This window comes from Panthera tigris, chromosome C1 (genome assembly GCF_018350195.1).
Source record: "Panthera tigris isolate Pti1 chromosome C1, P.tigris_Pti1_mat1.1, whole genome shotgun sequence".
NCBI lineage: Eukaryota > Metazoa > Chordata > Mammalia > Carnivora > Felidae > Panthera > Panthera tigris.
In genome coordinates, this window is record NC_056667.1 from 145,518,580 (window position 1) to 145,590,668 (window position 72,089).

The following is a 72,089-nucleotide window of genomic DNA, read 5'->3' on the forward strand; positions in this document are numbered from 1 at the left end:
ATGTTGCTAGTTTTACGATGTCATTCCCCCCCTCCCCCCCACCAAATTTTTTGGCTACAGGAATTGCATGTTACAAATGCAAGATCCTAGCCCCCATCACAGACTTTATGAGCATACTTCATTTGGCTGCTGTCTCTTTCCTAGAATTTCTTTTAATCTCAAATATGTGATTTATTATTCAATTTTCAGGAAGTCTGCTCTTTCTTGTCAGTTAAAAGAAATGTTACAGCTGGAAGTATAACTCCAATTTCATGATTGCTTATTAAGAAAAATAAGTATAATTTCTAACATGGGCCTAAAAAGACTCTGCTTATCAGGGCAAGTCTGGGCATTGGATGTTGATCACATTGCTTTAAGAAATTTTTATACTAATATTTTAATTTTAACTCTGTCTTGAAGCAAAAAAAAAACCCACAAAAGCTCTGAATGACAGCACAGCATATTCTTGTCAACGTGTGCCATGGGAGACTTCTCTCCACCCTTATCCCAAAGTCGAAGACTCTTGGTGAGTTTGTAAAATGGGAGTTTTCTGCTTGTGTTACAGAGCTATGTCACTGATCTCAACTTTGAAAGTTTGAGTCTCCCAAGGCACTAGTAAACATCAATGGACAAGTCGCAGGGCTCACAACTTGGTAGGGAACAAAGACACATTAGCTCTACAGTGGTCATGGGTAAACGGCATAGCAACAGGGTACTCACTATGTTTGTACATATCGATTGGAAGGGCATTGGTGGTCTTGCTGTTAAATTCCTGACTGTACTTCATCAATCCTGTTTTGGGTATTTGTCCATAGAGGAAGTTGAAAGTTGCCCCTTTTTATATCCTTCGGTTCAAGATCATCAATATTTGTATTACACACATGTCTTTCACCCATATGAGAAATTGTTAATGAAACCTTACTGAGGCACTTCTTAAGAAATCAAATTTAAAAGAACCCGTTTCAACGGTCAGTAAATGAAAATATGCTTCAGCAAATCTGCTCAATAACACTGGGAAACCCAGTGTTGCTCACGTTGCAGATGGGACAAAAAAGTCTACTTTCAAGAGAAAGAAGGTAGCTTATAAGCAAGAGAAAATCCCATATTGAGAGGCCATAGCTATCTGAATTGAATTAGAACTAAGTTAATATGTTATTGTAGGAGCTCACAATATCTAACATAAAATGATTTTGAATATGCAATCAGCAATAGCGCCGAGAGGACGAACTCTATTCAGAAAGCGTGCATGAGGCTTTAAGATATTGTAGCATTTACAAGGTGTTGTAAGTGCCTGTAAATGGAGTTATTACCCAATTGCATAATATGAGTAACTGGCAATAATGTTTCATTAGATAGATAGATAGATAGATAGATATTTTTTATTTTTCTCTCAGTTACAAAACTGCTGAAGTCACCAGCCTCACTTCAAGGCCTTGGCAATCATACAGCTGATGTTAATAAAAATTATAAGTGCATCTGGAATATGGGATCACAAGGGTACAGAAAGGTTTCCACACTACCCAGCCACTGAGATCTTATAAAATATCTCCATACGCTTTCATAACAACAGAGAAATTAAAAATATGACTTACAGTGATTTGCAAATAATTTGGAAACGTTATTTGAGGTGGACAAAACTTTATCTGGAGGAAAAAAAGGTTTACTGCTACATGCTTTCATTCTAAAATTAGAATTAATGAAAGTAAGTACAGGCATACCTTGTTTTATTGTGTTCCACTTTACTGTGTTTCGTAAATATTGGAATCTTTACAAATTGTAGGTTTGTGGCAACCCTGCATCGAGCAAGTCTATCTATGTCGTTTTTTCAACAACACCTGCTGAGTTCCTGTCTCTGGGTCATATTTGGGTAATTCTTGCAATATTTCAAACTTTTCCCTAATCATTATATTTGTTATGTGATCTGGGATCAGTGATTACAACTCACTGGAAGCTCCAATGATGATTAGTAATTTTTAGCAGAAAGTATTTTTTTATTATTTAAAAAAAGAGAGAGAGGGAGACACAGAATCCTAAACAGGCTCCAAGCTCTGTGCGGTCAGCAGAGTCTGATGTGGGGCTCAAACTCTCAAACCGAGAGATCATGACCTGAACTGAAGTCGGACACTTAACCAACTGAGCCACCCATGCACCACATCAAAAAGCATTTTTGATTAAGTTATGCACATTGGTTTTTTTTAGACATAATGCCATTGCACACTTAGACCACAGTATAATGTAAACATAACTTTTATGTACTAAGAAACCAAAAAATTCATTTGACTTGCTTTACTGCAGGGGTCTGGAACCAAATCCACAATTATCACTGGAATATGCCTGAAGTCTAATGAAGAACTCACAAAAACAACATAAAGATCAATAAAACAGGAGCAAGAAAATATATTCAATGATTTTATTGTTTTAAAATAGTTTTTATCTTCAAGAGCTGCATCCTTGACAATAAACTTATAAAACAGACAAGACTCTAAAGTCTAATTTAAAAAGGGAAAAAATACAAATCTAAACCCAGGAATAATAAAGGGAGTTAAACTCAAATATCAGGGAGACATAGAAATAATAATGAAGATATAACAACAAATCACAAGTTGGTGAACTTTAACTAGATTCTGATTCAAATAAATAAACTGTAAAAAGACAATGGGGAGAGTTTGGATATATGCTGGATAAGAGATGATATTTTTAAACTATTGTTCATTGTATTGGTGTGATAATGGCAAATGAGAAGGTAAAAAAAAAGATAAGCATGTATTTATAGATGAAATAATATCTGAGATTTGCCGTGAAATATTCTGGAAAGAAAGTGAAGTGAAACTTAACTTGGTAAAATGTTGATAATTGTTAAAGCTGAATAATGAGCACATGGGGTACATTGAACTACATTTGCTTTAAAAATTACAGCAGAATTTATTCTTTGCTAATGAACTTGGAAATTTTGATGGAGTGTACTACTTTTTGAGAAATAAAAATTGCTGAATTTGACACACAAAGAAGTGTTAAAAAAAAACTCTGAATATTATAGAGGAAAATGGGCAAAGAATTTGAATGTATAATTTTGAAACAAATGCAATGGACAGTATATACAGATAGATAATATCATGTTATAGTTGATGTATAGAAAATATCAACCATAATTTTTTTGAAGTATCATTAACATAGAATGTTATATTTGTCTCAAGTGTACAACATATTGATTTGACAATTCTGTATACTACTCAATGCTCACCAAGATAACTGTAGTCAATTATAAGTTGACAACTATAAGTGTATATCAACTATAATTTTTAAAGTCTGCCATTTTAAAGAGAAATGCAATAGATAATTTTACCTCTTATAGTGTTTCTTTTCATTTTGCCTTCAGCCTCTGAATACTCTGATGCTCCCAACTAGGATTTTGGATTTGAGGAAATGTTACAAAAGTAAATTGTAAGTTTAAGGTTTTTTTCTTGGAGACTACTGTAGAGTTGAGAATCCAGTGACTTTGAGGTGACTGCTTATGGAATCTAGCAGCAAAGTGACTTATTCCTCAAGTAAAGTTTAGTGAGACAGAATCTGTGCTGGAAGGCTAAAATGGATCATGACTAAGGTAGAATATTGATCATATGTTGTTTCCCTTGGTTTCTGCACAACTCAGATTCTTTATCTTTCCTAGTGATTCTGTGCATTACCTGGTTCAAATCCTATATATTAATTTACTGCTTAAGTTAGGCAGAATCGACTGAAGTTGTTTATAATCAAGAGCCTTCTGTAGTTCACCTATGTAATTGACAATGAGTGAAGAATAAATTGAAAGTATCCATTTTTGGGACGCCTGGGTGGCTCAGTCCGTTGGGCGTCCGACTTCAGCTCAGGTCATGATCTCACGGTTTGTGAGTTCGAGCCCCTGGGCAGGCTCTGTGCTGACAGCTCAGACCCTGGAGTCCGCTTTGGATTCTGTGTCCCTCTCTCGCTCTGCCCCTCTCCTGCTCGTTCTCTGCCTCTCTCTGTCTCTCAAAAATACACATTAAAAAAAATTAAGAAAGTATCCATTTTAGATGAGATACAGTTTTATTTTTTTACTAATTTTTTTTAAGTTTTTATTTGAATTCCAGTTAGCATGCGGTATTATATTACTTGCAGGTGTGCAATACAGTGATTCAACACTTCTATACATTAGCTTGTGCAGATGAGATACAGTTTTAAAAAGCAGTTTCTGGGGCACTTGGCTGGCTCAGTCAGTGGAGCATGCAACTCCTGAACTTGGGGTAACAAGCTTGAGCCCCACACTGGGTGTAAAGCTTACTTAAAAAAAAAAGCACTTTCCAATGAAGTTAAAGTGTAAGTTTTTTTGAAGTCTATGAACAAATGCCTTTGAATATGCATGTCTGATGATATTTTCTTTTTGAAAATATATCTTAAAGGAAAAAACAATCATGAAAAATTACAAAAATATTAATTTTCACCTTTTTTAAAATTTTGAAAATTAGAAATGACCTAAATGCCAATCATTCAATTATAGATTACGGAGCCATTTATTACTGGCACAGAGCAAGTTCTTAAAACAATTTAAAGTGCAGAAAAGTCATAAACCTTTTGGAAAATGTAATTCTAACTATATTGTGGTAGCCAACTTCCAACATGCCACCAAGATCCATATTTCCCAGTATTCTAAATCTTGTATGGTCCCCGTCCACAATGAATCATGGCTGACCTATGAAACCAATGGAATAGTGCAGAAGGGACAAGATTTGACTTCTGAAGTTAGTTCCTAAAAGACATTGCACCTTCTGTTGTAGTCTCTTGGATCACTCTCTGTGGGGAAAAGCTGATGCCATTAGGAGTGGCTCATGTAGAAAAGAGGTTTCCAATCAACAACCAGCACCAATTTACCAACCAGCCATGTGTATGACCCAACTCGTAATAAACTTTCCAGCCATAGTCAATACTTCAGATAACTACAGTCCTAATTGATATGAGATTGCAATATCCTGTGAGTATTCTTTTTTTTTCTTTTTTTAAAGATGTTCAACGTCATCAGTCTTTTTTTTTTAATGTTTATTTATTTTTGAGACAGAGAGAGACAGAGCATGAACGGGGGAGGGTCAGAGAGAGGGAGACACAGACTCTGAAATAGGCTCCAGGCTCTGAGCTGTCAGCACAGAGCCCGACGCGGGGCTCGAACTCACAGACCGCGAGATCATGACCTGAGCCGAAGTCGGCCGCCTAACCGACTGAGCCACCCAGGCGCCCCTATCCTGTGAGTATTCTAAGACAGAAATGCTCGATTAAGCCATTCCCAAATTACTAACTCATAGAAATTATGAGGGGTTATTGATTATTATAGTTTTAAGCCATCAAGCCTTACATGTTGCATAGCATTAGATTAATAGAGAGTTGCAAATAAATGTGCATTAATATGTGCATGAACTTAAAAAATGCCTGGAAAGATATAAATTAGAAGGCTGGTCATGTCCTCTTTTTTTATGTTAATTTTGTGGATTTCCTTTATATATTTTTTTTGCAATTGTTAAGCAATAATAATTATATCACGTCTCATAATGTAATAGCTTAAAACCAGTGATAAACAATTCCAAATGAAGTCATAAAAGGCAAGACTCAGCATAAGAAACACAAAAGTAAGAACTCTAGCAGACATTTATTGGAAGCAATGCAAAGCAAAACAATTGTGGAGCATCTTTAGAACTGAGAGAAAAAAAACTGCCATTCTAGACTTCTACAGACAGCATAAATGTATTTCAAATAAAAGTGAAATAAACACTTTTACAGGCATACAAATTTTCAAGTATCACCATGGACCTCTATTGCAGAAAGCGCTTAGAAAAGAAGAAAATTATGGCAGTTGTAGAAACAGATCTACAAAGGAATAAAGAGCACAGAAAACAATCATTACGTGGATAAATATATAGTTCTCTAATTATTGAAATTTTTTTTAAAAAAAGTAACTGATATTAAACAAACAAACAAACACAAACCTATGTCTTCTGGAATTTCTAACATGGGTCAAAATAAAATGTCCGACAACATTGCCACAAGGGAATAGAAGGGTACCGTGGTAAGTTTCTAGTAACTGTAAGGGAAATGGCATCATATCACTGAAAGGTAACCTTAAATAAATTGAAGGTGTATAATACACACCCCCAAACAACCACTAAAATAACAAAATAAAACTATAGGTAGTAAAACAAAAAGCAGACAATACGGAATTATAAAAAATACTACCTACCACCGAAGGCAGAAAAAGAGGAAAATGAGAGAAGAGTCTATGTGCTTACCAATACTATCCTAGGTAGTTGATTTATTTAATCTCCCATGAGTTAGATTTACAGCCAAAGGAGAACAGGAAAACAATATCAAGGGGGCAGATTTAATCTAATCATATCAATTTTGTATAGACCCCAGTTAAAAGGTAGAGGTTATCATATTGAAATCAAAAGCAAGGCCTCACTCTAGGATGCCTAGAAGAAATGAGCTTCAAAATAATGGCACAGATGAATTAAAAGTAAAAGGATGAAACAAGATATAACGTGATAATATGAATCACAAGAAAACTGGAGGGATGTGTTAACATCAGATAAAGTCGATTTCAGAGCAAAGGATATTGCTAAGGATAAAAAGGGTTGTTTAATAGTAATAAAGTGATTAATTCACCAAAAAGATATAATAAGGTTACGTGTTCAGTATATTTTGTCCATGGTTGCAAATACAGCTAGTATCCCTGACTAAACTACACAAACCCTAGCTGCTCGTGGAGGAAACGCTTGAAAGAATGCAAGGAAAAACGAAACATTAGTTACCTCTGGTAGACAGAACGCTGGCCTAGCCAAATATGTGTACTCCCTAATCCCTGGAAGCTGTGAATGTATACCTTACATGGCAAACACAACATCTCAGATGAGATTGAGGGTAAAGACCTTGATTTGGGAAGATTACTCTGGATTATAAGGGTGGGTCCAATCTTATCATACAATTCCTTAAATGTGAGAATCTTTCCCTGCTGAGTGAGGGAGAGATGTGATGACAGATGAGTCAGAGAGATGTGACATCATTAGCTTTGAAGATACAGGAAGAGGATCACAAGCCGGGAATGTTTCTAACTTCTAGACGATGGAAAAGCCCAGGAAATAGATACTCCCCAGAGCTTCCGGAAAGGAACACGACTCTTCTAAATATTTTGATTTTAACCCAGGAAATCCGTGTTGGACTTCTGACCTAGAGAAATGTAAAGTAAAATAATAAATGTGTGTTTTTCACACCTCTACGTTTGTGGTAATTTGCTGTGCCAGAAATCTGAAACTAATACAGTCCTAATTACTAAGAATAATCTGAAAAGGAGCTTTGGCGTATACTAAAGAAACACTAATATGTTTTCCTGCTCAACTGGAATACATTGCAGGCTACAGTGCTTTTAGATTTGTGGTTATTGTGTTTCCAGATGGTAATGTCTCAAGATAATTGTCGCTCTCTAAATATCTGAAATAGCTTGTAGAAAATCTGGATGCTTCTTTATTCACCCCAACTACTTGATTTTATTATTTTGTCCTACTATCACACTACAGCTTTGGATGTGTGGTGCTGGGCTAACCTGGCTACTTTCTGGGAGTCACGGCTCCAACAGATTGCGGTTGCATCCGTACAGAGATCAACTGTATAGAAAGGCGTTTCTCTGAACAAAGAAAGCGCAACTTTTAGAGAAGGTCCCTATTTTCAACCATCTCTTTTGGGGACCAGTTGGATTACAAAATTAAGGAGTCAGCAATTCATCTTTGTTCCCTGAAACTGCTTGTTTCTACTAACTTCGTTTTTCCATGGTGTCTTACTCCATCCAGGCTGCCATAACCGAGCACCATTGTAAGGTCGTTTATAAGGCTGGGGAGCTTATAAACAGTAGAAATTGAATGCTCACAGATCTTGGAAGTTCAACATCAACGTATCAGCAGATTTAGTGTCTGGTGAGGATCTGTTTCCTAGTTAATAGATGGTCCCCTTTTTACTGTGTCCTCACACGGTGGAAAGGATAACGGCCCTAATCCCACTCATGAGGGCTCTATACTCATGACCTAATCACCTTCCAAAGGTTCTACCTCCAAATCATCACATTGGGTGTTAGCATTTAGTATATGCATTTGGGGAGGGCACACATATGCAGTTTATAGCACATAGTATTATATAACTCAGTAACATATTTCCAAAAATATCATAATGATTACATAAATAGGGAAGCTTTTCGTTTTCATGGATGCTAAGTGATTTTATTGTTTACTGTGACTGTTATATTCCTTTTAGTCTCTTATAGCCATAGACTGAATTAATTTTAGCTTGAATTTGCTTGCCTGTCTGGGTTGTTTGTTTTGTTTTGTTTTGTTTTCCACAATGAATGATATTTTGCAGACCTGTTCATCTCTGACTTGTTTTATGTCTTCTCAACATAATGCACAGTGACAAAAAGGAAAAAAAAAAGTTTTTTCCTTTTCAAACGTATTTGGATGTAAAAGGATTCTGGTATATATTTAGTGTTGTAACATCATAAGCAAGCCCAATGATGACTGGTACTTTAGAGACTGTGAGGTTTTGAATTCTTATGTAGCCAGAATTAATCTCTAACTACTTTCTTGGGCTTAGTTTAAGAAGACAGGCATATCAAAGAGATTGAGGAATAATTGGCAGAATTTGAACATCGGCATATAAATATCATATTTAAAATATAATGCATTTTGAGACAGTATAGTGAGTTCAAGTTACATTAAAAATTATTTTAATTTAATTAATTTATAATTATGTTTCTTTAGTAAAATGTTTTAAAAATATGTGCATACCACTATGAAAAGTGGCTCCGTCGGTTAAGTGTCCAATTCTTGATTTCAGCTCAGGTCATGATCTCACTGTTCATGGCCATGACTGGCCATGCGTCAGGCTCTGCTCTGACAATATGGAGCCTACTTGGGATTCTCTCTCTCCCTCTTTCTCTGCCCCTTCCCTGCTTGTGCTCTCTCTCTCTTTCTCTCAAAAGAAATAAACTTGTAATTAATTAAATATAAAGAATCTACAATTCAGCTCAGTGTGGTGCCATGTGATTCAAGTAAAGGAAAGGTACAGTTCACTGGAAGAAGACGATGTACTTACCAGGTATTATTACTAGATACTTGACTTCTCATTTAATTTTCATCATATTTCCATGAATCAGACTTACAGCCATTTTAAAGATAGGCACACTGATACTGAATTTAAATAAATTGTGTACAAATGCTCAACTAGCGACAAAGGTTGGATTCAGAAACAATATTTAGGCTTCTAAACACTATGGTCTGTTATAACCCACTCTCAATCCAGTATGTGCAAAGCAATAAACTAGGTATGGACAGTTGTTAAAATGAATAGAATTAGGTTTCTCCTAGGGTACCTAGAAGCCAGAAAGCAAAGGCAATATAAAGAAAAATGGCATAGGGGTGCCTGGGTGGCTCAGTCGGTTAAGCGGCCGACTTCGGCTCAGGTCATGATCTCGCGGTCCGTGAGTTCAAGCCCCGCGTCGGGCTCTGTGCTGACAGCTCAGAGCCTGGAGCCTGTTTCAGATTCTGTGTCTCCCTCTCTCTGACCCTCCCCCGTTCATGCTCTGTCTCTCTCTGTCTCAAAAATAAATAAATGTTAAAAAAAATTTAAAAAAAAGAAAAATGGCATAAAAGCTAATGATTTTCAGATTCACATCACTTAACACCTTTCTACTGTGTTACATTTTTACTTCTGTGTCATAAATTCTGTCTATTCGCCATTCTTCTCTTACCTTGCCACCATGGTACCACATTATTCTAGCTTCTTGCTTTTCTTGCCTCCAGTATCAACCTCTATGGACGTAGGCCCACGGTAGGTGAAGCATTGCTTATCCTATCTTCTTATTCCTACTATCTTACCCACTCCTCCTTGCTTGATAGTTCTCCTGATCTCTGAAAGGCCATTATAGTTGCAGTCTGTTGCTGCATGAAACTCACCTATCCCCAATACCATTTTTTTTAAACAAAAGCTCTTTTAATCTTTACCTTTACCTTGATCTTTCTATCTATGCCTCAGCTTAAGAGAAATCCAGGTTTGTTTGGTTTTTTTCAAACTCTCTCTAAGTGATATCTACTGACCTGTTCTTCCATACCACTAAAAAATTCCTTGGGGTGCCTGGGTGGTCCAGTCTGTTAAGTGTTTGGCTCTTGATTTCGGCTCAGGTCATGATTTTGAACCCTGCTTCTGGTTCCATGCTGACAGTGTGGGATTCCTTCTCCTTCTGTCCCTCCTGGACTTATGTGCATGCTCTCTCTCTCTCTCAAAATACACAAACTTAAAAAATAATTTCTCAATAATATTCTAGGCAGTAAACTCCATGAGTGAAAAATTGTAAGGAATTATACCACTCCAGGATGACCTCCTTTTAACTAGATATATCTGCTATGACCCTATTTCCAAGTAGGGTCACATTAAGGTCACATTCTGAGGTACTTACAAGTTTTCACGTCATACAATTGAACATATATTCTAATTCCCATTGAAATTTCCTATTTTACCTATGTATTATTTTTATCTGGTGACTTTTCTTATTGTATTGAGTTAAAAACATTTTTTTTCTTGATTACATATGTCCATATTATCAGTCAGACTTACTCAAAACATGAGTGGCATTCAGTATCACACTTTACTAACAACTAACAAAAGATTCAACACAGTCACAAAAATTGCCACATCAATATTTAGGAGACCCCAAAACCATTAAACACTTTTTCCTCAGATATGTCTTTCAAACAAGGATGTCATTTAGATTCAGAATGCTAAGCACTAACTTTGTGTCCTCGGTAAATTAGTTGGGGCTATTTAGTTAAGGATCTCTCAGCTTTTCTATGTTACTAGTTACATAGCCAGGAGTATGTGAGTAACTTCCATTTTTCAGGATATCAGTGGCTCATATATCCAAAAATTGCAGGTTTATTTATACACCAATTATTTTCTGATGCACTCATTTCTCAGATTAACAGTCAAACATCAAAAGATATCTTTGAAATATCCTCATTTATAATCTAGGTTGTAAATTCCAAAGGTCAAAAATTACAAGGAATTTGTTTGGGGTCAAAGTCAGCCTCCAGTTTCCTGACAAAAGAGAAACTCTTTACAGACCAACTCAACTCAACCTTTTCTACCCAATTCCACCATGATCAGAGTACATACTCTGAATTTGGCCAATCCTTTGAAAGTTGTTAAAAATCTGGCTTTATGGCCCATATATGGTCAGTATGGTAAATATGACCCGTGCTCTTGAAAGAAATGCATATTCCTCCGTTGTTAGGGCAGAATTACATTTCTATAATTAGCTTAAGTATTTTAGAGATGTTATTTGACTTTTCTATATCTCTACTAATTTTTTGTCTGTCCTATTTGGTAGTAAGAGAGATCTCCTATGGTTGTGAATTTATCAAATTCTCCTATTCTATCAAAGCTCTGTCTAGGGGCGCCTGGGTGGCTCAGTCGGTTAAGCGGCCGACTTCGGCTCAGGTCATGATCTCGCAGTCCGTGAGTTCGAGCCACGTGTCGGGCTCTGTGCTGATAGCTCAGAGCCTGGAGCCTGGTTCAGATTCTGTGTCTCCCTCTCTCTGACCCTCCCCCGTTCATGCTCTGTCTCTCTCTGTCTCAAAAATAAATAAACGTTAAAAAAAATTTAAAAAAAAGCTCTGTCTACTTTGCAGCTTATTAAAAGTATAGAAATTGACTTTACTAGATGACTGTCCTTTTATCCTTTTAAAAGCCCTTGCTTATTACTGGCATGTCTGACTTCTTTTATTATTATTTAAGTTCAAGTTAGTTAACATATAGTGTAGTATTGGTCTCAAGAAGAGAATTTAGTGATTCATCACTAAATCATATAACTAACACCCAAGTGCTCATCCCAAGTGCCCTCTTTAATGCCTGTCACTCATTTAGCCCTTCCCCCAACTATCTCCCCTCCAGCAACCCTTAGTTGGTTCTTCATATTTAAGAGACTCCTGAGGTTTGCCTCCCTCTTTGTTTCTATCTTATTTTATTTTCCTTTCCCTTTGCCCATGTTCATCTGTTTTGTATCTTAAATTCTTCATATAAGTGAAGTCATATGATATTTGTCTTTCTCTGACTCACTTATTTCTCTTAGCATAATATCCTCTAGTTCCATCTACTTGCTGCAAATGTATGTGTATCTATATCTATATCTATCTCACTTCTTTATCCATTCATCAGTTGATGGACATTTGAGCTTTTTCCATAATTTGGCTGTTGTTGATAGTGCTGCTACAAACATTGGGGTGCATGTGCCCCTTCGAATCAGCGTTTTTGTATCCTTTGGATAAATATTTAGTAGTGGAATTGCTGGGTTGTAGGGTGGTTCTATTTTTTAATTTTTTTGAGGACCCTTCATACTGTTTTTGAGAGTGGCCTCACCAGTTTGCACTCCCACCAACAGTGCAAAAGTGTTCCCCTTTCTCCACATCCTTGCCAACATCTGTTGTTTTCTGAGTTGTTAATGTCAGCCATTCTGACAGGTGTGAGGTGGTATCTCCTGTGGTTTTGATTTGTATTTCCCTGATGATGAGTGATGTTGAGCATCTTTTCATGTGTCTGTTGGTGATTTGGATGTCTTCTTTGGAGGAGTGTCTATTTATGTCTTCTGCCCATTTCTTCACTGGATTACTCATTTTTTGGGTGTTGAGTTTGATAAGTTCTTGATAGATTTTGGATACAAACCCTGTATCCTATGTCATTTGCTAATGTCTTCTCCCATTCCATTGGTTGCCTCTTAGTTTTGTTGATTATTTCCTTTACTGTGCAGAAGTTTTTATCTTGATGAGGTCCCATTAGTTCATTTTTGCTTTTGTTTCCCTTGCTTCTGGAGACACTGACACGTCTGTCTCAACATCAACCTTTACTGTCTGTGTCCTCATATTTAAGTTATGTCAGTTGTAAACAGTGTATCCTAGTTGTTTTTTAATCTATCCTGAAAATGTTTATTTTTAATATTTAGGCCAATTATATTTAGTATAATTATTGATCAATGTGAGTTTACAGTTACCATTTTGCCCTTTGTTTTTTGTTTGAATTATTAGTGTTTCATTTCTCCAAAAGTCCTTATTTAAGTGGGCCCTTCTATCTGGAATTCCCTTTCTCTTTTGCCTACATTCATTTAGTTATCTCTCACCAAAACCTTAGTTACTTTCTCACAGGGGACCATCTGGCCCTATCTCTAGATATGGTTTCTTTTGGTAGTCAGTCTTGTAGTATCATATTTCTTCTCTTCAGTGCACATAACTTAATTATTTTGTGTACTTATTGATGTGCGTTTCTTCTAGACCATAACTTGATGATGATAGGACTTATTTATCTTCTATTAATAAATACTTGCAGCATTAATAAATGAACATGTCAATTCTAAAACAAATTTTACCTTTCTTTACAAACAAATGTTAAAGAAATACAAACAACACTTTCAGAAATGGTCTATATATTTACACAGAACCACAGTATCTCAATGCGGCACCACCGTTACATTAAATCTAATTTGTCTTGCCACAGATCTTATCAGGCACCCTTTGCAGAAGCTAGGGGATGCTTTACAGCTTCCTATGGGCTTATTCCCATATAAGAAAACAAGATTTCCTGAGACAATTCTATTTCTTTCACACCCACATAGAGGGAGAATAGGACTGACCAAGTGCTGGTTTATTTCAAATATTTTCCAGATTATTTGGTGCAAATTCTTTTCTACAATATCCCATTGTCATTTTTAAGTGAACTCGGCAAGGCTCAGGGCTCTGACTCATGAATGTTCACTTTCTTACTGGATTAAGTAGGCAGTCACAGGCAAAAATGTCTGATGACTCAAAGTTTCTCTGAGCGTATTCAAGTTTTTTCCCTTTTGGAAATCACTCTGAGTACAAGTGGGAGAAATAATGATGTGCTATGGGTCCTTTCTGTCATTCCTGTGCAAACAGTACACTTTTTAGGACTTTTACCCTTTCAGAAATATTCCAGTTTATCAAGGTCCTCTTAGCCACTCCCTTATTAAAGGAAGAAATTATTTCCTCCTGTGCATTTAGTTTGAGAAAGTTTATAACAAATAATTTAAATTAAACAGAATAAATGTTCTGGAAATTAGAGAATAGTAGGTGAATAGACTCATTGCAAATAACCTGGAGTTTGAACCATCCTTGGGTTGAGTTACCTGGTACTGGGCTAAATTTAATCTGATGGGTTTTAATAAAAATTCAGGGAATGGTGCAGCCTTATCATCAACAAATATATTATTCTGCTTTACTAGAGCAAATAGAGTAAAAGAATATATATCAATTTGTCTTCTTAACATTAAGAGCTTAAAGTTTGTCAAATAAATAAATATATATATAAAAAGAAAATTTTAATATCTAATTCTTATAAGAAATCCTTTTTGCCTCTGCTTCCTTTGAAATAGACTACTATTTTTGAATCACAAAACCTCAATATTAAAGGATTTTTTTTCATCCTCGCATGCCCAAAATCTCAGACTGGTTGAAACTTCAACTTCACAAAGAATTAAATGTTGTATTTCTAGCCCAGAAAGGTGATTGCCTACCATTTTTATCATATAATTACTTAGATTTTCATATAGACTGTCACATACAAACTTTAAGTAACAAAATGCAGAATACAAAGCTGCCCCAAAGTATAATAACTCAGGTATTCATTAGATCAAAACATAAAGGAAGTTACTATGAAAAAATTTAGTCTATGTATTTAAGAAAATTAATCATAGGTAAAAACAACTTTATTCCATAAAAGAGGACAACTCTGCCATAAATTTGTTTTAGCAATAGCAATAATAAAAAAAAATACTTCTTGTTTTAAGAAAATCCAGTTATTTTCAAAATTTTTAGAATTCCCCATTTGTATATATTCACACTTGTTGGAGAACTACATCCAGAAATAACTCATCTCATTTAGTACCTCTCTCTTTGAGAAAGTATTCCATATATAAGATATATATAGCAAATGCTCTAGACTTTGGGTGTAAATGTCAAATTAACAATCCAGTAAATACTAGCCATTCCCTTTTATTTCCCACAAATATAAGAAAGCCATGTTTTAGTGGCCTTTCCTCCCCTAACAAGTCTAAGAGTTCCTGACATTCATCTTCTTTGTCTTTATATTCTCAACCAGTCATTATCTTCTAATCCCCTGCTCAATTTTTTACAGGTGGCATACTATCTCTGCAAACCACCTTTTCCTGTCTGTTACCTAAATTCTGCAGTCTCTTAACTGCAATTTGAGCATAGAGCATAAGTCATCAGAAAGCAGGTAAAACAGACTGGTATTTAAAAAAATATATTACATAGGTTCAGGAATCAGAAATGAACAGGAATGTAGAAGGAAAAAAGCTTCAGCTAGATACCAGGCATCACGGCTTCTGGACTCCATAGGATTTGTTCATACCAAGAATAATTACAGCCTCCTTTTCCTCTGTAGGACTACTGTGACCACATTTTTATATACCAGGCTTCTCAGAATTTTCAACTCTCTCTGGGGCCCAGCAAGAGGAAAATCAATAGTGCACCCCTCACTCACCCATTGTCTCAGCCAACTTTCGATTGTACTTCTTAACTCTATAATAACAATTTTGTTCCTGGGGTAACAAGTTTTGACATTAACACACTAAACAGATTATTCTTCATTGTGACAAATTTCTTCATTCCACAATAAATTAGGGTTTTGATTTTCACATAACATAATACTGGGGGCGGGGCGGGGAGCACTTGGGTAGCTCAGTTGGTTAAGCATCTGACTCTTGATTTTAGCTCAGGTCATGATCTCATGGTTTGTGAGATCAGGCTCTGCGTTGACAGCATGGAGCCGGCTTTGGATTCTTTCCCACTCTCTCTGCCCCTCCCCTGCTCACTTTCTCTCTTCCTCTCTCTCTTTCAAAAATAAGTGAATAAACATTAAAAAAGAACATAACACATAGGCTTACTGAAAAAAGAGAAAGAAATACACACACACATACAGAGAGAGAGAGAGAGAGAGGGAGAGAGAGATTTTCCATTCTAAAGAGAATTCAGTTCTCCAAAATATAAACTAGGAAACCCCATTTCTGGCCCTGACAGAATGAATAACTGACTAGATTTGCCCTCCCATATTAAACAACTAGAAAAATAAAGAAAACATATGAAAACATTTGTTTTCAGAGATTGGACAATAGGCAGTGAAGTAATATGATTCTGAGGTAAGGGGAACAAACAAGTTGAGTCCTAAAGCATAATTGGAATTTGAGGTTGCTGACATTTCCTTCACTGTTAATTCAGTCCACATTCCGGAAAGAATTTTCAAAACTGTTAAAGATTTTTTTTTTCATAACAGAGACACAATAGGAATGATAAGCAGAGAGGGATAACAGTTTCACGTGTATTAGTCAGTATATAGGAAAAGAGCAATTACCCTAGAAATGTTCGACAGATAGGAATTCAATACAGGGATTTAGAGCTAATGTAATTGTTGGAAGGACCATGGAAGTGTTCAGGGAAAGACAATGTTGGATTTTAGGACATTATAAAGTGGAGGAACCACAGGAATCCACTGTTGATGGTCAAGGTTATCTACAGCACGAAACTGAATGATTTTCGATAAGATGTTCAGAAGCTTTCACATGTATCCTTTGCTGCCACAAAAACAATGGCAGCTAGTACTTGGCCTTCTCTTTCCAAGCATCAACCAGTATCTTTCATTGATGGAGTCTAACCAGGACTCTGGTTGGGGGGTGAGGATTCTTGAAAATGCACTCCAAGCTTTGACTGCTATAAATACAGGACAGTAGAGACAATATGACATGGTAAGACATGCAAACTGTAGACATTTTATTCATACAACAAATAATTTTGAGTATCTATTTACAATATGTGAAGCATTGCACTAGGCTGCAAGAGGAGGCATGGAGAAATTAATAGATGTTCTCAAAAACTTGCAATGTAGAAGCAAAGATCAGACTTGTAGTGAATACCACCGTTGAGAGAAGCACAGTAAAACCTTGGATTGTGAGTAATTTGTTCTGCAGGGAGAGCAAACATTTCTAATAAGTTTTAACTTGATAAATGAGCGATGTCTTGCAATATGAGTAGTATGTGATGCTGAATGTCACATGATCGCAACTGAGCCAATGGTTCTTCTCTCTCTCTCGCCGTGGGATTGTGGGTGATCATCTCCTATGTTTGGATGCTCTGACTCAGGCAGAAATCAGTGATTTTTTGGAATGTTGGAAGATGCCCACAACTGGCACCAGTGTATTTTTTGCCACTTCAAAGCACCTATGGACAGTCCTTTGTTTTTCTATTCAAGAGTAAGCTTAGGAATGCTTTGCTTCATTCTAAGTCAGGCTGCCTGCAGATATAGACCCTTTCTTCTGCTGCTTTATTGCCAGAAATCCTCAAGAGGAGGTAAAAGCAAGTGTCTTTGGGTAGGTTCCTTGTTAAAGTTGCAAGAAAACAGAAATATTTCATGGAGCCAATAGATAGCAGTGATTCCAGTAGTGAGAGTGAAAGACATCCTACACAATAAGCCTCCTCTCTCTTGTCTCCCTCACACCAGCCCTGAAGGTTTTCAAAGGTAAGTACAGATTAATTTGTTTATTTTTCTTTATATTTTGTATTTTCTTTGTTATTTCATATTATATTACAGTATTGTAATCATTTTTATATGAATATTTTGGGGTTGTGAAATGAATCATCTGAGTGTCCTTTATTTCTTATGGGGAAATTCACTTTGATATACAAGTGCTTTGGATTATAAGCGTGTTTCTGGAACGAATTATGCTTGCAAACCAAGGTTTTACTGTATGTGGTTAGTACCAAATCTGTAATGTAAATAAAATAATTAGAAAATAGTGAAAGCATTTAGGAGATCCAAATTTTATATTGTTTAATTAATTGCCTTGTATTTTAAATTAATAATCCTTTCAGTCACTCAGCATTGCAAAAAAAATTTGCCATGTTTACTTAAATGTAATCCACTGCAAATGACATGTTTTCCTTAAATGGCTGAGCCATTGCTAGCCTGTGACTTTTTAGATGAATTATAACTTTGGAGTAGCTTCCCTATTCCAGAGTCCATACCTCAGCTATGCACATGGAGGATATCTACTTCATTAATTCACTCAGGGATTAATATGTCAAGGGTTTGACCCCTACGAAACAATACATAACAAGCAAATGTACAAATCAGAAGGCCAATGTTTAATTTACCATGAGAGACTCATTTAACCAGGTCACTGAGATTGGCTGTATAAATGGGGCATAGCTTTTTGATAGGAGGAGCTTGTGCCTGAGAGTCAGTTTGGAACTGTCCACTCCTTGCATCCTATTGCACAATTGTTAAAGCAGTGAATCTTTTTGTGAGTGACAAATCCACTGAATAAACAGAGAAAGACTCTAAGTCTTTGCCTTAGAGCAGTGCATTGCAATGATGACAAATCCTTATGCAGAAATGTACTTTCTACACAACACTACATTTGTGTTTGTGATTGACAGAAGCATGTAATTATTCCTGGACTTTCAGCCTACTGTACTTTGGTTTTACTTTTCATGGGCATCTGCCTGGTAATTTTTGGTGACACCTGGACTTATTTAAAACATCTCCTAGCGTGGGTTAACTCTGCACATGGCTTATTGTTTTAAATATTTTTAATGTTCATTCATTTTTGAGAGACAGAGAGAGGCAGAGCGCAAGCAGGGGTGGGGCAGAGAGAGAGGGAGACACAGAATCCAAAGTAGGTTCCAGGCTGTGAGCTGTCGGCACAGAGCCCCACGTGGGGTTCACTGGAACTCATGAACTGTGAGCTCATGACCTGAGCCGAAGTCGGTCGCTTAACTGACTGAGTCGCCCAGGCACCCCTGCATATGGCTTATTGTTTTAATTTTCTGTTGATTCTTACTAGCTACAATTACAGAGGGTGATAGTTACAACTGATCTCCAAATGCTAGGGGCGTGCTTCATTCACTGTTTGGAGATACATTGACTACAGTTAATATTGGTAATTATAACTATAAATACCCTCCAAATATTCGGGGTCGTTTTTAATAAAGGTTATGAAACATTTTAAAGCTACTTTGTATTATTTTAATGAATTAAATACACACTGCTTTTTAACAGTCGTGCAGATGTCAAAAATTGCTCTCATTACTCAGAGAAAAGTTAACACCATATTGTAAAATATTATTTTTATCTCAGCAAAGGTTTAAAAACAATTTCATTCTGATCCTCAGCCTCTTATTCTACTTAAACTCTTCTTTCATATGTAGTGATACAGATTTCTATTTTAAGTTACTAACAGTTTGTGATTTTTGTCCCTTTCTCTATTTGCAATGATAATTGGCTAATTAGAGAGTTGATCATTCACAAAAAAAACACAGCACTGTTGAGAAGCTGGCTTTGGATATGCAAATGTTCTTATGTATCAAAAGGGATTATTTTTAATGTTTTCCCCCCAAAACTCAAGCGTTATTGCTTTACTTGTCTTCACTTCTGAAAGGTCATCAATGACATTTTTTTAAAGCACACCAAAAAAAATAAACTGTGATTAATTTGTTTTACGAACTTTGTACTTTTATGTTTGTATACATTTTTTTAATGTGCCACTATCATTTATTTATGCATAAAATCTTGGCACAACCTACTATGGCGTTAACATTCAGTTCATCTTTACATGTGGTCATTAGCACATTAATTTTTTAAGAATTATAAAGCCTCTTTTAGAAATTTTTATGGGAAAGGTATATTTACTCAAAGAATGTAAATTTAGGGGCGCCTGGGTGGCGCAGTCGGTTAAGCGTCCGACTTCAGCCAGGTCACGATCTCGCGGTCGGTGAGTTCGAGCCCCGCGTCAGGCTCTGGCCTGATGGCTCAGAGCCTGGAGCCTGTTTCCGATTCTGTGTCTCCCTCTCTCTCTGCCCCTCCTCCGTTCATGCTCTGTCTCTCTCTGTCCCAAAAATAAATAAAAAACGTTGAAAAAAAAAAAAAAAAAAAAAAAAAAAAAGAATGTAAATTTAAAATATCTATTTTTCAAACTAAATAGGGCACTAAATAGAACCACATCTATCTCTTGGTTCCCAGTCCAGGGATTATATAGTTTTTAAATCTTTATTTATTTATTTGGAGAGAGAGAGAGAGAGAGAGAGAGAGAGAGGAGACACGTGGGGGAGGGGCAAAGAGAAAGAGAGAGAATCCCAAGCAGGTTCTGTGCTGTTAGCGCAGAGCCCCACGCAGGGGCTCGATCTCGCGAATCATGAGCTCATGACCTGAGCTGAAATCAAGAGTCAGACACTTAATTGACTGAGCCACCCGGGCACTCCTGTATGATTTTCTTTTTTTATAAAGTAAAAACTACAACAAATCCAAGGTTTTTGAAAGCTCATTTTGCAACTAATTTCTTCTGTTTCTTCGTTATTTCTTCTAAGTAACTCTTGTTCATGAGCATCTATTAATCTTAGGGCAATATTAGTTATTTCTAAATCTGTCATTTGCTATCTGCTTACTATGTGCAGTTTACAGATATTATTTCATTTGACCCTTATACAAACTCCATTAAATACAACCAGAAATTTTAGAGATGAGGAAAAAGAGGCATAGAAAATGTGAGTAACTTACTAAAGTCCTACAGATAACAAGCAGCCAGTCTAAGAATTGAGCATATGGCTACATGATCCAAAGTCTGTGTTCTTAACCTCTTCGCTATCATCAAGCTCTACCTCTGACCAGCTATTGCAACGGAAGACAAAAAGGTACTTACATAACAATACGTAGCTTAAGGAATGTACTTTCATTTTGAAACAGATAACACCTCTCAGAGTTCAGCTTTTCTTTGAGCAGGTCAAGATCAATGTTGCATTACTTCCAGTGCCTGAAATGATAATATCTCTTAGCTTTCCTTGTTGTCCTTATTGAGTCACTTCTAAAAGATTTTTCTATATCGAAAGTCAAGTCACCTGATTCAACCATCTTGGCCATGGCTTTTTGGATCATGATGGGCATCTGACCCATGGTTTATAGTCTAGAAGAAGTCTAGCCCAAAGCTTCGCTCCATAGAGATGATGACTTGGCCAATAATATATTGTCATTAGGAGAGTTTGAATATAAAACTATAAAGGGGCACCTGGGTGGCTTCATCGGTTAAGTGTCCGACTTCAGCTCAGGTCATGATCTCATGGTTTGTGAGTTCAAGCCCCGAATCAGCTCTCTGCTGTCAGCTCGGAGCCTGCTTTGCATCCTGTCTCCCTCTCTCTCTGCCCCTCCCCCACTCGTGCTTTCTCTCTCTCTCTCTCTCTATCTCAAAAATAAACATTAAATTTTTTTTTTGAATATAAAACTATAGAGAGATGTTGTTAGTTAGTGGCCTGAGTGGGGATATCTGGTTATAGGAGCAGAATCTAAAAGATAACTAGAGGGGTGCCTGGGTGGCTCAGTAGGTTAAGCGTCCAACTCATGATTTAAGCTCAGGTCATGATCTCATGGTTCGTGACTTCAAACCCCACATCAGGCTCTGTGCTGGCAGCACGGAGCCTGGTTGGGATTCTGTCTCTCTCCCTCTTTCTCTGTCCCCCCCCTGCTTGAGCTCTTCCTCTCTCTCTGTCTCTGTCTCTGCCTCTATCTCTCTATCTCTGTAAAAATAAATGAATGAACATTAAGTTATCTAAAGGGGCAAGAACTATAGAGAAGAGAGGGGGAAATCAAAGCAACCAACAAGAAAGCAAGGTCATGAACTCTTGCCCACTCACTCCTTTAATTCTCTTGATGAATGTTTAATTCTCCTACAGAATTTTCTCATCTTTTATGTCCAGCACATTGGCTTCAATTCCCGGCTGTTCTACTTATGTCGTGTCTTAAGCTAATCTCCTACCTCTTTCAGACAATGTACTCGTCTATAAAATGACAGGGCACATATTGTGTGATAGCTCCGGGCAAATGGTAGACCCTCTAGAAACATTACTTGAATTTACATGTGACACAGCAATTCTGCATTGAAGCTTTATTCAAGATCAGGCTCTCTTCCCACTTATTCTGCCCCATTTTCTCCTCTCCCACATCTTCCCTCATTTCTCCTTGGGATGAGAAGAGAGGGGAGCTCGGTTAGATCCCTAGTTCAATTACATCCTGAACTTCCCTGCTAGCTTCTACACTTACATTCTATTTAAGACTAGACTCTAAATAGGAGGAGACCGGTGGACCTAATATACCCAACATCGTTGTTTTTCATTGTTGTTGTTATTGTTTGTTTGTTTGTTTTGTTTTATTTTCGTTTAAATCAAATTCCCAATCATCCTTTAAATCCATTTCCAAGAAATTTCATCTGGTTTCTCCCACCAGGTTTATTGTCCCTTGTATCAGAATTCCTTTTAAGACTATCTTATCACTCCATCAAAGTGGCAGTCTCTGAGGGCAGAAACAATATATTACTCATTTTTCATCTCTAGAAGTATATAACACAGTACCTGGTACATAGAAGGCATTCAATAAATATGTGAACTGAAATGCAATGTGCTGAGCCATGGGGCAGGCTGCCTGAACAGAAGCACTTACCAAATCAAAAGGGCAGGGGAATGCTTGAGCTGGTTTTGCTGATTTCAGGCCTTCTGTCCTTCCGAGATGTAGGAGATTCACCCTTATTGTACATGGGTGGCTGCTTTACCACACCCCAGAAGTGCAGGTGCAGATATTAGCATTGAGCAGATTTGCACAAATGAGAACTCTTCGATTTGTCATGAAAAGCTAGGATTCCAAGAAAGAAGGTGATAAGTTGAAAAATTAGGGGAAAATATGTTGTAAGAAGAATCTGGCACACCCCTTCCCCACCTCCATATTAATGAAATGAAAAGGGTGGGGGAAGGAAATGTTATGCTACACATTGGCAGGAAAATTGTGCGTGTCCTGTGAGCAGATGAACATGGGACTGTGAACAGGAAGCTGATTATTCCAACACATTCTAGTTCTCACTGGAAATATCATCCTGGAGGAAAAGTCCAATATCTCTACTTTTGGATCACCTACTGCTCTAACTTTCTGTATTTTCTTGGACTGGAGATAAGGAGACATGTAACTATCTTAGAGGCAGGGCATTTAAAACTAAGGTAGATAGGGGTGCCTGGGTGGCTCAGTTGGTTAAGCATCTGACTCTTGATTTCTGCTTAGGTCATGATCTCACGATTCGTGAGACTGAGTCCTGCATCGGGTTCTGCGCTGACAGTGCTTGGTACTCTTTCTCTTCTTCTCTCTCTCCCTCTCTCTCACAATAAATAAAAACTTAAAAAAATAAGGTAGATATTTATTACATATATGCATTCAGCCAAAAGCTGACCTCGACTTACCATACTACCATTTGTGGGAATTACCTCTCTCTCTTTTTTTTTTTTCTCCCAATTATCCAGGGAGAGTAACTTATTTTTTTATATATTGTCCGACCAGTATAGTCACATGTGATTGTCCCAGTACTAGTAACTAAAGCAATCTAGACCAATCAGAATCTCTTTCTTTCTTTTATTTTTTTTGTAATGTTTATTTTTGAAGGAGAGAGAGACAGAGTGTGAGCAAGGGAGGAACAGAGAGAAACGGAAACAGAAAGGGAGACACAGAATCCAAAGTGGGCTCCAGGGTCTGAGCTGTCAGCACAGAGCTGGACGCAGGGCTCGAACTCACAAACCGTGAGATCATAACCTAAGCCAAAGTTGGACGCTTAATGACTGAGCCACCCAGGCACCGCTAGAATGTCTTCCTAAAATGGGTACTGAGATGGGAGAGAATTCAGCCTATAATGTAAGAATTGGAGAGCCTCTGTCAGCCAGATTTTCTACTCCTTGGACCAAAGACATAGAGAAAGCTAAGGTGGTACTGAGGTAATAATGAATAAAAATGAAATAGCTATAAAGAAAGAAGAAAGATGCTCACAGATGGTATTTCAATTATTGTTTCCAAATCATCCCTGAGGACCATTTGTTTTCTATTCCTTGCGTATGAGACACTCCCATATCCTTAAAAATGACTGCACCACCGCCCCCCCCCCCCAGGCTTGGAATTGTTTTCTGCTAAATACAATCAAATGAGTCTTAAATATTTCAATTTCAGATCACATCAATGTCAGTCTGTCTGAGAATGACCCAGACAGATCTTATCTCATCTTTATTTTTAAATATTTATGTATTTATGTTTGTTTGTTTGTTTATTTATTTTTGAGAGAAAGAGCGAGCAGGGAAGGGGCAGAGAGGCGAGGGAGAGAGAGAATCCCAAGCAGGTTTCACAATGCCAGGGCAGAGCTCAACTCGGGGCTCGAACCCAGGAACCGTGACATCATGACCTCAGCTGCAACCAAGAGTGGGACGTTAACCGGCAGAGCCCTCAGGCGCCCCATCTCCCCTCTCATCTCTAAACTGGAATCATTCCATGACTACCCAAGACTAAAAACATAATCATAGTTACCATTAAACGCGACTCTGAAGATTATTAAAGCTGGGCCATTAGAAAATAAAAGTCAAAGGTAAGAGCTGCAAAGGTTTTTCAAACAAGAAATAATCTTTAATAAATCACAGAAGCCAAAAAAATATCACGCAGTAAGTAAAAGCAGCCACTTTCATCAATCAATAAAGCCAGTTTTGTGGGGGTTTTTTGTTGTTGTTAAATTCCATAAAGTCGCTTGAAAGAAGTTGTGTTTAAAGCTGTGCTGTGCAGCGATATCCTGAGTCCCCACATGGAGGGTAGTATTTTGAAACTGGTAAGACACGGGTGTGCATCATTTGAAATGGAATTCATTAACAGGTTGTATTATTTTACTCAGCCCCCATGGAACATCACAATGAACTGATCAGCTGCCACGCTTCAGGTAGAGGGAGGTACGTAAACACGTTTTCAAATGAAAAACCTGTGGGGTTAGGAACATACACAATGTGCCCCTTGCCAGCTGATTTATCCAGTAGGACAAGGGAAAAAAAAAAGATCTTTTCTTCATTTCACTGCATTTTCAGTGTGATAGAGCACCAAATCCAGTGACTAACCCCACTAAATTACTTGGCAAGGGCTGGACCCTATTTTTCTTTGGAAAAAAAAAAAGTGGCAGTGCAATAAGATAATTTGTAGGTCTGGGTTTCTAATATACAATAATTCTGACCATTTAAAACAGTTTTTGCAGGAAATATTTTATAGTTAGAGAAATAGTTTTTGACATTTTGGGGGGAAAAGAACAATGGGCCGTTTACAGGTCTACACAGCAGATTAATGAATCTAATTGAGTCTGTAGGGAAATGTTTCAGTTTAACTACTGGAACTAATTTATACATTCACTACATCGTAATAAGTCAATTTAAGTTTCTGGAAATAAAACTGGATATCCTGGGTATAGATTTGAACTATAAATTTCTGCAAGAAAGGAGTCTGTGTGTTCATTATACATTGTAAAATTACCATATGGACCTGTCAACACTTCTTAGCACAGCTTTGTAATAATGTCATTTAGTTTAACATTGTAATGTGCCAACTGAATTAATGTGTATGACACAAAGCATGCCTCCCTCCCAACCTCTGCTTCTGGGGAGCTGTGCAACTTTTAAAGATTTTTCTCAAGGCAAGAGCCTCCTGCATTTGCATAGAGAACTTCAACACTAAGATTGAGTGTAATCACATTTACCAGGAACTGCTGAGACACAAGCCATGGGGCTCTGTTGCCTAAACTTTCCAGAAATATGCAGTCCAAAAATGGGAATAAATCTTCACCTGCGAAACCTTACTTTACAACCAATACTAATCAACATCTAGATAGCAATGGCTTTCTTCATTAATTGCTTTTTTAACTGTGTAAAACTCTTAAGAAGGAGAATTGAGGAAACATTCTGCACATAATAACACGTGATATTACTCTGTTACTCAAATGTTCTTCTCAATCTGGATACTTATAACACTCATATAAAAACATTTATATCCAGATATCATTAGACCATGACATAATATAACCCTGTGGAGAAATAGTCAAGCAAAATGGAAAATGGCGGGGGGGGGGGCGGGGAGAGGGACAACTGCTAGCATTTACCATACGTGAACCATATACATGTATAATCTGATTTAATTCTCAAAACCCATTCTGTAGATGAGGAAACTGAGACACAGAAATTAGGTAGTTTCTCTGAGGTCTTGTACCTAGAACAGTTTGGATTTGAATACAGACGGGTCTAGTGCCAGAGCAAGAGTTGCGTACCAATATACCATACTCTCTGTCCAGAATAATAATTACTAACTCTTATATAGAGCTAGTAGTGTTCCAGTAATTAAATTACTTGACTCATCCCCATAACCATCATGTAAGCTAACTGTTTTCATTATACCAATTTTATGGATGAGGAAACTGAGACACAGAGAGACAGTGGAACTAGTTCAAAGTCACATTGTTAGAAAGTGGCAGAGCGGGAGTTGGAACCAAGGCAAAGTGACTTTAGGATTTGATTTTCTTCAAAACTACCACATAGATGAAGTTGCCCTTTGAATAAAGCAGGGGTTAGGGTGCCAACCTCTGTCCAGTTGAAAATCTGCATGGACATTTTGACTCCCTGCAAACTTAACTACAAACAGTCGAATGTTGACTGGAAGCCTTACCGATTGCATAAACAGTCAACAAACACCTATGTTGTATGTTACATGTATTATATACTGTATTCTTACAATAAAGTAATCTAGAGAAAAGAAAATGTTATTACAAAAATCAGAAGGAAGAGAAAGTACATGTACATTACTGCACTGTATTTATTAACAACAACAACAACAACAACAACAACAAAAGTCCACATGTAAGTGGAGCGATGCAGCTCAAATTCCTGTTGTTCAAGGATTCGCCGTAGATAGTTTCCTTTGTGGCATATCTTAGTAAGAGAGTGAATTTCATCTTGTATTCAATCATAAGGGCTTCACAAGTGTGTACAACCATTCTTTGCGTTAGGACATTGCCTTAAAAAAAATTCCGTTTCCCTTGGAAGAGCAATGCACTATCACATAAACCTTCACAATCACGTAGGGACGCCTGGGTGGCTCAGTCGGTTAAACGTCCCACTTCGACTCAGGTCATGATCTTACGGTTTGTGAGCTGGAGCCCCGCGCCAGGCTCTGTGCTGTAGGTTCAGAGCCTGGAGCCTGCTTCCAATTCTGTGTCTCCTTCGTTCTCCGCCCCTCCCCCGCTCACGCTCTGTCTGTCTCTCAAAATATGACTAAACATTAAAAAAAAAATACCTTTACAATCACACTAGGATAGATGAGTTAATCTGATAAGCAAGCTGCCTTTGGCAGAGAGTCAAGTTTCAAGTGGAGGAACCTGTGTTAAGTCCCTGATAAAGATAAAGCTTTCAGAAAACATCCGGATGCTCCTGGAAAAAGCCATGCCCGGTAAGGAGTGAAATGATAGAAGGTCCTGAATAAATAGGCCACCACTTTGTACCACGAAGAGAAAGAACACCTAAAGCTTGGACCTTTAAGCCACACCCAACTGACCACCTTAAAAGCCACCCCTTTAAGCTGACACACCCAAACACCAGAAATGGGATAACAAAGAAACTTAACCTCTTCACAGAAAACTTCTTGCTTGCTTACAGACTAAACGTTTCATTCAGCGTGTTGTTACTTTTCTCTTGCCGCTCTGTTCCTCCCATTTACGCTCAACATTTGAACTTTGATTTTCTCTCTTTTGATCCCTGATGCTCTGAGTCTGGGCTCCCTGTCTGCTCGGATGGTTTACACCCTGGTTCTAGTCTCCATGATCTAAATGAGTTTGTCACTGATAACGAGTACCTTGGGAGGGAATAGATAGCCCAAGCCTTGTGATGAAAGTTCAGAGTCCCTGAAGTCATATGTGTATTTTTACCGCTTTGAAGTCTCGGTTGGCATGGCTGACTATGGTTGATGGTGCACGTTGCAGGAATTGTAAAAGTAGCAGGGCTTATCATACACCACCACCTTTACCATCAGTATCATTCTCAGCTATTTAGATTTGTCCTCTAAACAACTGCTCTGAGACACCCTTTGTCAAAGTTTATGGGATCCCCTGCCATTCATTCAGTATTGATGGCTATCTGCTATCTTACAGGAAGATAGAGTAGATACACTATAACTTTAGCAAGTTGCATCGAATTCTGGGCACACCTCCCAGAAGAGAACTTATATTTGCAAAAATACTGTAAATAGGTGGCTATCTGTCCAGAAAGTATGCTTCATTGCTGTTTTCCCTTTTAGTGGAACATTATAAGAAGTCTAACTGTCAGTGTCTCAGATGAAGGTAGGAAAGATTGGATGACATCGTTTAATCCACTTCAGATGAAGTGGAGAGAGGTACATCTCAGATACCATCATTTATGCCCCCAAAAGATGTTAAAGGGCACATAACACCCTGTACTTATGAGCAGTCACTTGGGATAAACCACAGTGGTTGATGCTGAGTTGACGCCAAACCCCGTTAACCAAGCGAACGGTACAATATAATAGTACCGTGCAGTAGTAATGCTTTCTGATTGGCCTCTGGTCTTCATTGTTCTGTAACATCTGTCTCATTGGCTTTAAAAGGAAGAGAAGTAAGGAAAGATTCCAAAATAACTACCTTTACCAAACTGAAACAAATACAGACATTCCTCATTTTATTGTTTATTGCTTTATTGTTTTTGCTTTATTGTTTGTTGCTTTGTTGTTTTTCAGAGCTTGCATTTTTTACAAACTGAAGGTTTGTGGCAACCCTGTGTTGAGCACATCTATTGGTGCCATTTTTTCCCAATAGCATTTGCTTACTTCATGTGTCAAACTTTGATAATTCTTCCAATATTTCATACTTTTTCATTATTATATTTGTTCTGGTGATCTGTGGTCAATGATTATGACTGGTGGAAAGCTCAGATGATAACATTTTTTAGCAATAAAGTGTATTTTAATTAAGATATATACAGTTTTTAGATATAATTCTAGTGCACACATAATAGACTACAGTATGCGTAAACATAACTTTCATATGCACTGGGAAACCAAAAAATTCATTTGACTTGCTTTATTGTGATATTTGCTTTATTGCAGCGGTCTGGAAGTGAACCGGCAATATCATCAAGGCATGCCTATATAATTCCTACAAGAGTTAAATTTCCCATATGACTCACGTTTAGAAATCACAAAACTAAGTATGATCTAATAAATTTACTGAATAGTTTAGGTGAAAAATCATTAGGACAGAAAGCTCACATTAGAGCATAAGTACCCTAGTTTGGCTTCTGCCTGGATCAGTGTGGGGCACTGGCCTTGATTCTTCTTTCCTTTGCTCCTCCCAGGCATTGGTATAGTCTTCAGCATTGGAAACCAAGGTATAGGAAGGGGTTGGTAAATATCTTACAAATTCAGGTAATGGATCTAGATCTAGATAATGTAGATTCCAAATTAGATGTTTTGGCCTTGGAATTAAGAGCTTTATAAAATAAGCTCCTTTATTAGGAAGTCCTGCCTTAGCTCTATTAACAATTTCATAAGTGTGAGAAAAATTGTAATACTTCACTATTTTAATAAATTTGTATTCTCTCTTCAACATTTTTATAGAAATGCACAAATCTCTTGTTTTTATGATCATGGTAAATGGGGAGAAATGTAAAGGATAATTCTCATTTTCTTGATTACATTTGCACTTTCCCAACCAGCTCCTTGTACTTTCACCTAATCCCTGCCTTCAAAATATGCCTAGCTTTTCCATTTAGATGAAACATAATTTGTTCAAATTGTCCTTTCCAAATTTGAAGAAGTCCTATCTAGGATATGAGGCAACACATGGCTTTAAAATACTTAGCATTTGTGTGATGCTGCTCATCTTTAATCCACTTCAGAAATATTACTAATTAATTAATTAGTTCCTGATTACAAGGGGGTAGAAGTTCAAGGAGAAAATTGACAACATTTCTCCACCTTTATAAGAAATATTGCTTATTTTAGAGAACATTATTTCTCCTGAGCAATCTGTACTATCATAAAAAGTATTGCAGATGCCCTTTGCTGGGACTAGGTACAATAATCATTAAAAATGACGAATAGTACTAATAATATTAGTACAAATGCAGCAATATTTTGTAAGGTGGATACACATTTGTTAGATTCCTTAAGAGCAGGAACTATATCTCGTTGTCCTTTGTGTCTGACACCTAACACAGTCTCTGGCACAGAACATACGGAAACATGAATTTATAGGTAATGAAGTTTAATTTAGAGAGTTTATTTCAGCCAGTGATAAATAAAATGAGAGACAACACAAAACAGAATTGAGCCACGTAAAAGGAAAGTAAGAAATCAACACTGTGGTTGATTTTCTGATCACGAAGTTGAGTCCGTTAAGCCTCAGGAAGAAAAGGCAAAGGAAAAACGAAACAGAAAAAGAGCCCTTATTAAATATGAGCATATTCCGTGTGTAGAGAAGATTCAGATTTTGACACCATTGCATACAAAGAGCAATCTAATGCTTTCAAACATAGTCTCAGCTATGTTTTCTTAGAATAGTCACCCTGATGTTATAACAGTTGAGTTGGTGGAGAGTGTAACCTCTTCTCATCCATCTGATGTCAAACAGCTAGATTTTTCAAATTGACTTTTTAGTTTTACACGAGTCCCTAATACAAGATAGACACAAAACTAAGCCGTCCACACACATAAACACTACACTGTTTTGATCCCCAAATAAAGTATTTAGCAAAAGAGATAAAATGACTAATAAACTTTTTTAAATTTAGAAATGACTTTTAATTTTGTAATTTTCTAAAATCTAAGATTTAAACTTCATTTATGGACAAAGAAGGGTCCGCTTATTCTCTATTATTGAGGAAAACCAAATCAATAACCTATAATTTATTCTGGTATGTAATAGCTATAATGTAAACAATATTCTTGCAAGGGTAGCCTAAAAATTTAGATTTGTATATATTGTTCATGATACATAAAAGAAAAATAGATGTTAAATTTGGCTGTGCAGCAAGGATTTTTTTAAGCTTTTTTTTTTTTTGATATCTGACCCTTTTGAGAAACCAATAAAAATTCTAAAAGCTTTCTTCAGAATAAAGAAGCATAAAAGTAATACAAACATAATGTTTTACACTTTATATCAAGAAATCCACATACATTAAGAATCCCATGCATGGCCCAAAGAACCTAGGTCCCTTGGAAGATGGTGGAACAATGAACAGAAGTTGAGACATCCAGGAGAAAAAGTTTAGGAGAGTAAATTAATTCGTGTTTGGGTGTTGAAAGTTTCAAGGGTCAGTAAACATAAAGTCAAATTGTCCAGCATATAACTGAAAAATCAGAAGCTTGAGAGACAGAGGTTGGGGCTAAAAATAGAAACTTTTCTTACATGGAAGTGATTACTAAAATCATGAGCGTTAATAAAATCAGCCAGGGAGAAAACAAAGGAATGGGAAAGAAAAGATCATTGAAAAGATGGTAGGATGCTTACTTGCAAGGAGTGTGAGAAGAGCAAATGAGAGGAAAGTGGAAAATGAGAAACCAAACATGTAGAAGAAAAGCCAGGAAGATCATTGTCTTCTTGAGAGACTCAAGCAGCAGATAGCCAACAGGGCCAGAAGCTTAAGAAAAACATATTGAGAATTGAGAAAAGACCAGTTAATTTTGTGACTAGGAGATCTCTATTAAACTAGAAAGGACTAGTCACTAAATTTTAAGGGGTTAACGAGAGAAGAAGAGAAAGAGTGATAAGGAAGAGAAGCCACCATGTTACTGAGAAGTTCTGTAGTCCAGCAGAAGGAGAACGGAAGGTAGACAATACTTAGACGAGATCATATTCATCATTTTAGGACTCAATTCAGAGAAAGTTAGGGAACAGCAAAACAGTGAGACCACTTTCCCGCACACTTTCCTTTTCCTGTCTGATTGTTTTCTGTCACATATTGTCCTTTTCCTGAGACATCAAAAGCTGCTGAGCTGGGTAGAGTGGAGAATTTGACAAAGCCAGTCACTCGCATTTTAGAGAGAGACACACATGTTTATTATATTCATTGTATTAAGACTGTGAATTGCTTGGAAAACAAAACAAAACAAAACAAAACAAAACAAAACACAAAAATTTAAAAAAGGATCCTTGACTCTTTCGACCTGAAATGGGGGGACTTCTATAGTCAGAGGGAAGTTGTCACCTGCCAAAGTATGAGTCTGAATGATGTGGCTTGACTAGCATAGTGTTCTATGACTGAACTAGTGTTCATAAGCTGATGAAATGCTGTGAGATTTCCCTGTGGACACAGTCTTGAGCCAAGCACTAGTGAAATTACTACAATCCTACCTCACCGAATTAGATGATCAGACTAATCTTCACAAATGGGTAGGATTTAAGATATGAGTGTAAGATTTTTATCCAATTGCATAAATCTATGTATGGATGTAGGTTCAGATTAGTAGACATTAAATATAACAGAAAAAGATATGGACATTTCTATCTAGCAACTTTTATGTATATTTTAAATCGTTTCGTTTCTGTATGTATTTCTCTCAATAAAAGTAGCAGACTGAAATGGAGGAATTTGTTGCAGTAAAATATAAAACCGAGCTACTATGTTACTAGCTCAAGAACACAATGCCTTAGATATTTAAATATGTGCAGAGGGAGTTATATATAAAAAATCTCTGGCCAAAGTCACCACGTGTGAAGTTGGAAAGACAGTATCTATATATGGCTGAATAGAAAAGTTTGAAATATTACTTAAAAATTACCTCTTTACAAGAATATGCACATGAGAATCACTAAAATTAAAGTATTCTTTTTACTTAAGTACTTAAGTAAAGAATGCAAAAGGTATTGTGTTGGTAAGTATGCATGAATTCACCCTTAAAACAAAATTTCAAATAGTCTTTAGATAAAATCCTTTGCCAACCTGTTTTTTTACTCCATGTAACTAAGTTTTTATTTTTGGTGTTACTATAAACTTGCTTTCTATTTAATTCTGATCAAGAATACACACATTTTATCACACACACACACACACACACACACACACACACACACACTCCTGGGTCATAGAGTCAGGGCATAAAGAGCTGTTAGGAAATTTTGAGACAAATCTAACTCCAGCCCAGAGCTAAGAGACATGAAACTTGGCTCACAGAAGGTGAATCCTCGTCCCCAGTCTACAGTATGAAAAATCTGGTAAGAACTTTGGTGCTTAGGCTCATGGTCAACTAACTTTATTCCATATCACTCTCCTTCATCATTTCACAAATATCCTCTGAAAATGTCTTACTTTGTGCCTTGGTATCTTATGCCGACACGTATTCCCTTCTTTTGTACCTTAAGAGGGTCAAGGTGATCTCCTATATTCCTTCAGACACAGAAAATAGGCTAAATATACAAGGCCCTAATCTCATGATATTAACCTAAGCCTTTTTTTCCCCCTGCGATGATTCTTTTCCCAGAGATGGATCATTGGTTTCAAAATCAATGTTGTAAAGGTAAGAACTGATTCTCTGTAATATCTCTGTCCTGGTCCCATTTTTGCTGGATCCATAATGTAAGACAACACCAAATGACTTTATATGCACTGATTTTGAGTTTTGTGCAAAGTTTCTAGCCTGAAACATTATCGATCCCATTGTCATGTGTACAACCAGCTTTTGGCAGAATATGTATCCAGTGGGTCATTCCATAAACCATGGAGTCTCTGGCAGTCATCCTTTTGGTAGTCCACACAAGGTGTTACTGTAGAGCTGTAGTAAAGACAGAACTCTACCTTATCATTCACACTCTAAGAGGTCTTAGATAAGATCGTTCCATTCTTGATTTAACCCAGGGTAAATATTCAAATAACCCATTCTATTTTTTCAAGTCCTAATCTGTCTTTTCCTAAGAATGGAAGAAGAATCTATTGTTGTAAGAGACGCCTAGGATCTCACCTGAGATAAAACCAGGTATCTCAGTATTGACTAATAGTTGACTATTGTTGACTAATTGACTAATAGTTCCAAGTGACTTTAAAATACATCATGTCATGTGGATTTACCGAAGTGTTTAACCACATGTGTTCCTACTTAGAAATTGTGAAAGTAAGGCTTAAGGAGAGTTTTTCAAGGTCATGAATCCAACACACGTTCCAAATATTGTTCTCTTTGTTGTTTTTATTCTTTACTGTTATTTTCAGTTTAAAAGCCCCAAGTACTATATAGTGCTGACAGTTTTTAGCCTGCATGTAGAACACAGTGCTCACAATTAGGGACTACTATGGCCCAATGGAAAGGGTGTGTTAAAAAACAAAAGGTAGGAGGATGATAAGTTCATGGGAGTGCTTCCTCACCAGTATGCCACTAACACGTGCCAGGGGACTTTTTTCCCCTAATCATCCTGTAGGGTATTGAATATTGAAATATTTCCCCCAGACACCATAATCTCAAGATCCCTCTATCAGATGACACAAACCCCATTAAGAATATTTGTCATATTGGAAGAAAGAAAGTTATATTTTCTCTTCCTTTTCTACTTGTGAGCCTCTTTGATTGAAATGTCCCTTACTGATGTCATCCAGATCAGCTCAAGTTAGACATTTGACGAGTCCATCTGTATCCACAGTCACCCACAGACATGGGAAACTGTCACCCATCTGCCTCCCTGTGCTCTCACTTTGTTCCTGTCCTGGATATTTTGTTCTCATGTAGCCACAAGACATATTAATACCCTCCTCCCTCCAAGAGATGTGAAGAGAATAGAGTCTCTGCGAGCTTGTGCTCCAGAGAAGGATGTTATAGAAATGGCATATGTCATTATACTGCTATCCACATATGTTCCACAAATTCTCTAGCAACATCCTCACATTTTAATGAGCATGTTGCTTCACTTCCTGACCTGCATTCACTGTTAATCATTTCAATGACTGATTACGACTCATCAGTTACTCCACACTTTCCCCAAGTTGATTGTTTTCTCTTAATGTCAAAAAATGCTATAAGTTTGGGAAACCTTCTTAGCTTCTGTTGCCTTCTGGTATATTGCCTAAATTGTACTTTGTCACTAATTAAGGTGACTTTGTTGGACTTGAATATTTGTGTTAGTCCCTTTCTAACTTTGGAGGGAAACATTTCACTTTTTGGGAAAATAATGCCAGCATGATTTTCAACCAGAGAAAGGGCAAACTTTAGATGTGAAACTTAAAGATGAGAAACAAATGAAATTTTTTCTTTATCACACTCCTGGGGCACTCTGTATAAAATTCCAATAGTAATTAATGAGTCTAAAAATAACATGATTCTAATAATTCCATAAATATGATAAGAATTCAGAAGAGCTGTCAAAACCCCAAAGAAAACAATTTTGTCAGTGAATTAAAAAAAAAAAAAGATTACTTGGATCAGTTTTAATCATTTTTTAAAGAAGTCATATTATTTGAAACGAATTCTACAGATTACAGCTGAGTGTACTAACTTGCAACCATGTCATATGAATTCAAAGTCTTGTAAGATACTTCCATTCACCATTGTCATGTAAGTATGAATGGTGCAAAAAAACAATTATTGTTTACCTGCCAATGCCTCTCATAGGCAGTTTCCTCAGTAGGTAATATCAGTCATACTTAAGAATATGTCTGAAATGCTATTTTGAAGCATCAAAATAATTTTACTGAGGTAAAGACTATTTGTAGTTTCAAAATCTGCAGTTTTCCCTTAAAAAAAATGTATTTTTGTTGTGATATATTTCTGGATGCCTAAGCAACATTAAAGGAGTTTAAATCTCTAAGTGTATTTTGAACGTACAATCATGTCTATGACTAATGCAGAGTTCATTTTGTTCAAATGAAAGTTACTGTAAATATTCTCTGAAATGACTTGATTTTTTTTTTCCATTCTTTTATTAGGTAACTGATCTTTAGATGAAATAATAAAAACAGGTTTGTTAAATGAGATAAACCTCGGTTAATCTTTTAGGAGACAAATTGTTGTTCTGGTTATTGATTCTTTCCTAGTTTTATGTGGAAATGAATTAGAGAGGCTCAAAATTCTCATTTTTTAATTTCAAGAGAATGTGCCCGTAAATGTATTTCTGTGTAAATGCAATAGCGCCCTCTGGAGGTCCGGAACACAGTGCATAACTTTCATAAATCAGTGTCTTCTTTTGTTAACCCTGCATATTTTTGTTGACTTCGACATTTAATATTTTATATTCTGATAATTGTATTTGTCTCTTCACATGATTAAATACATTTAATCTATTATTACTTTCTATCATGCATTTCATCGTGATTTGTGTGTCATCTCATTTGTAATGTGACAATGTAATAACAAAACATACAATTCTGCTGATCTTGGTGATGGATCCATAACTTTTCTATTTTTTATCATGTGAAAATATTTTCCAAACAAGAAATGACAACTTTCATTGCTGAAATCCCTTAATATCTGGTTATATGCAGACAACAGCGAGCTAATTTTACCTCCTTTGAAGATGCCTCATGGAAACAGTTACTTTCATTCTTTGAGTCCCTGATCAACAAACACAGCTGTGGTTTTTCTGTGGTTTTGAAGCGAATTTATTGGAGATGGGGGAATATGGAAAGGAGCAGAGGTCAAAAAACATCGGAAAAAATATCATGAGTCACTGGAACACATTCAAGAACCAGAGTGACTTCTATTGTGCCATAATAATATAAATAAATGATCCCATAATCATTGGCCTCTCTGTAACAGCTTTACACACAAAGATCTTTTTGAAGTCCAGGGAGATGCAAACAGTTTTTCAGCCACTATAAAAAAGGGGATGAGCATATGACTAATGCAGGGTGAGAGGAAATAATGTCATGCAACTCTGAAAGAAGCTTGGGCTTGCTTCTCCCGGAAGGTTTTCAAGAGGCCACATGTCAGCTAGGTGGGGGTGGATATTGGAGTGTCCCTCGGTTGGGTTGACCTCTGGGGAGGTTGGTCTTTCTCGGCTCAAGTAAAGGAAGTCAGAGGACCCACCCCTGTTCTGACCCCTGAAGGCAAAGGAGTGACTGCAAGCACGTCACATGGAGTCTTCCTACTACATACAAAGATAAACAGACACAAAGGTGAATGGAATTATAATTCTAGCCTCCAGCACTCACATACACTCAAATATGGATGTACAAGGGTGTATAACATTATAATTTCTAGAGCAACTAAAATTCATAGAAAAATGTAACACTGAAATGATTATATATCTAACAGGGAGGAGGAAAAAGAAGATTGGAAGAGCTCGAACTGCCTCCATCATTCTGTCCTCAAGGTCAGAATGCTCCTTCTCCCCGTCTCTCCCCTCTCCTCCTTTAATGACATCATCGAGAGGAGTCAGGGCACAGCTGTCAGCAAAACCGGGAACATGAACTATGTTCATTATACAAGTTAATCATCATAGAAGTTAAAGATGTCCATGTTGCATTGTTTGGATTTTGTCACTGACTTTCTTGAATTTGTATCCAGAGTACATGTCATAAGTAAGCTCCTGGTGCTTTGGTTTACCTACAGGGGTGAGGAGAGTTAAGTGATGGGGTGCTTGCAAAGCATGAGTTGGTGACCATGACATAGAAACAAAGGCTGGCTTTCATAGAGTTGTAATTATTTGACAGACACTTAGCACCCATATGGACTGGGCACTGATCAGAATACTTCATAAGTTCTAGCCAGTAGACTCTTTCCGGCAACAGTGTGAGATAGTTAACATATTCTTATCAGCCATCATCTTCATCAGTAAATCTGAGACACACAGACTGAGCAATTTTCCCCAAGTCACACAGCTAACAAATTCTGGAGCCAACATTCAATCCCAAGCAACCTGGCAACTCTATGCTCTTAGCTACAGGGTGATTTTGCAATTCTGCCACTGCAGCCATCATGGTCGTTGTTGGACAAGACCGTCCTGTTACTTTGCCAAATTTATCAAATAAACCTGTATTGCAAGAGAGCGAGGATAACTTTCTCTGTCAATATAAATACAATGGCATGATTGAGGTATCAGCATAAGAAATGGAATTTGAGAAATAATGATTTGTTTCTTAAATTATCCTTAACATTTATTTTTTTATATTTGTTCTTCCCTTGGTGGCCATAAGTTACTGGATGATCATCCCTCGGAACTCCAGATGGTCTTCATGTGGACATTGAAAATCAAATGAGAAAAAGAAACACAACAAGGGCCACTGACCCGTCTTGTGCCCTTTGCATCCAGCCTCCTGGTTGTGTACATGCTCTGGTGGTTCACCATCATAGCGCTACGGTTTTTCCATCAAATATTCCACCAGTGATTCTCACAGGTAAAGACTAGAATTGTTGAGGGACCCACACCTTCCTAGAAAGTAGTGGGTTTTTATGTCTGGTGACATTTGTGTTTTTTTGAGTCACGAAAGAGCAGTGGCACTTGCTCTGAATAAGCCTTTGGAGTTTTGATGTCATGTTTTTGGCTCTTGATGGCTTCGACCCAGCTCCTTTTATAAAGGACTCATTGCTTAGCTTACTGCTAAGACTGAAAGGGCATCTGTCCACATTCCTCTTAATCATCAGATCTCAAACTCAAGTGTGAATCAGAATTTTCCCAAAGATTCTGGCTCAGTATCTCCAAAACAGGGTCCCGAAAAATCACAGATTTTCAAATGATTCGGATGCAGGTAATTCAAGGATTGCACTTAAAGAAACAGAGCAGACCGGTTGGTCTGGAAGCCAGGGGGAACAGTGGTCTCCTGCAAGGCTCTTTCAAATCCATGTGCCTGAATGCCATACTAGATGTGAAGAATCAGAATCTCTGGAAGATGGAGGGCTGAGCATATGTTTTTAGAATGAGCTATTGGAGTTTTCTGCAATGTCTTCAGAACTTGCTCTGTTCTGGGATTGTGGTTTGAAGGCTGTGTTGAGTGGAGCCCCAGGAATTTAGGAAGTGCTTCAAAGCCTTTTCTGTGGCCAAATAGGCAGGCATTTCCCTTCAGGCTTCTTACCAAAGCTCTGCTTACGTTGCTTTTTAAAAATATTAGGATTCCACACAATGTCCTCCCTTTTTTGGAGAGGGGAGGATGTCTGGGGGGGGGGGGAAAGAAAAAAAATATATTTCAAAACTGCACCTCTCCAATTAACATCAGGGATGTCACTGAGGCCATATAGATAATTCTGGTCGTTTTGAACCAGCTTTGTATCCAGCTCTATTCCCCAATCTCCAACAGACGTGTGACTGACATAGTGTCTCAAATCATGGAAATCTCTGAGTCACAAGTGATACGAAGAACCTGTTGATTTTATTTTAAGCCCATGACCTAAAACACACAAAGAATTACTTTTCATTTTGTCGTTATCTAAAGATAATTCCACAGAAATAATCATAAAAATCAAGACATTGACATCTGACTCCATGTTAGTCAGAGTTGATTTTTTACAAGCTTTCCACTTCCACTCAGCTATTAGCATCAAGAAAAAGGCTGATTTATTCTAAGCCTCAAAATGAGCACATGGACTGAACTGAATGTTCTATTTACTCCTGGTTACAAACTGACAAGGTTGCCATTGGACCAAGAAAAATGTTTCTCCTGCGATTATTAATATTTGTTGAGAACCCAGGGTCTGGATTGCCACCATAAAATTTATAATACAAAATTTATAGTCTGTCAAGCACTAAAAGTCAGAAACTAAAAACAGGAAACAAACTAGATGTAAAAATATAGGTGAACTAAAGAACCAGAGTTAACTACTTTCTTGACAGATATTATTCTTTTATTTTTATAGATAGCTTGAACAGGATCATCCCGAGGCACAAGATCAACTAATTAAAACATTTGCACAGGAAATGCTTATACTTACAAGTTCTGATTTTGCTGCCCATTGGAAAGAACAATAATTAATGAAATGGGCCAAATAAATTTCAAACTCACTTAGACCACTAGTTTCACCCCCTCTGCTCATCACCTTCATCCCTCTCTACCAGATTCTCCAAATAGCAAATATGAGCCATGTACACTTTATTCTCGTCTCTGTCCCCAAGTACAAACAAAACAAAAAACAAACAGAACGAACAAAAAAACAAAAACAAGGACATAGCTCAAACTTAGCCTCAAGACAGAGAAGAAATGCAGTAAAGTGTATTATGGCTGAAAAAAAAAGTTTTTTTAAACATTTTCAGAACTATCCTCTTTGTATAGTCATCCATTTAGCAAATATTTATTGTGTCCTACCGTATTCTAGGCATGGGGGAAGCAAAAATGAATAAGAGGCAATTCTTTGCCATTTGGGAAAGACTTTTTTTAATTGGGAGCTGTGGCCCATTATTGAGCTGTGAAATCAATAGATCATGACCAACAATAAAAAAAAATGAGAGTAGAAAATCTCAAAGGACACTGCCCATTGTAAGGAAATATATTCTTTTTATTAATGTTTATTTATTTTTGAGAGAGAGAGAGAGAGACAGAGAGAGAGCAAGCATGAGCAGGGAAGGGGCAGAGAGAGAGAGGAGAACAGAGGATCTGAGGCAGACTGCTCTGTCAGCAGATAGCCCGTCATGAGTGAGATCATGACCTGAGCTGAAGTCGGATGCTCCACTGATGAGTCACCTAGGCTCCCCAGGAATATATTCTTTTATGGAAGTTCTGTTTCAATCTGTGTCTGTGCGTGCTTTGGGTCACGATGTAAACACGTATTTCTAATGGTAGTTGCATTTGAAAAGTTTAAATGATACTGTTAAAGAGTCTACCTAAACAGGGAGACAATTAATACAATTAACACAAAATATCACAAATGCTCTTTCACAGGTGTGGAAAAGGAAGCCTGAAATCTTAAAGAGAGAGAGCATCTATCTCTGCCTCGAGACTTGCAAATGGCTGTTGAAGAAGAGTTTTGATATTTGAACTGGATCCAGAAGGATGAAACTGAAGGTAGAGAGGGCGACCCTAAAGGGAAATTCCAGGAAGAAGGAACCAACTGTGCAAGCAGTTCTGAAAGGGAGCACTGTGCTTAGAGTGGTAGGAATGTGTCTGTGGGGGAGCACACGGTTCATGGGGGTGAAGAGAGGGGAATGGCATGTAATAAAAATGGAGAACCGTATATGAAACAGGCTGGCCATTGAGGAAAGGAACGACAGATCCAGTTTGCTCTGCTGGATCTGGATCTCTGGATCATCGTTAATTAGACATGTGTGGGGTGACGTAGATGATTCAAGAATGATCCTATTGTTACAGAACTAGGGAGACAAAAGCATCACAATGTGAGCGAGACGTCTATTTCTTCCCTTACAAATTAACTTTGTTTTCCGTGGTGGGCCATTAGGTAACTTTTTTTGAGCCTCCACTTTTTAGTCTGCTAAATGGAGATGTATGTAACATAAAGATGCCTTTAATCGGAAGTTTCTAACTGTATAGCCTTTTGAACAGACTATGGTTTATTATTATAATGGCATACTTCTGTGATGCAAAACACGTGTTTGTTAATGTCATCCTCACTACGATTCAAATATCTCACTTCTCAAAGTATTATTTGCTCAAAGAAGTCAGAGAAAGAAGCTAATTATTTTTCTTCTACTTCCAAAACAAATCTAATAATACAAACTCAATTAAGATTCTATATAGCACAAACTGACTTAGGTAAGAAAGAAAATAAACTATATTGGTCATCTCGTTAAAAGAATAAAAAAGCTGGGGCGCCTGGGTGGCGCAGTCGGTTAAGCGTCCGACTTCAGCTCAGGTCACGATCTCGCGGTCCGTGAGTTCGAGCCCCGCGTCAGGCTCTGGGCTGATGGCTCAGAGCCTGGAGACTGCTTCCGATTCTGTGTCTCCTTCTCTCTCTGCCCCTCCCCCCTTCATGCTCTGTCTCTCTCTGTCTCAAAAATAAATAAACGTCAAAAAAAAATTAAAAAAAAAAAAAAAGAATAAAAAAGCTGTTTTCCTTTCTCACCTTGTTCACACCAAGGACACACAAACCTCTAAGCATTATCTTCTCATCCTGCCATAATGAGAAAGAAATTTTGTGGTCTGTGTGTTTGCTAATAGATACATTTCAAACCTTCCATCTGGGCATCACAGAGTCATTTTCTCCCCCAAAAAGACATCCAATTCACAGGAGAATGCAACTAAAAGCAAGTCAACTCAAGCTCTGGAGATTTTTTAGAGTATAAGGTGTGTGGCCCCAAAATCTGTTTAGCTGCCCTAAACAAGATTCCACCACTCCCCATCTATATACAAATACTGATAACCACTCTCATCAATATTCTTTTTAGAATTATAAAAGTCTAGGGGTGCCTGGGTGGCTCAGTCGGTTGAGCATCCGACTTGGGCTCAGGTCATGATCTCGCAGTCTGTGAGTTCGAGCCCCGCGTCAGGCTCTGGGCTGACAGCTCGGAGCCTGGAGCCTGCTTCTGATTCTGTCTCCCTCTGTCTCTGCTCCTCCCCCGCTCATGCTCTGTCTCTCTCACTCTCAAAAATGAATAAATCTTTTAAAAAAATAGAATTATAAAAGTCTACATTAAAGTAAGCCCTTAGTTATCAAGAAAAGTTGAATATTTTATGAATGAATCATGTTCTCTATGTTGGGCTGTGTAAGGCCCTATAAAAGTATCTAAGAGCAGATTCCTTGTTGCTTAGTATGAGAACCTTAGACTGGATCGCCAGATATTGTGGACTCGAGGAAGGTGGTTTGGAGAAATCCAAGAATGCTGACTGAGAATTTATAGAGTTGGATTCCAGGCTTCACTCTTTCTCCAGCTAATCAATGTCATGTCTTCATTTTTCCTTAGGGTTGCTCACTCAGAAAAGAGAGGGTTAAAATTAAAAGGATGTTAAGATCTTTTCTAGTTGTAATGGTGTCCAACTTTATAAAAAGCTTAGAAAATAAGAGAGAAGGTAAGCGCATTCAGCTCAACATCCTGGTAATTGTTAAGATGAATCTGAATTGGAAAGAAAAAAGTCATGAAGAAATTTAGTTTGGGGACCACCCTGAGGTCCCAGGTGGAGAGGAGAGGAACAGTAGTTGTTGGGCTCCCTCCCCATTTTGAAAACAGTTTATTTGTAAATCCCTCTAAGAATGGTGGATTGTGTCCTCTTCTCTATAAAATGCCTTCTCTTGTTCACCATAAAGTGCAGATTTTATAGTTTCACATGACCAGCCTAAGAATTATTAATAATACTTATTTGTTCACCATTCTGCACGTAGGTGGGGAATAGAGAGCAAATAAAGACTCGTTCTCTCATATTTTCCATATCTAGGATTTCTTAAGCTTTTGAAAACCATTAGTTCATGTAAAGGCACATTGTCTTTGAGGAAGTTTATGGCCTTGTCTTCACGAAAGAAATTAAAACTACACATCTGGTAATAAAATATGATTGTGGGTATTTACCAAGATTCTCCCAGAGAGAAAATCTACTCTCACTGAAGTGTAAGACTAAGTCCCTCTGTTGAAACACTTTGAATCTCTGGGAAACTTATCCTTTTCCTAGATTTCCAGTTCTGGAAAATCTATGCAGAATAGAAATTAGCAGATGGACTGAGAAATCATCAGAATAACGCTTTTGGTGACAAATTCTCAGCAAGTGCCTTGTGAGCATGTTCCCATCTAAAAAGGATCGCAGCTGTCTTTCCATGTTAACTCATGGGTAATGGGAAGAAGTCCAAGTCAACTCTTTGATGGGAAATCAACTCCTAAAATCAAGGTAAAATCAAAGCGCTATTTTGGGGGGTTCCTCTATCCTGGCTTAATGTAGGCATATTACACCATTTTGAGTGAAAAGTGGCCCTGGCCCTCTTATCAATTATCACCCTCACTTGGCTAGAAGGAGAAAACCATTTTGTTGTTTAGCGAGAGAGACTGGCTTGAGCATACCTGCCAAAAGGTGAGTGTGGTGAACTCACTCTAAATGTGTGCTTTGTTTTGGTGGATCTTTGTGTTGATATGGTGTTCAGGATCGATGGCCCTCCAGTTAAATGTGAAAGCCTGGCAACAACGCATACACATTCCGTATGTACTCATGTTATGTATTTATATGTCAAAGAGGAGACCTGATTGTCTAATATTCAATACTTCCCCCAGTAACATATACCACCTGGGATCTGTTTCATGTTTACAACAGGCTAACAGTTCCAGTTCCAAGGAATTTGCTCCTTTTGTTTAATTCTGTCTCTACCAGGACCAAGTAACCACATGCGACTAGTGGCTACCATATTAGACAGTGTCGATTTATACTTTGACTTTCAAAGCATCCCAAGATTTTAGTTAATGGCCACCCAGATTCTGAAATCCAAAATTGTTCCTGACTGTCTGCCATTCTTCAGTGGCTAAAAACGCCCTTTTTGTCTTATGAAGTATAACTCAATGTCAAAAGGGTTTATGTAATATTTAGACTTGTATTACATGAAATTAATCTTAACATAAAAAATCTTTTGATTACAGAGTATGCTTTGTCAGTGATTGATTAACTAACTTATTTATTCATATAATAACGTCACTATTTCCTTTTATTTATATTCTTGAGCTGTAACAGAAAGTTTCTATTTGTGCTATGCTAGAAGGCCGATTACATGGTTATCATAATCTTTCCACCTGTTTTACTAGGCTCCCTAGAAATAACCTTTTATTTTCTTCGTTAATGACTCTCCCTCAAAACCACTTTCTTCATACAGAACCAAGATTTGAGGACAATGATATTATTGTCTATAGAGATTGCTACTCTTTCCTCACCTTTACCTCTGCCCTCACCTCACTGGTGTGGAAAGAATAAAATCTTTATTTTCATCATGTCTTCTTCATAAATAGTTACACTTGGAAGCGAAGTGACATACGTATTTCCTAATGCACACTCTGACCCTTGGCTATACTGTTTTGTATTATTCTTGCCTTTCTTGTCTCTACATGTGGAAAGTGAATTGAGGACATTAACAATGACCTTCTAATTTGTTTACTTTCTGCATTAACAGGATAGGCGATAGGTATGGAATAAACTAATAAGATCCCGTACATTGATTACTTTGTTGATTAAGACCTCCATAATGAAGGAAACCAAGAACAAGTTCATTAATAAATCAATTAATCAACATTTATTTATAGTCTACTATGTACTCTGAATTAAGAGATATATAAATAAGTATAAGATAGGATACCGGCTCTCAGAAAACTTCCTGTAGTTTAGGAAACCAAGATGAATACTCAAGAAGCTATTGTGGACTGAAACAACATGAAAGTAATCATTACATTTATGTCAAAAATCCGTAAGCATTTTATACTTTAAGCTGTAGGATTTCAGGAACCAGAGAGATCAGTGAAGACGGGTAAAACAAGGAAAAATTCATGGAGAAGATGGTACTTCAGCTGTGCCTTAATTAGCAAATAAAATTTGATGAGACCCCTGAGAAGACAGATACTATTCAAGGGAGAGAGTAACTCAGATGTAAGTCAGAAAAGCCCTGGAAAAGGGCAGTGCTGGTAGAATGGAGAGGTTGGCATGGGTGAAAGAGAATCTTGAAAGGAAAAATGGAAAGTAAGCTCTAGCTATAAGTGCAGCAGATACACAATAAATCTTTGTCCTTCATTCAATGATATCATATTTTAACAAGAATTACTATGTCCTACGATTTTCTTCTGCTTCACACATCTTCATAAAAGGACCAGATGGCAGTGGGATCTTCTCCTCCTCCTTTTTCTTTCCTTTCCTTTTTTCTTCGTGTATTGTTATTGTTATTGTTATTATTATTTTCTAAACGCCATGTACCCACTCAATATCAGAGGACAGTTTCAATCACATCGGTATAGTCCTCTCCTCACAAAGGTGATCAAGGAACAAATGAGTGACCAGGAAGGAGAGTCAGAAGGATGTATGGAGCAAGGAAAATTTCCCAAGTTGGATTCTGGGCACTTACTATTCCTTCCTGTATTCTCTTGCCTTCTCCAAAAGCAATATTTCCCTGGAATGGTACAAACATGGCAGCTGAGGAAACCAAAATGCAAACATTACCCAAATTATATTTATTTTCAATATGAATTTATCCCTAAAGTGTCTCCTTGTGCCTTTTATGTTATCAGGTAGTCTCTCATCATTAATATGCTAAGTTAATAAGAGGAAGTCACTGTAGAGATGCAGTTTGCCAGCCTAGGTAACCAAGTACTACCGGAGAACCAGGGAGCTTAAGGAGGAACAGCATAAAAGTTGAACAGCTTTTTTATCTTGCTCTTTGTACAAGGGAGTTGCCAATTCAATTCAGTGATGTTTCAGCAAGATTTTGTTGATCTTGTTTCAGATTGGAAAATATAAAATCTAAAGCCCTTGCCACAAACATAGTGTTCACATACAAATATATATGACAGGCGTGTGTAGAATATAGGATAAATATATGCCCAGAAGCCAATGATATGCAAATTTTGCTGTAAATTGTCTATTACTGTCACCACTTGTCAGCATGTCACCAAAACAGTAGCTATCTTAGACCATAACTCTCTCTAATGAGTAAATTAAAAGATTGTGAAATCAGAAGAATGCATATTTTCAACTCTAACAATCATAATAATGTTATGATGAAAAATCATAATAATACGGAGTACCTGCATCCCGCTACAAGAAAAATTTCAATGAAAATCCACTAAAAATGATCTAGATTAAAATTATTAATACTACAGAAGTCATTTCATGGTGGGGCACCTGGGTGGCTCAGTCGGTTGAGCTTCTGACCTCAGCTCAGGTCATGCTCTCACAGTTCGTGGGGTCGAGCCCCACGTCGGGCTGTGTGCTGACAGCTCGGAGCCTGAAGCCTATTTCAGATTCTGTGTTTACCTCTCTCTCTGATCCTACCCCACTTTCACTCTGTGTCTGTCTCTCTCAAGAATAAATAAACATCAAAACAATTCTTGAAAAAAAGTCACTTCATGGTAAGCTAAAACATTTAAAGAAGATAGTGGATTTATCCTTTCCAAGGCATTTTATAGATGTTGGGGTTGAAAATGTAATGTAAAAATATAGGGAGACATAACCTCATAGATAGAGGTAAGCTATAGCATCCAGGCTTAACTTCTTTGCTAATCTTTTAATTAATTTTGGAACTTTCTTTTCTCTATTTATCCCCAATGCATAACCAGCCCAGACTAAAATTTACTTCATTTAAATAAAGCATTATCCCATGAGGAAACTGCAGATTCCAAGAGATATGCACCAGTGGAGACAATTCCAGTACATGGCAGCTTAGGTGTGTTATGAGTGTAAAAGCATGTAATTGTCTTCCCTTGTTATAATGAAAAATGTTATAGAAACCTATGAAGATTCATCCTTCCTAACAGGTCTTTTACAAGTTTCCTGTCAGTATCGAAGTCAGCCTGGGGCTAAGAAATGAAAATGGGATGTATGTCAATTTAGTAAATAATTTTCAGCCTCTACACACAGCCAAGAGACTCTTGGTATTAAGATGTTTTAAATTGCTGCTCTCTCAATTAGCAATACTACACTTAAGATCTTTAACTGTTATCTTGGTTAACTAGCCCTTTTGCTAGGAAGGGTCCAGGTCAATGACGTAGATTTAGAAGCATCACTGCAAAAGGTAATGTTAGTAAAAATGGAATTCTAAGAAAATCTTTGTCATATATTATGCCGTATGTTGCAAAAATATTTACTGATGAAATTTTTTAATATCAGGGATTGTATTATGGTATAAAAATATTAGAAATATCTCAAGAAAAATATCCAGGAAAAGAGAGGGAATAAAGAAAACAGGTTAATTTGAACAAGATATATTCCTGGCACCAATATTAATATGATTGAGCCCTGACCTTTGGAATATTTCATGCATTATTAATCCATTGAAGACAGTAGGTAATATGATTTTATATGCTTTTTAGGTTATAATTTGCATAGCTGGGGATGTAGTTTATTTTTTCAGCGCCTTGCATGCTGTGAGTGCTCAATAAATACTAAACAACAATAATATGGTGTGTAGTGTATTCCTGAGCTTTAATTTGCATGGCCATCTGGAAAACTCTTGTGTTGTAAACACTAGTTTTATTTTGAGTAAGAATGAAATTCTGCAGAAGTTGTTTAGCATTCTTGGTTCAAATTTTTTCCTGGTTTTCGCCCTTTCATTTGGTAGAAAATGTGAAATAATCCAAAGAGTTTAAGGCTTTTCAATGTAAGAAGTGAAAGATTTGGATAGATTATATTTACATGATGGTATATATTTTATCAAGTTAGCTTTTTATAACTCTTTTGGAAATCCATATATTTTTTTTTTTACTTTTATAAATCCTTTTCATTTTCATAAATCTTCCTCTTCACCAATCGTATATGTAGGAAGGTAATTACCAGGCGAGGCCCGTTTTTTTTTCGATTCATCCATTTGCCTGTTTTTATAATTTAGATCTAGGTCACATTCCATCTAATTGGGATCTAGATCACATTCCACTCTTTTAAAATGTGTGGTTCAATTTTTTTTTTTTAGTATTTTTGCAGGGCTGAGCAATCATCACCATGGCTAATTTAAAATTGTTTTCATCATGGCAAAAAGCAACATGGTGTCCACGAGCAATGACTCCCCATTTACCTCCAACCCTTCCCTTCCAGCCCTAGACAACCACTAATCTACTTTCTGTTTCTATAGATTTGCCTGTTCTTCATATTTCATGTAAATGGAATCATACAAACGTGGCCTTGGTGACTGTCCTCTTTCACCTAACATAACGTTTTCAAGGTTCATTCTTGCTGTGGCATGTAACAATAATTTGTTTCTTTTTATAACAAATACTATTCTGTGCCATATATCCATTCACCAGTTGATGGAAATTTGGGTTGTTTCCACTTTTTTGGCTACTATAAATAATGTTGATATGAACAGTTGCGTACAAGTTTGGGGGCATAGGTTTTCATTTCTCTTGAATATACACATAGACATGGAATTGCTGGGTCATATGGTAAAACCATATTTAACTTTTGGAGAAACTGCAGCCTGTTTTCCAAAGTGACTATACTACTTTACATTCGCACCATAGTGCATAAGATTCCAATTTCTCCACTGCCTCGCCAATATTTTTTTTATTATCTGTCTTATTGATTACAGTTATCTTATAGGTGTGAAATGGTATTTCACTGTGATTTTGATTTGCATTTCCCTGATATCTATTTATCTTTAATCTGTTAAATAATTGACACAGCCTAAAAATTATTGGAAGGGGTAGGCTAATGTGTGTGAGAAGCAAAGGGGTCAGCTGAAAGGTAAAGCATAGAGGCAAATTCCTTCTCCCAAATCATTTGAATGAGATTCAAAATTATTTAAAACTTCCAGGGTGGCCCAGAAAACCCTCAATCAAATTTTAGGGAAAACCAATCAAGTCCTGAGATAAACTCCCATGAAAACAAAAAGATACTAGTGGACTGGCCCTTTCATGGGAATTGTTGCTATAACAGAAGATAGATTCTCTGTATAAGTTTCTACATTGATCTGTCATGACCCTTGAAGGAAACAAATGTCGTATTCAAAGGAGGCAATTAAAAAGTGTTTAGTAAAGGAACCATTTACAGAGATATGGGCAGGGTTAGGGGAACTAAAAAGCGACAGGGAAGCACCTAGAAACTAGCAATAGTGCTAAGCCATTATCACCCTTAGTTCTGAATGGTCCAAGGCAGGATACAATATTCTCTCAAACCATTGAAAGCTATAATTATGGGACAGGAGCCACCAGAAGGAACCATTATCTCATGTAGAAGAATGCAGCCAATATTAAAACTACCTCCCAGATCGAGTATGAGGAGGAAAAAATACGCTCATCTTTCTTTTTCCCACACCATCATTCTCCCACCAATGCCTCCTATTGGTCAAACTCAACCAGAAGCTGAAAAGCAAAGCAGCTTGTGTATGAGATGCAGAGATATTAGAATCTTAGGACATAGAACATGGCAGGGAAGAGAAGAGCAGATAATGGATCTGGAGTGGCAATGAGATAACACAGCCAGGGAGGAAAGGTGGTAATGTGCTCTCCGTGTGGAACAGAGACAGTGGAGGTACTTTTCAAACTGTCTACCTTTGACCTGCTTTCCCAAAGTTTCTGGTTTTGATGGGGGTAACGGCAACACTGAAGTCCCCCTGAAGCAAGTAAGTTCAATTCCAAGTGGCTCTACAATCAGGTGGGGAATCAAGCAGTGAAGAGGAACAAAGAGACACTATTCAGTCACAGGAGGAAATAAAAACACTTCGGCACCACTTAGAAGGTGGGAATTGGTTGATTGCATTCTCTAGATTTCATCTGTTACCCTCTGACCTTCAACATTAGAGTTGGCAGCAAAAAAGGAACAGCACATTCCAGGAAAACACTTTCTGATGGCCAGGGCAGAATGTTTCCTACTGCAAGGATGACATCTATACCTGTAAAATAAGAACAAATGTGACTGGTCCTGGGTGACAAGAAAGTGCTCTGAGACGTTTCTGAGTACATCAGGCGAGGGGTGGTCCATTCCAGAGAAGAGAGATCATGGAATTCATGCCTTCTGAATAGATGGGTTCTTAGGTAGTATTTGGAATCACTGTGATGGAGCTACTATTTACACTCTAAACTGTAAGTCATGTATCTTACATCAACTCTCTCTCTCTCTCTGTGTATATATATTATATATAATATATACATATATATATACATATATATATGTACATATATACATGTACATATATGTACATGTATACATATACATATATATATACATATATATATATAGAATATATATATATATATTCTTTTGGTGATGGCAATGATGCGTGAGTACAATGATAATTTAAAATTTTTGTTATCTCCCACACTTGGTTTAATTTTTAGATATATTTTCACATTAAAAACGAGGTTCAAAACATAAGGTCTATGGTTTTAATTCTTTCATCCAGAATCACAGTATCACTACAAAGATGTTTTAGAACACTGATGAGTTTAAACAAGGAGGAAAGTTTTCAGTGAAGAGTTAAATTTGAAGGTTGGTGGCCTATAGGCTAAGAAAGGGGCTGTTGCAGATAGATAAGATCACGCAAGGGTGACTGCAAGAAAAAAATGAAGGAATGTTCAGCTTTAAAAAACAAAATAGAACAAAACCAGAGTACATTTCCTTTCTTTCGTCTTTATACAATAAATACTTATTTTCAGTGGAAATCTCATCAAGCCGTCAAGTCAGTTGATTTGAGCTGGGAATCTGAATTCTCAAAATAAAAGCTAATCCCAGCCATATTACCTGCCATGGAGATTTCGTGTTCAATAAAAAGAGCCTTGCTCTTTGGGTACCTCACATCTCTGTGAGGAGTTTGTTCCTAATCTTTATTTCCTCCATCCACCTCAAGCACAAAAGATCAGATGGCAAGCAGCATTTTGTATCTAACATCTAAGTAACTGGCATAGTATAGTGTTTCACTTCTTCAGAGGATAAATATGCCAGGAAATCAAATCGTTCTAACATAGCCCCAGACTAGCAACACGTTTCCTAATTGTTGGCAAATGTGTGTGTGTGTTTATAACACCTCACATGGTTTCATTTAGAAAAACTGTATTGTGTGGGTTGGTTTTTTTTTTTTTTTTTTTTTCGTACATATATAGGTGATCCTGGTAATCACCACTTTACATAAGCATGTGTACTCTTCCTTCATTTTTATGCAAATCCTTTCCACAACCAGACAGGTGCATTGTCTGCTTTCTATTCATCATCAAGAAATCCAATAACTTGGCTGTGTACCTACATCTGGTTAGGGTTTGACCCAATATGTACTTGAATGTGGATTTCAAACACACGCAGGTGTTGAGCCTATCAGAGCTACTAGCAATTGGAATCTCATTCACCCCTGCAAAGGCAACCAGTGATTTAAAAAAAAAAAAAGAAAAAAAAAGATTATAATTTGGACTTCGATGCCTAGGTCTTTTGGTAGGGGGAAGGGGAGGGGAATTTGTTTATTTAATTACTGGAGCACCACTGAGAACTAGGTTCTCTAAAATTCTGTTATGCAGCGAAATGTAGCTTCATGTAACTTTTGAGAACTGACATATAAAATGAAAAAATTGAATTGCATTTCAAAATCAAAGGAAGACACACAGCCTATGTTTGGTAGTGTATTTTTCACAGTGTTTGCCTACAAAAGTGACCTTCTCAATGGAGCACAGAAGTCAGGAAAGAGCTGGACTCTGGAGACAAGACAACAAGCCGTCCATAACAAATGGTAACATTGCAGCTCTTCTCCTTCGCCAGCACCCCCTCCCCCCCCCACCCCCCAGTGTGCTTGAAGGAGGACACGGATGCCACTACATATAGGCAGCTATTAATCAAAGAGCCCCTTTTGGATACTCACATGTTGAGAAGATTAAGGCCTATTTTTAGTTTTCAGGGAACAGAACTGCTAACACATAAGGTCACAATCAGTTGCTCTATAGCAACGAAGATTTACATGCCCACAAGAGAGAGGAAGTAAAAAACAAGAAAGGCCAAGATAGCTTTGAAAACTGTCTGTTGTCTCATGGCCATGCAAACAGCTTAAAAGCCTGTGAGAATGGAGGGGGGAAAATGGACCGCCCATATATCAATGACCAATTTATAATCTTGTAAATGTGCCCTTAATTCCTAAGGCAAATTCTGTTGGCAGCGTAGGGATTTGCAAGGAAGAAAACCACTTTGTACCTACAGCAGACAGAAAAAGGGAATAAGGGGGGAAGGAAGTTCTAAAGGGAGTGTTGACAAGGCATGGACTCAAAAATGACTGAAAAAGATATAATGAGCTCACACTGGGCACTAGAAAGGATGAGAGAAGAGGACACAACACAGGGGGAGAAGCAAACAGATTTAGCATATACCTTACACCAAGGAGAAAAAGGGAGGGAGGGAAGAGAAAATGTGGTTTGTCATTATAGAACATCCTTCTGGCAGGCTAGACAGAGTATGCTGCTTCTGGAATTGAGACAGAAGCCAGCTCCTTCCCCCTCTGTCTGAATGGCACAGAGCTCACTCCTCCCTGAGGTCCAGGGAACATGTCAAGGCATCATGAACCTAGGTCAGTGAAGAGCTTCCTTGAATAGGGAGAGCTTTTTAAATGATAAAGTCCACTGAAACCTCTCAGACAATTATTATGAATTAGAGAATGGCAGACCTGGACTAAAGCATGGAATGGAACTGAGTGAATTTGGTTGATATTTAATTTGCTTCATTGAAGGCTTTAACTTGAGAACTGTAGGAATGCACTAATTTAAACCCAGGAAATCTGTCACAAGAGATAGAGATTAATATGATTCACTGGTGCCCACTATAAAGATTTCGAACCTATGAGCGCAATAAAGGAGGAAGAAGTTCAATCCAATGGCCAGGGGTGACTAATTCCACCCAAAAAGACACCAAGATCCCACAAGTCCAAAAGGCATTTGACTCACTCCGTTTCACTTCCGCCCATTATTACCATACCAAACCTGTTTCTTCACCAGGCATTTTTGTAAACCATCTTAAAATCTCTAAATGTTCTTTTCAACGCTGGTGGCCTGAAAAGCATTAAAACACTTTCAGAGTTGTCTGAATGGAATCCAGAGGGGCTCTGACATGGGTAGAGTTGATTCTGTAGGTAGCATTCACAATCCTTTTAAATTATTGTATTTCTTGTTTTATGGATAATCACGATTTGATGTATCCACGACATTCAACAAACATTTATGAAAAACCTACTATTCTAATTATTTTCCCAGATGTTGGACTAAAAGAAACACAGAGATGAATAAGAAGAGATCTCTGTTCTTGAAGAGTTTGGAACAGGCAGAGTTAAAAAGTATCAGTTTTTAGTTTAATGGTTGGTAGTGTTTGAATTAAAAAAAAAAACTCTCAGCATTATTTCTTTTCCTGACTTATCCTAGGGGTGAACTAAATATTTAAGTGTATTATAAAAGATCATATTCTCTTTACTATTTTTTCTTTCACCTGAGAATTCCCATCAGCATTGAAACTGGAAACACACTTTGTGGTTTCTCCAAATTTCACTGACTTCAGCATGTTAAAAAGAATACCCGAAAGGCAGATATGCTTTTCTTCTATGCTACTTCTCAATTCTTTCTTCCCCTCCTTCTGCTTAGGAAAAAAAAAATCTTACAACTCTAAACTGGTCTCCTGCTTGGATTAATTTTCTTCACCAAAACAGTGACCATTGTCAAATGCCTCGCATCTCCATGGAAACTGTTTCCTTGGCCATAGACAAAGGTCTGCCTATGATACAATGCCAGGAGAGTGTCTGAGGTTGTAGACCCCTTGTTTAAAAAGCACAGTGCAAGGGTATAGTGTAGATTTTATATTATTTCTGCCTGTCTGCTGCAGCTGGTGGGCCTTCATTCCAAAATAATATTTTTTCAAATGAAGTAGCAGAAAACAGCTTTACATTTTTGTTATCCCTTCCAGCACAAAATAAAAAATGCCTGTGCTGCCACTACCTGATTCAATCAAGTGGAGTACATTCGATACCCACAGGCTACAAGTGCTGGAAAAGCTGACTTGTATTTTAATTAATAATGTGCTACACTTTTTCAACAGCCAGGCCTTTGGCAATCTGATTTGCTTTGTTCATTATTTGCTGTAAACAATTTTCAAACAACATGTAGGCAACTCTATTTCTGAATATCTCCTGCTAATTCATAACATTAACAAAAACGTAGAGGAGATTTTTTTTCTTACTGGTAAAAAAAAAACCCTAATTAAACTTTAATCATAGCCAATAGAGACTTTGAGATAGGAATATTGGGGTTCATATGTTCAAAATATAAAATTAAATATTTTAATACAAAAATAGAACGAACATTACACACACACACACACACACATATATATACCTCTATACATACATATATATACCTTAACCTATAAATATATATATTTATACATACATATATACACATACATATATACACATATTCTGCCAGTTCACTAAAGTACATATAACCAGGATGAAGCATAGGCATTAATTAAAAATCTGGTGACACAAAATGGAAAAAATTCCATAGTTGTTATTCGGTACGGTGCTATGGACTGAACCATGACTCTCCCAAATTTAGATGCTGGAGCACTAACCCCCATGTGACAGTATTTGAGATAGCAGCTTTATAGAAGTAATTAAAGTTAAACGAGGTCATAAAGGTTGGGCCTTGACCCAATACAATTCATATTCTTATAAGAGACACCAGAAAACTGTATCCATGCCATGTGAGGGCACAGCAAGGAGGTGGCTGTCTGCAAGCCAGGAGGAGAGCTCTTAGCAGAAACTGACTCAGCCAGCATCTTAATCTTGAGTTACTCAGCCTTTAGACCTATGAGAAATAAATTTCTGTTGTTTAATCCATGAAACTTATGGTGTTTTGCTATGGCAGTCAAAGCTGACTAATACATGTGGAAAAGGAAATTGAAAGTGTTGAATAACTTGCATTAGATTAAATAGAATATATTTACCTCCTCACCAAATAGAAGTGATGGGCATTGGAGGGCACTTGCTGGAATGAGCACTGAGTGTTGTATAAAAGCGATGAATCACGGGAATCTACCCCCAAAACCAAGAGCACACTGTATACACTGTATGTTAACCAACTTGGCAATCAGTTACATTAAAAATAAAGAAAAGAAAGGAAAAAAAAGGGAAATGAATGGTTAATCTTCATTTCCACAGGACCAGACCTTCTGAGAATAGCATTAAAGATTAAGAAAGAGGACTTGATTTAGACATGAAGAGTAACTTTAGATTAGGGACATATATGGAAAGAATAATTTCTTTCCTTTGTATGGAGCTTTACAGATAGCAAACCACCTTCCTACAGATTGGCCTTCCATCATCCCTATAAATGCAATAAGAATTAGTATGTCTATCTTTAAAACGAGGAAACTGATCAAGACTACACAGGTTATCACTGACGGCACAAGGAACAGGGGATGAAGGATATACCTGCGGAAAAAGGATTAGAATCTTTTTGGCCATGAGTGTAGTACATAATGAGAGGTATAAAAGGACCAGTTTCAAAGTCTACTTTCCAAATATGCATAGCTTAAAAGAAGAATTTGTTTTTAATTTTCTCCTCTTTTAACTTCACTTAATAGTATATTCCAAAATAAATGACCATTCCCATCACATTAACATTATCTACCAAAAAAACTTCCATAGGACAACAGTGACTATTACTATAGCTGAGGTGAACTTGGGTTGATATATTCAAACAAAAAACCATTAATACATTTATTAACCTGTGAATATTTTACCTAACAGATATTCAATAAACATCTATTTTGCTTCAGACATTATGTTTAGTGCTGAGTATATAATGGTGAAGAAAATAATTATGGCCCCTACCCTTAAGGAGCTGATACCCATTAATGCTAGTTCCAGTAAGCCAACATGTACTGAGAATCTATTAGGTAGCAACCACGAGATAGACAAGAAAATAAATACGCAAAAGTAAGATTTGATGATTGTAAGAAAAAAATGATGAATAAAAAGTTTTAATGCAGTGTAATTACCATCACGTAGAAGTATGGGTTAGATACCATGGGTCATGAAGTCAGAGACATTCAACTCTTCTCGTGAAGGGGAATCAGAAAATACTTCATTTGAATTTTGCAGAATGAAAGGAAGAGCACTAGGTGCAGATTGTGAGGAAAGGCCTTTCGTTCAGGTGTAATAGCTAGCATAAATATATACAGGTCAAAATAAAGAGTAAGACCGGAGCAAAATCTTTCAGTTTCACATATTTTCATCTTTTTAGTAGATGGGTAAGGTGTAACCATGGATATATTCTGAGGGATAAGGAGCAATGAGGCTGAAGATATAAATGGAACCAAATCATAAAGAGCTTTAAATGCCCCCAAAAATAAATTTGCTTCGTTTTATAGGAAATCGGAAACCACCGTGGAGTTGTAAAGAGAGCGCTGAAATGATCAGACCTGTGTTTTTGGTAGATCTCTAACAAGAATGTGGAAAACAGGGTGGACAAATGTGAAACTGGAACCTAGGCAATATTTGGAATAGTCAAACTGGGGTTAATAAGGACCTCAACCAAGGCACTGACAGTGAAAATGAAACTTGTTCGCTGATACGGTTAATCACAAAGATCATCCAGCTTGCTTTCTTATTTTATGAACAAGACCTTCATAGCCAGAGAGAACAAATGACTTATCCAGTGGTATATAGAACCAAGGTTAGAGCTCGGATCCCCTCATTTCCATTCCACCCCACCGGCCTCAACGTGGGAAGGCCTCACTCTCATCTTTATCTTATTTCACATAATAATAAGCACCTGACTTTCCAGGTCATCCTTCTCTTGGTCTTTTCATAAACTTCCGCTCAAGCCTGATGCATTGCTTATCACATAATTAATATACAACATAGGTGGAGACTGAAGGATGTCTCTGCCACTGAAAGCTGCTTCTTATTTTGGAGGGCTTTCAGACTTAAAATAACTCATGAGCTATTAAGTGCAGGCACGAAAGCTGTACCGTACCCAGCCAGTCACACAATGTCACATCAGTTGAGCCGGATCCAGAACAGAGTCTGAAGAGAAATGGTTTCTCAGGACATCAATAGTATAGAGTCACTGTTGTCCTAAGAGAAGCACTTGGTATAACTGGAACCTCTTTTAAGTCAACTAGTATATTTCATAGCAACTCACATCAGCCTTAGAAATCAACCCACTTTGAGTAATAGTCAAATATTCAAAGTTATTGCCTGGGGTTATAATCTACGTTCCTATGTGTGAGAATCCTCACAAATACCTTGGCAATTTAACTTTAGATCCTTCATTTAAATTTTATCTGATCCTCACAGAGCATAATAGTACTTCAACTCCCCACATTCGTATCACTAGAGTCAAAAACATTACTTCGTATTGAAAAGAGTTGTTACCATTGGGATTCCCAAACTGCCCCCTGGAGGTCCAGCTGCTCAACCCATCTGCTGAGTGTAAAGGCATCTCTCTCACTTCAACTAAGTGTGAGAATAGAATAGTATTTCCAAATTCTTGATAAACACGAATCTTTGGGATTTGGGAATGAAACTTCGGAACCCCTGCAAATTCTTGAGAATTCTCAAAATCATAAGTTATTACTATATTTTTCATAAGATTTTCTTTCTGTGATAGTAATGAGTGCCCATAATAACAAACATGAATCATTCATGGATAGGGTTACACTAAAAGTTTCAGAACTGTTCTGTTAAAAAAGGATATAATAATAAATGAATGTTTTATTCTGATCTAAAACAGATGATGAGCTAAGTGATTTTCTTTATGTTTCTTAAGATACTTTCAACATTTTGCATACTTTTTACTTGCTATTATGAATATCAAAAATTGTTTAATACCTAAAAATTATGAAGTTTAGTATTATTTACAAAGAACTGTAACTGATAGAGTATATTCAAACACTGAAAATGCCAGTGAATATTATTGGGTGGTATTTGAACACAGTAACATTCTAATCTCCTAGCAAGGTTAAAGGCACTGCACAGAATCAAATGTTGAAATTACCAATTTAGGAACTCATTTTACTCCCAAAACTTGTTTATTCTTGGGGCATCAATCACAGGACTTAACGTATACTATATGTATAAACTTCTATGGGGCGCCTGGGTGGCTCGATCGGTTAAGCATCCAACTTCGGCTCAGGTCATGATCTCACGGTCCGTGAGTTCGAGCCCCACGTCGGGCTTTGTGCTGACAGCTCAGAGCCTGGAGCCTGTTTCAGATTCTGTGTCTCCCTCTCTCTCTGCCCCTCCCCTGTTCATGCTCTGTCTCCCTCTGTCTCAAAAATAAATAAACGTTAAAAAAAAATTAAAAAAAAAACTTCTAAATATTTATTTCATTTGTGAGATTGATGAACCAGTAGGTAAGACAGTATCACAAACATGTTTATAACCTGGCAGCCAGTCCGTAACTAGGGAAGCCTGACTCATTACGATTGTGACCACTTCTGTCCTCCTTCTGTCCTCCTTGCTCTAGCCATCATTCCAGGAAACATTTTTCTTGGACTTTACATCTCAGCACTTCCTACCCTTGCTTTTTTTTTTTTTTAATTTTTTTTAATGTTTATTTATTTTTGAGACAGGGAGAGACAGAGCATGAACGGGGGAAGGGCAGAGAGAGAGGGAGACACAGAATCCGAAACAGGCTCTGGGCTCTGAGCTGTCAGCACAGGGCCTGACGCGGGGCTCGAACTCACGGACCATGAGATCATGACCTGAGCCGAAGTCGGACGCTTGACCAACTGAGCCACCCAGGCGCCCCAGTTCCTACCCCTGCTTTTGACTTGAAGCTGCTCCAGTAACATTTTTATGTTGATTGTTCAACTTTAAGTCCTGTGGAATTACAATACTTTTCCCCATTTTCCGGATTTCTAAACTGATCTTTCTCAGTATTTGGGATTCAGAAAAACATGATTCTCCCAAGAAATACCAGGACAAATGTTTGCATGGTGACACTGAAGCCAATCATCTCTTAGCAACCTGAAGTCACAACAGACATCAGCCATCACAGTAACCAAACCCGGACTTTGAGAATGTGAATAGTGAATTGATGTCTGCAGGGTATTAACATGTTCAGAAGTCAGAGATTTACACTCAGAGAACATACTTTTAATTTCATTGAAAAAAATACTTGCATTTCAACATTACATTAGCCAGATGACTAGAGGAGTGATTACTTTTTAAATTTCAGTCATTGCTCATTATTTATTTTGGAATGAGAAATCAACAGATATTCATGATACTTAGTTGCCCTGACGTCTGTAAGGATAAGATGAATTTCACAAGTTATTCACTAAGTTTATCTCATTATAACAGATACAAATTATATTGCTCAGCTACTCAGAGAAATTTTCTAACCTTCTGTAATAGATGAAGTACATAGATAGAATAACTATTATAGGATTCCCATTGCTCCAAAGAAAAGAGTTTGGCTTTTCTTAAGTTTACAAAACCAGCGTAGGCTCTGTAATCTCAACAATACCATTCTGGTCATTGTTGAAATAATTCTTGTGTATTTTTCATGGATTTACCTGGTTGCTGAATACAAGAGATAGAGACCAAGGACATAGTACAAGCACCTGACACAGCACCGTGACGTCTGGTTCACAGTAGAAAAGGGAACATCTCCATCAGGATCTCTGCTCTCTGATTAATGAGGAGGCATTCATTACAACTCAGGAACAGACAGCACCTTCACATACTGGGAACTTAATTTATTAGTTTAAGGGGCAGAGGTTAAGGAACACAACAAGAAAGAGACAAAAAAAAAAAAAAAGGAAAAAGAAAGGACAAGAAAACAACTGGAGCAAAACAGAGACATGGAGTTGTAAACATAATGGGCTTAACAGTAATAATAATGACTTCTAGAATTAAGCACATATTTTAAATAAGTATAAAACCCTTTAATGATTAGAGTCTAAATATTAATGATTCAGCAAGATGTGTTATTTTAAATGTACCCATGCCACTTCCATTTATATATATACGAAACTGACTGTATTCTGTTGAGAAAACCAAAGAATATGGGATCCATGACAAAAAAACAGAATTTTTTGGAAGCCTTTACTTCCTACTGCCTACATAGCTAGTGTCTCAGTAGCCAAGCATTATTAGATAGGATGAGTCACTTTCAAACATGACCATTCCTTGGGTCTGGATGGAAACCAGAGCTGTCTGAATGCCAGAGACCCAACATAAGGTTGACGATAGTACTGACTTCTGTTTGCATCACTTCTCTCCCCGGATGAAACAATTCTCCAAGAGAGCTGGGACCTTTGCCATATCGTCTTCCAAAAGTGTATACATCACCTCGGACAGTTCAAAGTGCAGTTATTCAAAATCTCTTAGTTTGAAACAAATAAATGTATTTCTTTGGAGGATTCCTGTATAAACTATCACATCAGCCACGGAGTTTATTATCACAGCCATAGCAATGTGATGTCATTTTAAAGTACCGGAGCTTTGCCAGACACTGGCTAACCCTTCCCAAATCGATTTCTTCTTCTTCCCCAGAACACAGCTAGACTGTTTTCCAAACTTTCTTACAGTTGGGTGTGGCCACTAAACTAAGCTCTAGTCAATGACTTGTGAGTGGAAGTGACTGACCTACAAAGCCTCCCACACAAGGTCCTTCATGCGTTTCCTCTTTCTGCCAGCTCGGGAAGGGGATCTCGGCTATGTCTGGGTGCCATACTTGAAGACGACGAAACCACAAGACAGAAGAAGTCCGGCTTCTTGAGTTACCACTTAGAGGAAAGGCATCCACCAGTCCAGAGCACCTGTTTTGGATTATACGAGACCAAAATATCAATTTCTATTGCATGTGTGCCATTATGCATTTGTCACTGTTGTTAAAGGAGCTAGTGTCACCTTAACTATTACAAGAGTTATTGTGATGTAAAACCATGCTTTATCACCCCGTGTTCAGAGACTTCATATCATCTGTAAGGCCAGTGTGAATCTGCACTAAAACAGACATATCACTCATGCACCATCACATTACCGTTTTTAATAATTAATTTAGAAAATGAAATTAATGGTTGCTCACCACTGAATTTCCGGGATCCCCTCTGCCTTATCTCGCTAGTTAAGTGATAGGCCACGGGTTTATTTTTTTGATCTTTCATAGGGTGCGAGGAATAGTCAATGCTAGTCGATAGCAGTAGAAAGAAGGTCGTTAAAATCCTGAATATTATTTATTCTTTTGAGATTTATTATTTTACTCCATATTCAGTATTTATACTTCCACAAAGGTGAAAAGAGCTCAAGGACATCAGAAGTTAATCCAGTCCAAAATCAATACAGTATGGATACGTATTTCCTCAGAATCAAACAAAAAAACTTTGATTTAAAGGCAAATTATATAGAGATAGAGATAGAGATAGATAGAGATAGAGATAGAGACAGATAGAGATATATAAGGTTTTTAAAGCATCATCAAATCACTTAAAAGGATAGCTAATATCTGAGGAAGATAACTAAGATTATTTGTAATACTGAGGGAGCTCACACTTTACAAGAAAAATGTACAGTTCTAAAGTGATCATCCCAAACTGCCAAGCAGCAGAGTATAAGTGACTAATCTTTATTATTTATTCTGTCATCTTCTTCCCTTTGGTAAGTGTTTTGTTTCAAAAGAAAGAGAAATGCTATGGAAACTGCTTTTCCCTTCTCCAAAGAGTATCTGTAAGTCACATATGTTATAATACATTTGCATTCTTAAACAAATAGAACCCAGGCAAACAAATTAAAAATGATTATTTATGCCCTCAGAAGCTGGGTTAGCCCGAAGTGCCAGCAAAAGGTCAACCATTGCCTCCAACTCTGCTGCGGATACCCTGACCGGGAAGCACCATTGATAATGACCCCTGGGCTGTAGGGCTTGAAGACTTAATCATCTGACATGCAAGCAGCCCGGGGCGTTCGGACCTGGCATTTTCCTTCGTGAGATGTACACAAACAATATGCATTTTAAACAATTCAAAGCCCCGGCGCCTAAAATAGACCTGGCACCGGGCCCCTCCGCAGGAGCGGCTTCTCACCATCTCAGCTCGCACGCAGAGGCACATGCCGGGGAACGTGGGGCTGGCTGCGGCAGCTGGAACAAGACGCGGCGCACCTACCGTTGGCATCTTCCCCACATTTCAAGGCACGCCTGTCATCTGTATCGTCGGAAACTTAATTGCAGGGCGCTGTAACTCCAGCCTCTTTGGAGAGGAGTTTTTACGCGTTGTGCCGAGAAGGAAGACTCTCTGCTCAGAAAATTTCACCCTTGTCTTCGGCGCGACACCAGAACTGAAGGCATTTGCACGCAATGGCGTGGTTGCTGTGTCCCCGTAAGTGGTATCGCTAGGTCTTCGTGAACGGAAGCGCGGAACATCGGGAGGGTCATTTCGACTACCCCTGAGATTCACCCAAGGCCTCCGGAGAGAGCTTTCTCCTGATAAAACCGAGGCAAAGAAAAAAGCCGTGCATCTAGAATCTGCTTTTTCTGATGCCGGACAGGAACATTTAGGAACGTTAGAAATGAATATCCGCGGGGGAAAGAATCCTCAGAGCTGATCAAAATGACTCTCAGCATGTCAGTTGGAAACCTGTGTTTTAAAGAAGAAGAACCATTTCTCTTTCATATACAAGAAAAAACGAAAGCCATCAGGGGCTTCTTCTGTTTAAAATGCCAGTTTCGTCTCGCGACCAGAACTACCAAAACTCCTACCTACCACTTTCTAGACGGTCAGTGGGAAACCTCCCTCCTTTAGCTCACTCATGTCGTCAGCTGAGTTGCACGTGGTCTGTGATGTCATTCTTCCATCCATGAAATGAGGGCTTACATTCTGCACGCCATGCAGACACCCCAGAACTGGCCAACGAGTCCAGATGAAAGGCCATGAGTCAACTTCAGCTATAGGGCCATTTGGCAGGAAATCACTATTGGTAGTCGTTGGTCCCACCATTTATTCATTTAAGAAACATTTTCAGAGCTCGGGGCTATATTTGGTGGGAAGATGGCTCTAGGGAAAAAGAGCCAGCCAGATGTGTATGCAGATGGCCAAGGCAGGCAGTGCTGCACGTGCTATGGAAAGATTCACCCTGGGGTTATCCGTCACAGGTATTTGATGCTTTTTTTGCTATCGAATATTTTACAGAATTTATTTCATCCACTGAAGGGTTTAATCTTAATAAAAAGAGAGGGAGACAAAAATAAAACAAAACACACAAAAAAACTTCACTCCATGAAATGTGATGTCTCTCTCCTATTTTTTCCATTGCTCAACACCAAGAAAATGAAACCTTTCTCTTACCATGTGCTGTGTTTTAATAAACTGTACATTAGTTTCATTCAACTGCTCCAGCCCCTGGCTATCCACTTTTCTGTATATTAGTTTTAAATACACATTGCTTGCAATAACACTGTAGCAGGAGCTGTGCCTCAAGTGAAGAAATGGTTAGGATTGCTTTACATTTGCAGTCCCATTGAAAACATTTATTCAATCAAAGGGAAAAATAAATGTGGTCCCTCAGCTCTGTCAAGTATAAACTGTTATTGATCCCCTAAATGGAATTTGTTCATGCTGATCGATCAAACACATTATCTTTTTTTCCAGTCTATTACCAGCAATTGGAAACTCTCAAGCGTCAATAGTTGTTTGACCACATACAGCTGTAAATTTAGACGATTGCTTTCAAACCTGAATTATTTCTCCCCATCCATCTCTCCCAAAAAGTGATGTCGACATCGAGCTGATTTCTCTCTGAGCTGACGGTTAAAAAAATAATTGAATAACATGTTGACAATAATTGGTGTCTCTCCCGCTAAGCTACAAGGCAGGGAAGAGTGGAAGCTATAAAACACGCTTTAGTGACAGCAGACTCAAAGCCCTTTTCCCTTTTCCTGGTCTCCTTACACTGGGGGCCATCTCACCTTCCTTATACATTGTTAACCACATTTGACACAGAATCATTCATTATTGAACTTTCCTCCTTACACGTTCTGTTAGCATTGGTTGGCTTCTGACTTATTACACTACTCAAGTCTCATGCACCTTACATGACAAACTAATCCACTAGGAGCGCAACCTCTCCACAGAACACCCAATGTTCCTAACATAGGTGGACTTTAGAGGAGTTTAAAGTTCCACTGGATCTCGAAAAGCCAGTCTGACTTGATAAAGGCAATGGATTCCATTTATTCACCCATTTATTCATTCAGCAAGCCTGCTAGCCATTCATTCGATCATTCATTCATTCATTCATTCAAGTTCATAGTTCTGCCTTCTATTTTTTAGACACCACTATAAAATGGCCTATTATATCATAACACTTATTGCACTGCAAATCAAACTGAATTTCCTGCACACTTAGTGAAGTACAGTACAATAAGTCAATTACATGGATGTTGAGCCTGGCCCCGATACTAACACCATGTATTAAGTTCTGTAGTCATAACAAAACAAATCTGACAAATCCCAGATCAGATCTATATTGTCCCACCAAGTTATGAATCATTACAGATAACCAGAGGACCCTAAGCATTTGTGTGAAATAAGCCAATGATTTCACCCCCACTTCAGCAAACAGTGAGACTGCCACTGTTTTTATACTATATCTCAATAATGATGTACTTACATCTCACAGAAAAAAACCATTGCTAATGAAAATTCTATCCGTGAATGGATACATGGGTTGGGCTGGTTCAAGTTCTGTGAAGCCTTTTCTCCCCTATTTCACAATTTTACTATTTATCAAAGCAAATCTGCTTGTACCTTAGACAGTAAAATCAGATTCTCGCCACTAGTTTCCAATCGTCAACTCTCTAGAATTCAAGTTACATCTTCAAAAAGAACTTAATTTAGAATAGATTATATATATATTTTTACAGTAACTTTCACCTCTTAATTGCCATCATTAGGGACCTACTTTCTACCGCTGTCAATACCATATATGTTTGTCTTCTGTCTTGCTGATAGGTAATAATTTTCCAAGTAAGCTTAGGGGAGCAGTGATTCTTTATTAAAACTAATAAAAGAGGAAATCACAGGTTTTTAAAAATTAGTCTGGAAATTATTACTGACAAGTCTGTCTTGAATTTCTAAGCAGAAAAGAAACAGTGGGGAGTTAACATGACTTGTCACCACAGCAAGCTACTGGATTTTCTGCCCTACACTTCCGCTTGTGCCTTGTACAAGTAAGTTTTAGCAGGTGCCATTCTACTATTGTCTGAAGCTCCATTTTTCTTATGAGTGATAAAGGTAGGAGAAAACATAAAATGCATCGACTTATACAACCATATTTCAATGATGGTTACTAATTATCAATCTTACTACTCCTGACACAAATATGATAAGAAGTAAGTAATAGATACCAGGAAAGAAATCACTCTATAGGAAAAAGCATTATGGAATGATAAAGACCAGTGAAAGAATATTTGTATTTCATTAGAAGCTCACAGTGAGACTAGAAATAACTACAAGTATTAGAGAACCATATTCTTCTTTCATCAACTCAATTCACCTTTGGATTTTTGTTCTGTCTTCCATTTGGGGAAGTCTCAACTGGTAGACAAAATGTAGTTGCTGGAGAGAGGTTTTTAAGAAAAAAAAAAAAAAGCAATGTTTCTGACCTGTTCACCACCTGTCAGAATTCCAAAGTCATTGTTCCCTCTACTTTCTAGGGAATTCACACAAAAATGAACTTCATCTTAGCTCTATTAAATCAATTATCAATCAAGAAATATTTTCGGAATGAATTCCCACAACATAATGAGTGATATGAAGCTTTATGATTTCTGCTAACTAGGATAGAAGCATTTGATATGACATATACTTTACCTTCAGAAATGGCGCTATTCATAATACAATGGGAATAGGGCACTTTAAAATTAATATTGACAAATAGTACTGAGGGTTTCTATAATGTTAAAAAAATACACATTTCAGAAAGTCAAACATAATTCTCATTTTCTCCTTATAGGAGAATCCATGCAATTGAAAGTCCAAATTAGTTGGAAGTGATTTTCATGCTGTATTACTGGGTGTGGGGAAAAAAATTTCTTGATTCCTCAATCTATTCAATCTTCTCCCTATGTACTTAGTATAACCATTTAACTCTGGTGTATGGTTATATAGATGGGAATCCTGAAAACAATGACCAAAAACAAGACAAATATTCACAACGGCAACACTGAGAGCATATGTATAGTTCATTCTAATATAAGGAAATTCATATTCTTAGGATGTTCATAGTCACAAAAACCTTAGTTTGAGCAATGAACTATTTTAACTTGAACCATAACTATACGGAGCTCAACTAGTAATAATTTGCCATCTAACCAAATATAGAAAGCTGCAGTTCAGCTCTGATTTGTTGTCTCTAAATGGTTTTTGAGAGATAAAAAGGAATGTGAGTGTATGTTATGTGAATATCTAAGTCAAACTGCCTTTGCATGGTAGCATAGGGTGTAGGATTGGTCTTCCATTTATGCAGAAGCGTCGGTCTTGTTGAAGTAATAGCAATATTTCCTTTAAAGTTAGGGGAAAAGGCTGTACAGACAAATATTAGAATTAAAATTACTTTCAATCATTGTGTATCTAAACCAACATCAGATTATCCACTTTGGATCCATCATATTTTTTAATGTCTTTTAATTTTATTATTATTTTGAGAGAGAAAGAGTGCGGGAGAGGGGCATAAGGAGAAAGAGAGAGAGAGAGAGAGAGAGAGAAAGACTCCTCAGCAGGCTCCACCCTCAGTGCACAGCCAGACCTGGGGCTCAATCCCACAGCCCTAGGATCCTGACCTGAGTCAAAATCAAGCACCAGATGCTTAACCGACTGAGCCACCCAGGTGCCTTGGATTTGCCATGTTTCTTAATTGCTCAACAATAATCATAAATAATGCTTATTGAGGCACTATTTTAAGTGTTTGAAATGTATTCATTATTGCCATCTTCACAATAATCCTATATGGCATAATAACTTGTGTTGAGTCATAGGGTTCCTTAGTGGTAAAGCCAAGAATTGAGTTCAGAAAGGCTTGTTTTCAGAAGCCACTTCCTCTACCTTATTTTGCTTATCATATAAAACAACATTAAGAAATGCTAGCTGTCAGATCTCTTTGCTTTTCAAAAGATGAGCTAGAAAACTATCTTTAACAAGTAAAAGGAAAACTGAACTTCTGATTTTGTTACTTTGAGAAGACTAATTACCTCCTTAAACAATTGTACTTATCCTTCTAAGAACATGGCAAATTTATCCTTCTCTCACATTTGGATCATCTAAATTTACTCTGACAGTCAACTCAATGATACAAATTCGGTGATCCTTAGGGCCAAATGGGCCATCCAGGGATCCTGATATCTACTTCTTGGTCAGAGAATGCCTTCTAACACTGTCCAACAGGCTGAGCAATAGCTCTAAGACTCTGAGTAGCTTAAGAACATGGATAGTATCATGCTCATTTATGCCTCTGCAGGGATGAGTCCAGTGCTTGGGTCAATGTTTGGATGCCATGTGGTAGATACTGCAGTGTTTTGGAGGTTAATCTTGAGGATTCGATGTAATAATAATTATATTAAGCTAGGGGCCTTCAAATACCCAAATTCTGTAAGATTCTTCACAAAGAACAACAATAGCCAAATCAGAACAAAATATTACTATACTTAGGCCCTGGCAAGCCCTTAATAATTCTTCACGTGGGAGCTATTGATTATTACTAAAATGTAAAATATGACTTTGACTTAGAGGCCAAACAAACGAACAGGCAAAAATCTTCTGCTTCCTCTTCCTATATACACACATAATTGGGGCTCCTTCCCACTTGATCTCTCCTCTCTAGAATTTTCCCCTCACTTCCCAACAACTGTGGTTGCCCCTAATTCTATCCTGTGGCTCTTTTGGCAGGAACACTGGTTTTGTTGTTGTTGTTTCTTTGTTTGTTTGTTTTTTTATTGGAGTTTTGGCTGTTCCAAATAGCGCCAACTTTAGCCTGCTCCTCAGCTCGAAGTGTGTAAAAAAGAAAAATTTACCCCATGCTACCCTCAGTCTAACTGTCTACCCTGCTTCAGAATCTGCCTGTTTTTGTTCATTTTCAAATCTCTATAGGTCACTGTGTGTGTGTGTGTGTGTGTGTGTGTGTGTGTGTATTTCAGAGTTTATAACTGCCACCTATAGGTACATTAGGTTCAGTAGGAGCTTATTCAACCATACCAGGATTGGAAGTCCTAAATTAAATGAAAATAAGTAAATAATAAATAAATAGCAAATAACATCTCCTAGATATTCTCTACATACACAAACGATAACCAACCCCACCAGGAAATGCATAGTGGTTGAATCAAAGCCATAAGCAGCAATTCCTAATGGGGCTCAAATGAAAAGAAACTAATTTTAGTGGTTTGATGAACAAGCTCTATCTAATCTCTTAATTCTCTAAAGTAGACCAGTCACCTGGAAATTTCCTGACAAGACGTGCATTGCTATTTACCATTATCTACCCATATCTATCATAATGCCAGCTACATAATTGCTATTTAATAAATATCTGTTGTATAAGTGAGGAAAATGACTACTAATAAATATTATAAAAGAATTGAACAAGGTAATAAAGAAAATCAGAGGCATAACTCATTATTATATCTCAACTGAGTGTACATAAATAAATCATACATACAATGAAGTTCATACTTCATTCTGGATCTCAAGAAAAGAAAAAGAAAATTTACCAACCCAGTCAAGGAAAGTTGAAAACTTCTGCAGACGGCTACAGAATGTCTGGTAAAAATAAGGTGAAGAGAGGAGTAGGATTTCTTAAAGAAGTTGAATTAAAAAGAAAGAGACCTATCCCCTCCTGAGAAAAGGAAAAAAGAAATTAATTGGCTGATAACTTGGCGATATCTAACTTGGTATAAAATAAAGAAAAGGGCAGCAGAAACCTGCAGAGCTCTCTTCTTGACCCTAGGCATTTTTAATTTCCTAGAGAGTGCTTCCCACTCCCACACTGTTGTTTTGGATAATAAAAGGCCTTATGTGGTGAATGTGAGTCATACGCATTTAGAGGAAGTAAAGTTTCAGGCAGTAATCAAGGCTTCAGTGGGCCCAGCAAGCTTCTCAGGCCACATGTGCAAGGATTTGGAGAAAAGTTATCTGAGTCCAGTCCAGAATAAAAGCGCTAGCTTCTGTGGCTTTTTAAGTCATGTCAAAGCAACAAAGTAGCTGAAGTCTCCATCTGTGTCTTGGGTTATAAACCTAAAGTCAGTCACCAGAATGGGAGAGGAATGTTTCTGCAGTAGCAATTAGGACCCAGTGGCCGATGAGCCCTGACTGGTTTGCAGGGTTGAAAGAAAGTTGCAATCCCCACAAGCAAATTTTGAAACCCTTGGCACAATGACTAAAACAGAAAACTTAGCTGAAACACCCCAAAGAGAAACCATGGTCCTCCCACACCAGGTCAAGAAACAAATCCCAAACATGATAGAGTGAAGATGTTAGCATGCACAGATGAAAACAGAGACAGAGATACTGTCTATCTTCCCTGAAAGATAATTGGATGATTACTGCAGTGAGTCTTTGGGCAGCTCATTTCCTCTTGCCACAGACAAGATTTTTCTCTGAAAATGAGGACACCCAAGAAGGTGACCTATTAAATCACTTCAAGCTATGAAAAATTCATATGCTAAAAAATGATGGGGAAGCAAAAGACACAAGTGGAATATTGTATTTCCACTCCTCTGTAGGATGGGGCAACATATATTAAACACTGATTTTCAAGACATTTGATATCAGACAATGAGGAAGGCGATATTCATAAGATGGAAAGGAATAAAGTAAGCCCTGCCATTTTTCCAGCTCATAGCTTGGAGAGAGTTTGAGAGGTAATTCGAGAGCTCTAGAGATCTTCAGAGGATTAAAGCATTTGGCAAAGTATTGTCATACACGTGAGGAAAATTACCCAATAGTAAGGAAGGAATAACTAGAAGAAAGAGTACTCACACCAGGCCAGAAAAATTGCCTGTTCAAACCAGCCTCATATTAGAAAGTCTCATAATCCATGGGGCATTTAGTACTCAGACGAATCTCATTTCAATAGTGGGGTAAAATTAACCATAGGTTAATACTGCTTTAGCCATGCCAAACATATCTTAAAAAGCAAGCTCTAAAAACATCAATTTCTAAGCAATTAACTGGGTCCCTGAACAAAGTTCAAGAATATTTATAGCAACATAAACATACCTAGCACAAGAAAAGGTAAAATTCACAATCTCAGGCATCCAATGAAATGTTATCAAGCGTGCAGAGAAGCAGGAAATATGACCTATAATGAGAAAAATCTACCAGAATAGACCCATAATTGACACATGTGTTAGAACTGGTAGAAAAAGACAGGAAAATAGCTATTATTGCCATGTCTCCTACATTTAGAAAATGTAGAGAAAATTTTGAATGTGTATTTAACTTATTTAAAGTTCTATGAAAAGAATACAAGTTAAATTTTAGAGATGAAAGGCAGATTAGACATTTTGAAAGAGAAGACTTGTGAATTTGAAGATATATCAATAAAAACTATCCAAAATAAAATGCACAGAAAAAAAAAACAACATAAAAAGGTAAATAGAGTGTCAGTCGGCAGTAAGCTGCCTGTCAACTTCAAGAGGTCAAATATGTCATTGGAGACTCCACAAAAAAGAGGGGGTGTGGGCATGACCGAAAAACAAAGAGCAATCGCTGAATTTTGTCTAAATTTAATAAAAACTGTAAACCTTAGGGGGCGCCTGGGTGGTTTGGTCAGTTACGTGTCCAACTTCAGCTAAGGTCATGATCTCATGGTTCACATATTTGAGCCCTACGTCAGAGCCCGGAGCCTGCTTCAGATTCTGTATCTCTCTGCCCCTCCTCTGCTCATTCTCTCTCTCTCTCTCCCTCCCTCCCCCCCTCAAAAAAATAAATAAAGAAAGAAAACAAAATAAAACATTAAAAAAATTAAAAAACCCCATAAAACATAGATTCAAAAAGTTCAACAAACCTATGCTTCAGAAACATGAAGAAAATTACACAAAGCACATTGTAAGCATAGTGCTAATGACCAGGGATGAAGAGAAAAACATAAAAGCAGTCAGAGAGAAAAGAAATGTTGCATACAAAAGAACAAGACGGTTCTTGTTAGAAACTTTACAAGTGGGAAAACAGGAACAATACGGATATAGTACTCGAATTCTATATTCAATGAAACATCTTGCAAAACGACAGGCAAAGGCTCTCCCAGACATATAAAAGTTGCAATAATTTATCACCAGCAAATCTGCTGTGTGGAGAATGCTAAAGGAAACCCGTCAGTTAGAAGGGAAAAAAAATGTCAGTTGAAAATACGGATCTACATGAAAAAATAAAGTTTACAAAAAATGGTAATTCCATGGAAAAATAAGAATTTTTTTTATTATTTAAATATTTAAAAAAGATAATTCAATATTTATACAAAAATAATGTAATATGAAATTTGTAACATATTTAGAAGTAAGATATATAGCAAAAAAATTACAAATATCAAGAGTGAAGAAATGAAAGTATCTTATAAGTTTTAGGTTTCTTATCATATACATACTGTTTAACATCTCACAAAGACTGTGATAAGTTAAGGCTGTGTACTATAAAACCCTG

General features: G+C 37.4%; 1 long non-coding RNA gene across 1 annotated transcript; it reads right to left on the bottom strand.

Moving 5' to 3' along the window:
* Nucleotides 1-20,805: 20,805 nt before the first annotated feature.
* LOC122241399 lies at nucleotides 20,806-54,033 on the bottom strand. Its single transcript, XR_006221510.1, has 4 exons — nucleotides 53,877-54,033; nucleotides 50,219-50,322; nucleotides 22,579-22,767; nucleotides 20,806-20,902 (listed from the first exon to the last, which is right to left on the bottom strand). It is a non-coding gene; the product is annotated as an uncharacterized LOC122241399 (long non-coding RNA).
* Between the last annotated feature and the right edge of the window lie 18,056 nt (nucleotides 54,034-72,089).